We start from the raw sequence: 72,089 nt of genomic DNA on the forward strand, positions 1-72,089 counted from the left end.
AAGTCAACACATTTATTCTCACTTACCTTACTATCTCTTTCTTTATTCTCTCTTTATCTCTCTACCTTTTTCATTTCCTACTCTATTCTTCCATTACTTAACTCACTTAACACAAGGTTTTTTAATCTCTATGCCGGAAAGAAATGTCTCCACTACTATGGAACGGATGGAGTAGTTATCTTTAGGTTTATACTAAACCAAAACCATTAACTTTTTCAAATTTTGTGAGTAAAAAATGCATAATATAGAGAATATTATTTTAAATTTGAGTTTAGTGTATATGGTTAGAGTAAAATCATATTTGATGTGACATTTATACTAAAATTGGTTTGAGTTTAGTGTAAATGGTTGAAGATGCTCTTAGTGCAATAGAGATGTGCTTAAAAAATACTCCCTCTGTCCCAATAAATATGAAACATTTGGTTTCCGGCACGGGATTTTATGCAAGTGTTGTTTTGTGGGTTAATGAAGAGAGAGTAAAGTAAGAGAGAGGTAAAAGTAGAGAGAGTGATGTTTCCATTTTAGGAAACGTTTCATTTTTAGTGGGACAACCCAAAAATGAAAACTTTGCATTTCTAATGGGACAGAGGGAGTAACTAATTTTAAAATTACAACATACATCCAATCTCATGCTGTCACGTGGCACGAAACATGCAATATTGTAAACACTAAAATGCAATATTCATTTGTAGAAGTTGTAGATGGATTTTGACAAATTGCATTTTAGTTATAGTCATATTGCATTTTATATTGTTGAGTTTTGCATTGTAGACCTAGACTGTTTAGTTTGCATTTTATATATAGACGAATTGCATTTATATACAGTTTATTTTGCATTATAGACAATTCATGTTAAAATGCAAAACTCAACAATATAAAATGAAATCTACGTATAACTAAAATGTAATCTGCGAAAATCCATCTACAACTTCACAAATGAATATTATATTTTAGTGTTTACAAAATTGCATGTTTCATGACACATGGCAGCATGAGATCGGATGTACGTTGTGAACAACTAATTAAGGATACTCCCTAATGCTCCCATAGTGCAATATATCCGAAATAGATATCGAAGAATGAACTTACGAATTGCACTCATGTGTAGGCTTGTACGCAGTGCCATTGCGAGACCAAACCCAATTCGATTAGGTATATCATATGTGTTGAAACATTCTTTTCAGAAAAAAATTACTTTGATATTTCCTCTATCGCACAATAGGAGTCCTATTTGGTTTGGGCATAAATTTTAAGAAATGTAAAGAAAAGTGGGTTGAATAAGTTAGTGGAATATGAATCTCACTTATATATATTAGTTTTATAATAATGTGTGAGTAGAATAAATTGACGGAATGAGAGGCATACTAACCATTTATGGTAAAAATGAAAGATGATTCTTATTATGGACAGACAGACTAATAAAAGAACTTGACATTTTGATTGGAACGAAGGGAATAACTTCTATCAAGAATAATAGTCTCTTAAATTATAAGAGCATCCGCAGCGGTGCTCGTCCGTCGCCTTGTCCGTCCGTGCCGCTGGACAGAGCTCGTCCGTCCGCCGCTGGAGCTCGTCCGTCCGTGCCAGCGGCACGGCGCTGCTCTTAGCTAAGAGCACGTCCGTGCCGCTGAGCAGCCATACGTGGCGTGTTTTTATTGGCAAACGGCTATGCCGTTGGCAAATTCGATTTTTAATTTTTTTTTTTTAAATTCATAATTAATTCAAAATAATACCAAAAAAAATATATATATATATTTTTGGATTCCCAAAAAAATAGAGCCGTTTATAGACGTTTTTTTTGGATTTTTGTGAATTTTTTTTTTTTTTTAATCCCAAAATCATCTATAAATACACACATTCATCATCCACTTACACACATTCATCATCCACTTTTCACATCAAATTATCTCTCATTCATACTTTTTCATACTAAATCATATACATCTTCCAAACTCTCTCTAAAAAATTCAAAAATGGATTTCACCAATCTCATTGCGGAAGCGGAGCGCGAAGAACAAGAATATTATGGACAATATCGTGCCGCCTATGAAGCCTATGTCGCCGCCAACGCCCCTCCTCCTCAACCAACTAGAGCAAAACGTCGCTACATCCCTCGTGATCGAGAGGGAGCCCATGAAAGGCTCTTTGCCGACTATTTTTCCGACCAGCCGCGGTATCCACAAGATTACTTTCGGCGCCGTTTTCGCATGTCAAAACGGTTGTTTATGCGTATTGTCACCACATTGTCCACCCGCGTTGAATACTTTCAAGAAGGTGCAGACGCAACCGGTCGGCAAAGTCTCACGGCGTTGCAAAAGTGTACTTGTGCCATCTGACAACTTGCTACTGGGCAAACGGCTGACCTCTTCGACGAGTATTTGCATGTCGGTGAGTCAACTGGAATCCTATGCCTCAAGAGTTTTTGCGACGGCGTTCGTTCTGCTTTCGGCGAGGAATTCCTTCGGGCACCCACCACCGACGATTGTCAACGGTTGCTTCGTCTTCACGAAACAGTCCACGGTTTTCCCGGTATGCTAGGCAGCATTGACTGCATGCATTGGAAGTGGAAGAATTGCCCGACTGCTTGGAGGGGGCAACACTTAAGCGGCCACAAAGGTGGCGGCCCAACGCTTATCCTTGAAGCGGTCGCCGACTACCGCCTATGGATTTGGCATGCATATTTCGGTGTTGCCGGATCCAACAACGACTTGAACGTGCTATATTCTTCACCACTCTTCGATGATGTTTTGAATGGTGTAGCACCGGCGATCGACTTCACCGTCAACGGAAATGCATACCACATGGGTTACTATCTCGCCGATGGTATCTACCCAAGGTGGTCGACTTTCGTGAAGTCGTTCAGCAATCCACAAGAGCCGAGACGGATTCTTTTTGCGCAGCGTCAAGAGTCTGCTCGGAAAGACGTCGAAAGAGCTTTTGGTGTCCTTCAAGGCCGATTCAACATTGTGAAGTCCCCTTCTCGGCTTTGGTACGTTAAGAATATCGCCGACATCATGTACACGTGCATTATCTTGCACAACATGATTATAGCTGACGAAGGACCGATGGCGGGTAACTTTTACGACGAGGATGAAGCCGGAAGCTCAACCGCGAGGTCTCCCCCACGTCGAGGTGTGCATACGACGGTGAACGAGAGGATGGAAAGAAGACACACAATGCGCGATACAAGAGCCCACACTGAGCTACAAAAAGATCTAATCAATCACATTTGGGCGAAATTCGGCAACGAGTAGTGTAATTTTTAATTTTTAGGATTTTATTTGTGTAATTTTTAATTTTTAGGATTTTAATTATGTAATTTTTAATTATTTTGTAATTTGTAATAGTATTTCGGATATTTTAATGCATTTTAATATTGTGAAAATGTTTTTATTTAAATTGAATAATAGAATGGTGGGACCCTTGAGCTTGTCCTTAGCTAAGAGCACGGATGTGGTTGTTGTGCTCTTAGCTAAGGACAAACAGTAAAAGTGGGTCCGGGCCCACTTTCGTGCTCTTAACTAAGAGCACGGATGGGGATGCTCTAAGAATTGCTAGTACTTATACTAATCAGACTTTTATTCATACATGAATGATCACTTTTATTTGTAAAAAGTAATACTACTTTCATTTAAATAAATATGAAATATTTGCTTTTTGAAATGAGATTTTATGTATTATTATTTTATAAATTGTGGATGATAAATAATAGTATAAGAGAGAAAAAATAAAGATAATATTTTTTTTATTTTAGAAAATGAGTATTTTTAATGGGTTAATCCACAAATAAAAACGTTTTATTTTTAATAAGATAGAAGAAGAAGCAATTTTTGTTCATTACCACAATTATTTTAATGAAAATATAATTATAAGGACAACAACTTTTAACAAAGAATAATTCTCCGTCTTGGAGCTTATGTATTTACTATAAATGGTAGATACACTTCACTTTCCACTACCTCATTTCACTCACATTTTATTATAAATCTAATATATAAAAATGAATCTCATATTCCACTATCTTTTGCCGCTCACTTTTTTTTATATTTCTTAAAACACATATCGAACTCAAATGTAGCTCTTAATGGCAGACAACGAGAGTACTAAAAATGGTTTCCGTATTCTATTTACTTTTTTCTATTTACTTTTTTTCGCAAAATCAAATACAATAACTTTTTAAAACTTGTGCCGAGTCAAAATAGTTCTTTAAATGGTGAACCGCATAAATCACAATTTTATAACCACAAAATACAAAAAGTTGTATTAAACGATTGAAAAATTTATTAGGCAAAACTAGTATTCAAAATCCAAACTTATATCTGATGATCCTATTTACAATTTGCTACTTGCTCTGTCCGCATACAGAGTCACGTCGGCGTGAATTTTAAGAAATATAAAGGAAAATGGATGAGAAAAGATAGTAAATAATAGATTAATTTTTATATATTTATTTTATAATAAAATGTGACTGAAATGAGTTAGTGGAAAAGTGACGTATACAACTATTCATAATAAAAATGAACTTGGTAACAACGGATAGACTAAAATTATAAATCTGGACACCAAATGACGGAGTGAGACATTTGAATCGTCTCTAATAACTCTTATCCTTCACAGCAGCGTTACATTGTTTAAATTAATTGGTCGAGCATGACAAACTAAATTCGAAGATAACCAGAAGCCCTTTTTGGTAATTTCGTTAGTAATTAATTATTTATCGAAAACATATAAACCGTCATCATTGAATTAAACTAATCGCTTTTCATTCAGTGCCGTGTCTGACCTCTGAATCACTATATACACACACAGACACACATGTATTTATATCAACATATATCTGCATTTTTTTTTCATACGCAAACTCAATTCGCTGCTGCGTTTGGGAGCCGTCTTTCCGTTTCCGTTTCTCGCAGAAGAATTTGGCCAAGTAGCGTTTGATTTCACGTTTCGTGATTTTGCATCTGAGCATGTTTTTGAGCTCGATTCGGCTGCGTTAAAAATGAGAAGAAGCGTGAATGGACCCGACGCGATGGACACGATTAACGCCGCCGCCTCGGCGATCGTATCTGGGGAGACGCGCGGCCATCATACTTCTGCTCAGGTATTTGATTGGAAATGAGGTTTTCGTTTCTTGTTCAATTTTTGTTTTCCGTGTCTTCCTTCTAGTGTTTGATTGTGGCGATTTACGTTTTTTTTTTTGTGCTGGAATTGATTTTGAATAGTTCTGATCCGTTTCGTTGACTCGTTGTAGCTCAATTTTTTAATGTTTTTCTTTTCCTCATTCCGAGATTTGTGGCAGATTGGAGATCTGATGAATTTGATTTTGTATTTTCTATGTTTATTGATCGGTATAATTTTGGATATCGTATGGCTTTGTTTTTGTGTAAGCGTTGATAGAAATATACCACTTAATGTTCACCTTTCCCCCTGGATTTACTTTGGTTTGGTTTCATGGACTTCTGAAGATACTTGAGAATTTCGATTTTTTTTTTTTTTTTTTTGCATTGTTTTTAGTTTGTAAAAGCAATTTTTGGAGTTTATTGTTCAATCAGTGGGAAAGAGGTCCCATCAGAGACTACAGTGAGTAGTTGGATCTACAAATAATCATATAAAAAAGAAAAAAGTTACTCCAAAGTTGCATGTTATGATGCAACTCTGTTACTCCATCATGTCCCTTTTTTTAAGTAGTCTTTAACGAGATATGGCAATGAATTTGGAAGATTTTGTGGTTGCAATGATTAACTTCAATTTCCGAGGTTGGAAGCATGATGGTCTGCAAAAGACGGTTGCATATACTCAGAAACTCATGCTTATCCCAATGTTTTTCATTTATGATGATACTTGTCATCTCTTAGATGTAAATCACCTATAAACACAGCTAGTAAGTTTGCAGTGTTCAAGAATCGGCTTGTCCTGTTCCTATTATACTGACTGCAATTGTTTTCTTTCAGTCGTAAAGTATGTTTATTGGAACTCAAAATATAATGATATGCTATCAATGCATACAATTCGCTACAACACGCTATATTTTTGTTAGAAATTTTGACAGGTAGCTAATATGGCTAGTATTTCCTATCGGTGTCTGTCATGCTTCTTTGTGTCCTGTTTATCACAATTAGAAAATAGTGATTATTTGAACAACTTAGATTGTGAATCAACCTTATGTAATTTGATATCATGAACATTCTAAGGAGTGATGGCTAAGTTATTAACATTAGTTCTAAATGAATTCCCATCCAAGAAATTATCATTTACACCTGCAAGCAATTGCAAATCTTATTTTACATCTAAGTATGACTTCGTCTGAACATCTGCTCTTTATATGCTGATATGCATACATATATTTGAAGCAGAGATGCATAATCAGTTAATCACATTGTAGTGCAACATCATATTACTTGTAGATATGTTTTATAAAGTGCTATAGGTATATCCTTTAAGTTACTGTGTTTCAGGCGCTTCACATGATAATAAAACTCTGTTTGGAAGCCTGTATTACTCATTGTTATGTATTACTCATTGTTATTGGCAATAGGAGCAGAGATATAAATCAACATTATGGCTTTCTATGGCTTTGAAGAAGATCTATCATTATGTGGAGCAGGAAAAAAATATTATATTTGTGAACTAATAAATCCAACTTGAAATCTGACATATTAGTTTCATTCCTATGGTAACTTGAAATTGTGTTTAAAAATTTTATAGGATGACAAGTAAAATCACAGGTGTATGATATACAAGCCTGGTCCCTGTAAAGTGCACCATGTTTTTTTTTTTAAATTATTTCTACGACTATAATTGATGACTACCATCTCATTCACAATCCTGTAAAATGCATCATGTTGTGCTATCTTGATTTTGACCAAAATAATTTTTGTCAAGAACTTGGGGCAGTTTGACCAAGAACTTCAAGGGAATATCCAGAAAACTAGTTCATGTGTTGTTATTCCTGCTTGTGGCTCCCAGTCCTTCATTTAGCATACATCTCGCTCTAGTGACCTAGTCTTGTACTCTTGTTTAAGGATTTTCTGAGTGATATTTGCAAAATAAATTTCATATTGCGACTATTGGTTTGTCAGATTGTTCTTTGAATTTGATGAGCAATCTCTCCGCTATGTTTTAGGAGTACCATTTAATCAGTATCATTGATTAAGATTCCCCGATAAAAAAAGATTGAACAGATCTTTCGATAACTTGATCTTTTTAGCTAGTGACTGATATGCGTTCAGCTTCAAATGTATTATTTTTATGAACTCCAACTTTTTTCTTCATTTACATGTTTCCAACATTTCTTAGTTGATGCCAACGTATTGTTATCACATTAGTTTGTTGTTCCAACTTAAGAAAAATACTACTACTATGATATTGAAGTAGTACTATTGGTTGTGCAGAAAAGAAGGTGGGGAAGCTTCTGGAGTCTTTACTGGTGTTTTGGGTCGCCCAAGAATAAGCGAATCAGGCATGCCATTCTTGTTCCTGAAAGTAGTGCCTCAGGGGCTGATTCCACCAGAGCTGAACATTCATCCCAACCGCCTTCTATAGTATTTCCTTTTGTCGCACCTCCTTCGTCTCCTGCATCTTTCCTTCCTTCAGAAACTCCTTCTGCTACTCAGTCACCGAGTGGCATATTATCTATGACATCTGTATCAGCAAATATGTATTCTCCCGGTCCTGCCTCTATGTTTGCAATTGGACCTTATGCTCACGAGACCCAGTTAGTTTCTCCTCCAGTCTTTTCTACATTCACCACAGAGCCATCTACTGCCCCTTACACGCCTCCCCCTGAGTCTGTCCACATGACCACACCATCCTCTCCTGAGGTGCCGTTTGCAAGACTTCTTGAACCCAACCTCCAGAGCGGTCAGAGATACCCTTTTTCGCAGTATGAATTTCAGTCTTATCAGCTTCAACCTGGCAGTCCAGTAAGCCATCTGATCTCACCAAGCTCGGGCATCTCTGGTTCAGGCACGTCGTCACCTTTCCTCGACCGTGAATTTGCAGCTGCTGGTCATCCCTTTTTCCTCGAGTTCAAAACTGGTAACCCTCCTAAACTTCTGGAACTCGACAAGATTGTCCTTCGCGAATGGGAGTCTCGTCAAGCATCTGGTGCAGTAACTCCAGATGCTGTGGGGCCCATACCACGGGACAACCACCTACTGAATCGTCAAGATTCAGATAGCGGCAATAGATTGCAAAACGAGGAGAGTGCAGTGAGTCATAGGGTTTCATTCGAGATAACGGATGAGGAAGTGATAAGATGCGTGGAAAAGATGCCCCAGTCGAATTCAAGCTCACAACACATGAGCGGGTGGTTAGAAAAGGCAAACGCAGGAGAAAGCTCGAGAAGGAGAGGGGAGGCAGAGGAGGGGGAGATGGAAGGAGGGCATCAGAAGAAGCGAACGATCACTCTAGGATCGAGCAAGGAATTCAACTTTGAGAACATGGACGAATCGAGCATGGGGTCGTCGGAGTGGTTTGTTGGGGAGGAGGGAGGAGGACATAACGAGAAGTGGTCGTTCTTCCCGATGATGCAGACAGGGGTGAGCTAGGTAGCAACATCGAAATTGAAACAATGGTAAGTTAGGACTGACTCAATATATACACTACACTGTTTTTTGACCAGCAGGATATAGCAATAGCAGATTCATAGAGTCGGGCCTGTGTGTCTATTGGTCTCGATACAATTTCTTATATATGTAATATAAATAATACTACACATCATAAAAATGAATAGCTTTGCTTTCGATGTATGCCGTTGGAAGGTTTGAATTTCAAACCGGAAACAAACTTTGCAACGATGTAGTTCGGGGTTTTTTTCAAGCTGATCTCTTTCATGTTTATCTCTTGGGCCCTTTTTAGTATGATGGGATGAAATGAATGTAGGAATGAAATGTCAATTTGTTTGCATTTTCATTCCATCATATCAATGGCCTTAGTTTCTGGAGTTAATCTTATCCTAGTTCGATTACGCTTAGGATTCTTTATTTTAGTAGGGTTTTATTTTAAGTTGGAGTCTTTAGTAGGGTCTATAAATAGATTATGTTTCTTAGTTCAAAGTGGGGAGAATTTGCCTGTGTTGCTTGTGTCTCCCTCCTTAAAGGTGTGGCCTTTTTTGAAGACGTTTAGTCCTTTTTCTTTTATTGATAAACAATATAAAATTTAAAAGGTCACATATGGTCAATATACACACATACAATAAATAGAAAAAATATTATAGTAAAGAATTTTTTTCTTATTCAGTGGTCTTGCAGTTAATCTACAGTAGTAGTTTTCATTATCAAAAGATTTGAATTAAATTTGATGGGTTCTTGATTTCTCGATTTTAGTTGGGCAGTGCACATATATTCTCAATCGTGTTATAAATTAGGTTGGGGTAATATTAAAAGTCACCAACTGTGGGCGGGTTTAGCGGAGAATTTTCAACTGCTCAAAGAGTCTTATGTTGGTTTTGACTATTCTATAAAATAACAATAAAGCACATTTCGTATAAGATTAAAGCGCGGGACGTCACACATATTTAGGGTACAATGCTACTACAATTTTGACATTGTTAAATACTGTTTCTTCCGTCTCATAATAAATATCATACTTTACTTTTTAGTTTGTCTCAACAAAGATGTCACATTTTCTTTGGAAAAAATTCTCTCTCAGATGAATATAAAAATTATATTTTCTCTCTCCATTTAACACACAAAACAAAATCTCCTAAAATCTCGTGTTGTCCCACAAGTGTGACATCTTCTATGTGATGGAGGGAGTACAATTTTGACATTGTTAGAGATCGGAAGGGATCACCTAAGCCATTTCATAAAAACATTTGCTGCAACACCAATAATAAATTGATATGTCGACAGGGGTCTCTTCTACATTATTCTCTCTTACTTTAATTTCTATCAACTTTAATTATTTATTACTCACTCCGTCTCACTTTAGGAGTCCCGTTTGAGTTCAACACGGATTTTAAGAAATGTAAAGAAAAGTTGGTCAAAAAAGATAGTGGAATGTATAATAAAATGTGAGTGGAAAAAGGTTAGTGAAATGTGCGGCCTATTACCATTTATAAAATATTCCAACCGGGACACATAAAATGGGACGGAGGGAGTATCATTTTCCCAAAATAAGCGCGAAAAAGAAAGAAATCATCTTAACTAGGACATATGGAGTATGTTTTAATAAATTGATATTAAAAAGTCATACTCCCACCGCCCCACAAATGATGTCACACTTGTGGGACGACACGAGATTTTAGGAGGTTTTATTTTATGTGTTAAGTGGAAAGAGAAAATATAATATTTATATTATTGTGAAAGAGAACTTTTTATAAAAATGGAAATGTGATATTTTTTATGAGACAAATTAAAAAGGAAAGTGAGACATCTTTTATGGGACGGGATGAAGGGACTACATTTTATTCCATGTTCGAGTCGTATAGCATGTTGATGTATGAGTTTGTGTTTTAATCGGGCCCGTGTTAGGCTGTATCTATAGTGACCATTTTTAGTTATAGTATTATACTACTCTCTCTGTCCTTAATATATAGACTAGTTTTACTATTTAGACCGTCTCCCAATATTAGACTAGTCTAAATATGAAAAGTTTTTAATTAATATCCACCACTAATAATGTAGATCCCACAAACTTCTAACACTTGTTTTACTACCTATTTCCCCTCATTCTCTTAATTCTTCTCTATCTCTCTCTCACTTTACTAATTGCATATTAAAACTCGTATCATTTATAAATTTGTCTATTTTTTGAGGACGGGAGAAGTATTTTTCATTCGATCTCAATCTCCTGTTTATTCCTGCCTCAAATCATCTATCCCAATGAAGATTGGGAGTTATGACTCATTAAATGAAATAAACTAAAGTAATAGATTTAGAGTTATTTTTATTGCTACTAATATCTATTACTATCTTCGTTTCATAATAGGAGTCACATTTGGTGTTGACACGACATTAAAGAAATATACAGAAAAATGGGTTAAATAAATTAGTGGACTATATAGGTCCCCCTTATATAAATTAATTTTATTATAAAAAATAGTGAATTAAGTTTCTTTAATGTGGGGCCTACTTACCATTAATGGTAAAAGTGAAATGTGATTCTTATTGTGGGATGAATTTAAATGGCAAAATGTACTCCCTCCGCCCCCGAATAGGAGTCCCGTTTTGCCATTTTAGTCCGTCCGTAATAAGAGTCCCGGTTCATTATTACTATAAATGGTAAGAGGCCTCACATTCCACTAACTTATTTCACTCAGATATCATTTAAACTAAAATATATAAGTGTAACCCATATTTCACTAACTTTCTTTCACCTACTTTTCTTAACATTTCTTAAAACCCGTGCGAGAAAGAAATGAGACTCTTATTCGCGGACGAAGGAAGTAACTCTTATTATGGGACAGACGGAGGTAGTAATAATTTGTTAGAATGCAGCGTTTGCAGGAATTTAAAATTTTTGTAGGTTAATATTATGGAACTTTAACTAAGGATCCGTATATCAAACTAGAAATACATGTGATAATATATCCAGTTCGTTTGCTCCATTGTAGAGCATACCTTATTCGACACGAGATTTTATATAGTTTTTGCTTTTTGAGAGGAGCAGAGAAAGAATAAAGTAAATATAATGAAATTTATTTTTAGTAAATGCGTGTCAATTAGAGTGTAACATTAAAAAAGAAGAAGAAGAAAATGTATCACTTGGACTGAGATGAAGTAAGAGCATCCACAATGAGTGAGCCAAACAAGAGTGTGACTCATCTCAGCAAGACGACGGGGAGACTGATAAGGCCCTCGAGCATCTAAATCACACCCAAAATCACGTCCAAATCTCTCTCAATCTCCAATGTATCTTTTAATAGTAAAGTATAAACTTATTCACATTCCGTTTATGGCGGAAATCACCCCCTGACATCTCAACTAGAGTTTATCATTTTCTTCTTCTCACTACAAATCAAAGCTCGACATTCTATCAATTGGTACCTCCATTGATTTACTATTCTCCCACTACAAACCATCTCCTAGGAAGCTCTCTCAAACTCACCATCACAATCAATCTCTCTCTCAAATTCCCTCACACTCAATATCTCTCTCAAAATCCCTCATGCCCCCAATCCCTCTCAAAATCTCTCTAAAAAATAAAATCACTCACGACACTATTCTCTCAAATTTTTATCACCCTAATCTTCCCCTACTTCTATATTATCTTAAATCTGACACATAAACAATCTATTTCTTCATATTCTAGCCATATCATGTTTTTTCTCGAGGAATCACAACAACACTCTCCAAGATATCCGTGAAATGCTCGTGGGCTTACACCAGCTAGTCGCTGCTCACGGTGAGTTTTTAGCCAAGACCGGGCAGCAAACACTGCGTGAGGATGCTCCGGACCAGCGGCCAGTCACAGTGCCTACGCGGTGTTTGTCCGCCATTGGTCACGCAGGCACCACTGGGAATCAAGCCCCAAGCCCTGCCACACCTTCGTTTAGAACCACCACGTTTCGACGGAGAGAATACCCCAGATTGGATCCGTAAGATCCAACAGTACTATAACCACCATTACACACCGCTAGACGATCGCCTTTATCTTGCACGATACTTGTTCGATCACCCGACGTCCGACTGGATGGCTTACTGGACGAATAATAATTCCGGCAAAGGTTGGGAGGATTTCTTGGTGGCGGTCTATCATCGTTTTACCCTGGAGATACTTGAGGGGGATTAACATATGGTGGACGATGTCCGTCAATCTGAGCATATTGTTGATGCACCAAAAGAAGTCATGTTGGATCCTTTAATCAGCGCCGGTTTTTTGTGGCATAGGAGAGGTTGTGTTTGATGATCTCGACAATGTTTTCTTAGTTCAACAAACCCATCGGTCTGTTGTTGATATATCACATGACGGTGTTCCTCCTCATAATTGCATCATATGTGCCCATTTCTATGCCAAGATTTTAGTTTTGTCCAAACAAGGAGAATTTGCATAATGTTGATGATCGTGAGTTGTTTCAATTGTAACAACTAGCCATTCCCCACCAAATAACATCTTTCGCTACAGATACCCACTCGATTCCGCCGCGCGATGATACAGTGCATTTAGGCAGAAACACTACCATAGGTTAGAAACTGCCGCCTGACGGAAACCCTAAACCCTAAACGACCTGTTGTAGCCATGCAGCTACTGCTCCTGCCGTGGACTCGCTGCTGCCACGAACAAGCAGCCAATGTTGCAAGCAAATTCAGCTGCTGCCGCTGCTCCAAACACGCGCAACAGCCACAAGTCAGCCGAGAACTCCACCGGATATGCACGCAAGTCCAGATATGAACACGAAGTATCCTTTTCTTGTCTACGCCGAGAACCAAGATCATTTTGGAGGCATTCTGATATTGACGTAAAATGGCTGGTGTCGCCGACTCTCTATATTGCTTCAACACGACGGGGACGTGGAATTGCTCAGTTTGGCGAGAAGAAAGGAGTGTGTGTATTTTCGACCCAGGAGATTTTGAAAGTACTTCCACCTTGAGGACGAGTCACTCATGTTCTTATTTCATTACTCACCTTGAGGGCAAAGTGAATTTCAATCATGGGGTGTTGATAGGGCCCCCGAGCAATAGTTGATTTTGCATATCTTTTGTATCTTTTTTAATTGTTTATCTTGCTTGCTTAGCAAGATATATTTTAGGGTTTAGAATTCTAGAGTATTTTGATTCATTAAGAAATAAAGTGTAAACTTATTCTTATTCCGGTTTTGGCGGAAATCCACCCCTAACACCTCAACTATGGTTTATCATTTTCTTCTTCTCACTACAAATCAAAGGTGTTCAATCTCGATAGATCGACATTCTATCACAGACTCAGTTTGGCAAGCGTCTCCTCCCAACGCGCTACTCGTGGCAAGGAGGAGAGAGGCAATCCAGCGAGACACGCCCCCCACGTGGCGGTTTCTTAGTGGGAGCCCCCAAGGCTATGAATTTAGAAGAGCTTAGTTGACACTACAATTAATTCCCCTTAATACGGTATTTTAATTGAGAGCAAGAACAATAGGAGTCTTAGGTGCTTTTGGGAGTTACAAATCTAGGACTGACGACCCTAGTGTATGCGATCTAATTTGTGTCACATGTGCAATATTTATGTGACTCGTTTAGTAAAGCATGAACGATGCTAGGGTACCATAAATGTGTTTTGTGTAAATCATAAATGTGAAAGCTCTATCCTTGGAATTCTACTCTTTGTCAAATTTAACTTCTTTATTTACATGCTTTGTTTATTTATTTTCTATCTAGTTGATTAATCTAACCAAAGCTCTTGTTTCTCTAAATAGTATATGACTCTTAGTACATGATAGTCTGTTGCAATTATATTCCTTGTGTTCAATATCCCGGTACTGACCTTTAGTTATACTATTGTTGCCTTGTATACTTGCAAGTAGTTGTAGTGCTAAAAAATAGTGTATCACTTATATTACCATTTTTCTCGTTCTCTTTTATTTCATTTTTTATATTATAATTCATTCCAAAATTATCTATAAATACCTAATTCATTATATAATATTTTTCAAACCCAAAACCCTCTTTTACTCATTTTTCTCTCTAATTTCTTTAGACCCAAAAAACTCTATTTCACTCAAGTTTCTCTCTAAATTTTCATTCTAAATTGTGCAAAATTATCTGGCAGAGGCAACTGGAATTTGTTTCATATCAATTTCAACGACTAGGACGTGTTGTCTCCTCATTATCCGACTCCAGGAATCCAAGGCTTGACGACGCTCTACAACCCGAGACTCGTCGTCCAAATAAGGATATCTACCGACACTACGTATATTTTAATTTTTAGGAATCTTAAGGGAAGAGATGGTGAGTTGTAGGTGTTATCGCTTGAGTAAGAGATTAAGTAAAAAGTAATATGAAGCTCATAAATAGTTAAAAGAAGAGAGGAGATGATAGTCGTGGATACTCTAAAAATAGACATGAACAACTGGTCTTATTTCTTATAATATATTATTTCCTATAGTATACTTCATCTGTCTCATGCTACTTGCACATTTTGTATTCGGACTGTTCCCTTATTAAGTGTTGTCTTATTACACTTAAAATTCTAATTTAATTACAGTAATTACTCATGTTTAAAGGTACGCCGTCGAAATGAAAAAGTGCGAGTAGCATGAGACAGATGGAGTACTCTAATTGTTACGTATGCAAGTTCAATGATCACGAAAACAAAAGATATTTCCACTTTGAAACAAAATATTGCAATACCTGATAACTAATGTTGGACACACTATAAAAAGAGGGCTTTACCGAGAAAAATTAATAGAGCATCATATGTACTCAGTCATTAACGAGCACATTGCATCGCGTGAGATCATCGAGCAACAACAATTTTCCTGAGCGTTTTATGAGCAATATTGAAGCACAAACCGTCACACAATTTCCCATGTAACATCAAGCACAATCTTCTTGTTGATTTACCAAGTAAAGGGACTCCCAATAACATCTCGATTTTTGAGAAATAGTTGAGGATTTTTCTTTCTAATTGGCCACGTTAGCACAAAAAATCTAACCTTTTCAATAGGATAAAGAGTAAAAGGTTTCTCGGCAAGTTTATTGAATAAGAGAATTTGTCAACAACTTTAGAGCGAGACAACCCGTGGAACTAAGGGCCACATACCTGTTGGGGTTCGCAGCAGAAGATTTGCAGTTTCAATAAATCAAATACAAGCTGTGTTTAGTTTGATTGTAAGATTTATATCTATACGTGCATACTCTTAGGTTGCATGTAAGAAATCATGCTTGTAAACATGTAGTCATAGTTAAAACTAAATACATGCAATAATACGGAAAATTATACGGTAAGAATACAAAAAATTGAATTAAGATAATCTTCAACATGTTGGTCTTTGATCCCAACCACGGATCTTCTGATTTGTTTCCCTAACTCGGATTTTGACCTTTGTGTGGGCAAACCTCATCAAAACCTAAAATACTAAACAAGAATTGAAGGTAGATATCCCTAGGAATGAAAAATCCTAAAAATCCTAAAACAATCGACTACTCTCTCTCTTTCTCTGGGGACGATTTTTCAAAAGAAAATCTGAATTGTCACTCTTTTTCTATCTTCTGTACTCGTCCTCTTTACATAAAGTTAATATTGGGCCAGCTCAGAAATCCATGGAAGTTTGAATTTGAGTTGCTTTCTCTAATTAGATCAAAATTTTAATTTAATTTAACCCGAAACTTACATACTATTATCAGTCACTACTTGTCCAAGCCATAATTATGAGTATCTGGGACATTTTCTTTTTAAAGTTATTTCCCATGTTAAAAATAGGAATATTCGTTAATCAATATGAAGTATACTATTTGACAATTAATTTATTTTTCCAAGACTGATCTAGTTTAGAAACCTTATCAATTATTCGTGGAATAAATTTCAACTGGCCAGGTTTCTAAAGAATAAAATATCTTGCCATACACCTCTTGTGGATATTATCACTAAACTCACACCGTACACGATTCATTACAATAACAATGCTATCACCTCTTAGATGTTAATGAAAACTGCCCAATTTATCAAGATTCTCGAGTAACAGATGATATTCACCATTTGATAAATCAAGGTAGTTTTCATTTAATATCATATTGATACGCTCGGATTTTGCACTGTTTTAAGGCCCTTATTTGGTCTGTTTTTAATGTCTGAATCGCAATTCATGTCCGTATTTTACATATTTTATCCATTTTGGTATTGACATGTTTTGTGAGAATTGTGCATATTTGAGCTAAAAAGATAGAAAAAAGTCGAAGATGGAGTTCTGGAGCGTTCAAGACGCCCAGCGGCCCGCTGAGTGTGTCGCAGCGACCGCTACGTCTAAAGCGGTCCGCTTCGGAAGAAGTTGTGCTAAAAATCTAAAGACGCCCAGCGACCACTAGGGAGTGCGCAGCGACCGCTCGAGAAGGTCCCGAAGCCACTGGACTAATTTGCAGCGACCGCTACAACTCATGCAGCGACCGCTACACAAATGGGAAGAAGCTTCAGGCAACGCACAACGACCACAGGCCAAGGTGCAGCGGCCCGCTGCGAAAACGCATCGCACGATTTGACCTAGATTTTCTCCAGATTTTACCAAAATTAGCCAACCTTTTCCTTATATCCATAGGATTTGAAATTCTCCCTATATATACCCCCTCAAACCTCTTCATTCATACACACTTTTAACTTGCTTTTTGCCTCACAATTCTAGAGCATAATATTTGAGAGATCTTCGCTGTGCAAGAGGATGAAGACGGATTCAAGTGAAGATCAAGGCTACAGGATTCTACCTTGGGTTTTATCACTTTAGTTCTTATTTTTACATTGCTTTCCCTTCAAACTATGTTTTTAGATTATTGTATCATGTGTAACTAAATTCATAGGATTCTAGAGATCTGTTAGTAACTTTTATTGGTTTATACAATTCCGTTTTTCTATTTAATATCCGTTTTGAATTACTTCATTTCTTCCTTAAGTTGTTCCATAATACTGCATGCTTGAGTGACACATTCGAAGCTGATTTGCTATAACTTGCTACATAATTGTGTGAGAGGAGGTTGGTGAGTTAGATCCACTTAATAGACGCTACAATTAACTTCCTTTAAAACGACACTTTTAATTGAGATGAGGACTTTTCAAGGGTCTTAGGAGCTTTTAGGAGTTACGAATCTAGGATTGACAACCCTAGTGTTAGTAATCTACGCTTGTACCGCAGGGGCATAACTTGTGTGACTCGTTCTATCGAAGTATAAACTGTGCAAGGGTACTGTAATTGGAATTTGTATAACCATAATTGTGAACGCACATTCCCGGAATTCTCTTATCTAATACTCCCTCCGTCCCCGATTAAGAGTCACACTTTGACCGGGAACGAGTTTTAAGAAATGTAAAGAAAAGTTGGTTGAAAAAGTTAATGGAATGTGAGACTCATTTATATATATTGCTTTTATAATAAAATGAGAGTGAATTGAGTTAGTGGAATGTGGGACCTACTTACTATTTATGGTAAAAATGAAGTGTGACTCTTAATTGGGGATGAACCGAAATGGAAAAATGTTACTCTTAATCGGGGACGGAGGGAGTATATTTCATCTCTAGTGTTTGTTGCAATCTGCTATTTATTGTTTTCAGTTTGTTTGTTTTCAAAAGTTTTTCAAAACCCACTGTTTCTCCAAATAGTAAAAGAAGCTTAGTAGAAGGTAGCCAGTCGGTGATCTTATTCCCCGTGTTCGACAACCCGGTCCTGACCTTTAGCTATACTAGATCTACCCTGTATACTTGCAGGTATTTTTAGTGCTAATAAAAATTGCATCAAGTTTTTGGCTCCGGTTCCGGGAAATAATATCACTTTGTGATTGATATCTTCCAACGGACGATTTTACTACTTTGGATTTTACTGCTTTCATTTTTATTTTTATTTTTATTTTCTTTTTCTTTTTAATTTAATGGATCTCTTCACAGGAATGAAGAGTCCATACTCTGATGAACAGCAGGGTGGATATTACGAGGGATGCTACAGCCCCGATCAAGAGGGATCATATTATGATCCAGACTGTTCTAATTTATCATTCGACGCACAAGACTCCTATATGGAAGTTAACTCGGAAATTTGCGCAGGTATGAAGGAGCAAACCTCCTCCAAATGGGACGACATACTGGAAGTGATCATCATCGAGATCCAAGAGAACAGGATGGTGACAAACCAACGGTTTCTCAATCTGGAAAGGAACACGAGCCTCTTGGAGCTGGTCTGGCGACCCTAGCCGTGCAAGTGGGAGAGATGGAACACAAAATGAGGACCTTGGCCACGGCAATAGGGAGCAAGCACATGCCAGGAATGCTTCCGAGTTTACCAGAGATTAACCCTAAGGGAAACTGTCATGCCGTGCAGCTCCTGAGTGGGACTACATATCAACCTCCAGAAGCATCAGACCTAGGAAGGGGGAGAAAGGAGAAAGAAAAGGGGCCGACCAACCTGAGGCCGGCCCCTGACAACCAACCAGCGACCGCTGCAACATCTCGCAGCTGTTCACCGGAAATTCTCCAAACCGCTGGATTAGACATGGACAGTGATACTGACCCACTGCCAGCGGTCGCTGCACCCCCTCGGAGTGGTCCGCTACCCGAGCATCAGATCCCTGATCCAAGGGGGATCGTTGAGGATGGCGGATAGAACTACAACTACACCAAGGGGGATCGTTGAGGATGTTTTGGTAAGAGTTGGTGAATTCATTTTTCCCGCTGATTTTTGTGCTATGATTAGAGCTTGAGGTACTCCCCGAGAGAATCCCTCAATTAGGGAATACGTTCTTGCCACTGTGAACCCCCGAGGAAGAGGAAGAGAGGAAGAAGGCAATAGGGAAACCACGAGGACCGCCTAAGGTGGAATTGAAGCCGCTTTCCGAACACCTCAGGTACGCATTTCTAGGGCCAGATAGCACTTACCCCGTTGTTATGTCCGCTGCTCTAAGTGATAATGAATGTGATAAGCTGCTACGTGTTTTGAATAAGTATAGGTATGCTATAGGATGGTCCATTAGTGATTTAAAAGGGATTAGCCCAACCACATGCATGCATAGGATCCTACTTGAGGAAGGACATAAACCCCGTGCGCAAAACCAACGTAGACTTAATCCAATCGTACAAGATGTAGTGAGGAAAGAAGTGATTAAGCTGTTAGATGCAGGAATTATCTATGCCATTTCAGACAGCGAATGGGTTAGTCCTACGCATGTTGTAGCTAAGAAAGGGGGGATGACTGTTGTGCCCAGAAAGGATGGTGAAATGATTGCCACGAGGGTAGCTACAGGTTGGAGAGTTTGTATTGATTATAGGATGTTTAATGCAGCCACTAGGAAAGATCACTTCCCCTTGCCATTTATTGATCAAATGCTTGATAGATTAGGGGGATATGATTACTAATGTTTCTTAGATGGTTATTCTGGTTATAATCAAATAGCAATCGCTCCCGAATATCAACATAAATCTGGCTTTACTTGCCCATATGAGATATATGCTTATAGGAAGATGTCTTTTGGTCTTTGTAATGGTCCTGCTACTTTCCAGAGATGTATGATGGCGATATTTCATGACTTGATTGAAAAAGTAATGGAAGTCTTTATGGATGATTTCTCTGTTTTTGACAAATCTTATGATCACTGTCTTGAAAATTTGGCTATGGTTCTGCAAAGATGTGTCGAGACTAACCTTGTTCTTAATTGGGAGAAATGTCATTTCATGGTACAAGAAGGTATTGTTCTAGGAAACAAAGTATCTTCTACAGGGATAGAAGTTGATCGAGCCAAGATAGCAGCCATTGAGAGATTGCCGCCACCGTCCAGCGAGAAGGCCGTGAGAAGTTTCTTGGGACACGCAGGGTTCTGTAGGAGATTTATCAAGGACTTCTCGAAAATCTCAAAGCCTCTTTGTAAATTACTTGAGAAAGATGTGAAATTTAATTTTACGTTTGATTGTTTGCAGGCATTTGAAGATTTGAAGAAGGCCTTAGTGAGCGCGCCCATCCTCACCACCCCAGACTGGAGCCAACCATTTGAGATCGTGTGTGACGCAAGCGATGTAGCTGTTGGATCCGCTTTGGGGCAGAAGAGAGATAAGATTTTTAGGGTCATTTATTATGCTAGTAGAACCTTAGATTCTGCACAAGCGAATTATACGACCACAAAGGAAGATGCTTGCTATAGTTTATTCTTTTGATAAAGTTAGGGCTTATCTTGTTGGAGCTAACCCTAAACCCTAAACCATGCAGTTATTCGTCATTTGTTCGCAAAGAAGGAGGCAAAGCCAAGGCTAATCAGGTGGATCCTACTACTCCAAGAATTTGACATTGAGATTAGGGACAGAAAAGGATTCGAGAATGTAGTGGCAGATCATTTGTCGTGGTTAGAGCACCTAGTGGAAGGAGAGGATCAATCACGAGAAATCAATGAGGACTTCCCCGATGAGCATTTTTTCTACACTCAAGCTACTTTCCCATGGTATGCCGATTTTGTCAATTATTTGGCAGCTAAGGTACACCCTCCCGATCTCACTCCCTATCAAAGGAAGAAGTTCTATAGAGATGTTAGATCTTATGTTTGGGACGAGCCCTACTTGTTTAAGAGATGTGCAGATATGATACTAAGGAGGTGCGTACCACAAGAAGATTGGGCAGCTATAGTAGAAAGATGTCATTCGTCGCCAACTGGAGCACACTTTGAAGTACAACGGACCGCCATTAAGATCCTACAAAGTGGGTTCTATTGGCCAACCATTTACCGTGATTCCGCCAGTTTTGTGCTACAATGCAATGAATGCCAACACACCTGGGGAATATCAAAGTAAAAGGAGATGCCCATGAACACCATCATTGAAGTGAAATTATTTGACGTATGGGGGATAGACTTCATGGGGCCTTTCCCAAAGTCAGGGGAGTACCAATATATCTTACTTGCAGTTGAATATGTGTCTAGATAGGTGGAAGCAATTCCGACCCAAACTAACGATTCTAAAGTCGTAACTGCTTTTGTGAGGAAGAACATCTTTTGCAGATTTGGTACACCCCGCACTCTCATAAGCGATGGAGGATTTCGATTCAACAATAGGTGGCTTGACAACGTATTGGATAAATATGGAGTCAATCACAGGGTTACTTCACCATATCACCCTCAAGAAAATGGGCAGACCGAGCTTGCCAATAGGGAGATCCAATCTGTCCTAAAAAAAACAGTGAGTACTAATAGGAAAGATTGGGCACTTCGTTCGGATGATGCGTTGTGGGCATATGGCACTGCCTACAAGACTCATATAGGTATCTCGCCTTACCAATTAGTCTTTGGGAAGTCATGTCATTTGCCTTTTGAGATGGAGTACAAGTCTTATTGGGCGATTAAGAAATTGAATCAAGATTTCCACAAGGCTGGCGAGGAAAGATGTCTCTTCCTTAATGAGATGGATGAGTTTCGAATGGAAGCATACGATAGCCCGTCCACTTACAAGGAAAGGATGAAAGCATACCATGACCGGATGATCAGTCCGCGAGAGCTCACTTTGGGGGGTGTTGTTTTGTTACACAATTCGCATCTCTCCCTATTTCCCGGCAAGTTGAAGTCCAAATGGACCGACCCTTACATGATCAAGAAGATTTATGACAGTGGGATGGTTGAATTGTTGGGCCCAGATGGTAAGCTGTTCCAAGCAAATGGCCACCGTGTAAAGAAGTACTATAGTACGGACAAAGTGTTGGAGGAGGAGGTGGATTTGGATGAACCACGAAATGACTAAGAAAGGGGTGAGGTCGATCCAACGACTTTAAAACAAAGGCGCTTGTTGGGAGGCAACCCAACCATGATTTGACAATTTTGGATTAAGTTTTTGGTTATTTTTATCTTGAATTTCGTTTTTAAAGCCTTCAAAATTTTTCGCAGGTTCTGGACTCCCGCCAGTGACCGCTGCATGTGTTGCAGTAGCCTGCTGGCCATGCACTGGAAAGGCCTGACTCGTCCACAGCGACCGCTGCACAATTACAGTTTCAGTGTGATTTTCAATTTTTTTCGAATTTTCACCCCGTCCGGACCCTATGAGGAAATTTCAAGGTATTTTTATTGCATTCTAGTTTCACGCCCCTACCGACTCTACAAACTTATTTTGCATTTTGTTGTAAATAAGTTTGGGGGGATGAAGTGGTGGACCGTGAGTTTAGGGTTTTTGTTTTAGGTTTTCAAGTTTTAGTTTTTGTTTTTGCTTTGTTTTGAAATAAAACCCGAAGATGAATCCTTGTGAAAACCTTGAAAAGTGTCGTGAACTTAACATGAAGAACTTAGAAACACGCATGCTTAGGGACACACTTTAGACCAAGTTGTCAATGATATTACATTCCATCTATGTTTAAGTATGGCTTAACGTTCTGATTTGATGGTTTGGTAAAAAGGTGCATAATTAGTGAATTGCTTGTTCGCCTTAAATCATGCTTTATACCTTGTGAGATTTGAGCTTTAATTTCTTTCTTGTGTGATTTATCTGAATTCATGTATATGTTGCTAGAACTTGCTCCTAGTCTTACCTAAGTATACATAGTGTTTAAGTTGATAAGGGAAGATGTTAGGCCATCTTTTCTAGCCTACTTTTATATCCAAAATTTGCGACCCTCTCAAAACTTTCAAAATTTTCCCTTTGGAGCCAATTTTGAGCATTTAAGCCTATTCTTTGGAAGCCAAATAAATGGGGACAATTCCTTGGGTTAGTATAGTTTCTATATCTTTTGTAACGGAATTGGAGAGATAAAGAGAACAAAGTTGGGAAAAGTAGTGTGCTTAATTGTAGAAAAAGTACAAGTTGTGAAATAGAATAAATTCAAAATATGTGCTTGATCTAGAAAGGATGTGTATGAAAAGAAGAAAAAAAGAAAAAGTGTGAAAGGTTGTCAAAAGAAAAGAAAAAATTGAAGGTTTGGAAAGTGAGTGAAGGAGAAAAATATGTGTTAAAAGTGTCATGGGATTTAGAAAAGTGGAGTCAATTTTACTCTACTTGGGATATTTTTATGTTTAGTCACTTTTTAGCCAAATATTCCTCACCTACCAAAGAGTCTACATTACAACAAAAAAGAAAGACCTTTCGGACTTTTGATGCTTAATCACATCTAGTAGAGGAGGGATTAGATTTTGAGCAAGCCTATGGTAAACTTTGCATTATGCATGATTTGAGTGCTTATACACTTAGCCTATATAAACTGTGAGAGTGAGAGAAAGAACGCTTCCCATCTTTGGAAGTTTGCCACATGTGAGAGTTTGAATTCAAGGTGTTCTACGAGTTAGTAATGAAAGTGCACTAATGATCCTTGCTTGAATTGATTGCGTTAATTCATGCGTAATCTGCTCTTTCATATTTTGAGGCAATTATGATGTCTAGTCCTTGTGTATTCCGTGCGTCTATATTTGTGTTTTTATTGTTTTGTTTGAGGACAAACAAAAATGTAAGTTTGGGGGAGTTGATTCGCTCAGATTTTGCACTGTTTTAAGGTCCTTATTTGGTCTGTTTTTAATGTCTAAATCGCAATTCATGTCCGTATTTTACATATTTTATCCATTTTGGTATTTTGACATGTTTTGTGAAAATTGTGCATATTTGAGCTAAAAAGATAGAAAAAAGTCGAAGATGGAGTTCTGTAGCGTTCAAGTTGCCCAGCGGCCCGCTGCGTTTGTCGCAGCGACCGCTATGTCTGAAGCGGTCCGCTCCGGAAGAAGTTGTGCTAAAAATGTGAAGACGCCCAGCGACCGCTCGAGAAGGTCCCGAAGCCACTGGACTAATTTGCAGCAATTGCTACAACTCATGCAACGACCGCTACACAAATGGGCAGAAGCTACGGGCAACGCACAACGACCGTTGGCCAAGGTGCAACGGCCCGCTGCGAAAACGCGGCGCACAATTTGACCTAGATTTTCTCCAGATTTTACCAAAATTGGCCAACCTTTTCCTTATATCCATAGGATTCGAAATTCTCCCTATATATACCCCCTCAAACCTCTTCACTCATGCACACTTTTACCTTGCTTTTTGCCTCACAATTCTAGAGCATATTTAAGAGATCTTCGAGAGGTTGAAGACAGATTCAAGTGAAGATCAAGGCTACAGGATTCTACCTTGGGTTTTATCACTTTAGTTCTTATTTTTACATTGTTTTCCCTTCAAACTATGTTTTTAGATTATTCTATCATGTGTAACTAAATTCATAGGATTCTAGGGATCTGTTAGCAACTTTTATTGGTTTATACAATTCCGTTTTTCTATTTAATATCCGTTTTGTTTTTACTTCGTTTCTTCCTTAAGTTGTTTCGTAATACTGTATGCTTGAGTGACACATTCGATGCTGATTTGATATAACTTGCTACATAATCGTGAGAGGAGGTTGGCGAGTTAGATCCACTTAATAGATAGACACTACAATTAGCTTCCCTTAAAACGGCACTGTTAATTGAGAGTGAGGACTTTTCAAGGGTCTTAGGAGCTTTTAGGAGTTACGAATCTAGGATTGACAACCCTAGTGTTAGTAATCTACGTTTGTACCGCAGGGGCATAACTTGTGTGACTCGTTCTATCGAAGTATAAACTGTGTTAGGGTATTGTAGTTGGAATTTGTATAACCATAATTGTGAACGCACATTCCCGAAATTCTCTTATCTCATATATTTCATCTCTAGTCTTTGTTGCAATCTGCTATTTATTGCTTTCAGTTTGTTTGTTTTCAAAAGTTTTTCAAAACCCACTGTTTCTCCAAATAGTAAAAGAAGCTTATTATAAGGCAGCCAGTAGGTGATCTTATTCCCCGTATTCGACAACCCGGTACTTACCTTTAGCTATACTAGATCTACCCTGTATACTTGCAGGTATTTTTAGTGCTAATAAAAAGTGCATCACATATGCTCAATTTTATGTCTACATTGATTAAAAAAAGATAACATTGAGGCCTCGTCTTCTAGTAAATACCCAAGAAAGATTTATCGCACTGTTAGCTCCATTCAATGCAATACCACATGGTATCGTTCATTTACTTAGATTATAAATTAAATTTAACACCTTTTCAAAGAGTTTTGTAGTTCGGAACCTAATATATTATTATAAGAATAAATTCCAACTAACCATATTTACTGAATAATAAATTCTTTTTCCAAACACCTCTTGGGGATATTATGGACTCAATTTACCGACTACAACAACACTTAGTAGGCCAACCTTGAACGAGTTCTGAGGTTACTAGCAACATCTGCCTCTCCCGCTACGGCCGTGAAGCTCGCAAACTTATCATAGCTTTGCTTGGAATAAGTTTGAAATGTTAAGTGGATTTCTTCTTCTTCATCATCTTCTCTTTCTCTCGGTTTATTGTGATCTTTGTTCCCCTTATATCTTGGCATGTAATTTGGTTGATAATTCTTAAGCATGTACCTATTCTTTTTATTTGATACATGATGATACTCGGGGTCAGTAACCTTAACTCTATATTTTTGGTGGTTTTGGATGTTGGTCTTGGATTTCGGGGATATTTTCCTTGTTCCAATTGTGTTTTGTTTATCTTTTTATGTTTATGTTTTTAGAAATGTTTCTTTTGTTACTTTTGTGCATTGAATAATCTTCCTAGGGTAAAATTGTGTGGGGGACTGAAAAAAAATTGAATTGAAACGAGTGTGAGATATGTTGGAGGAGTTTTCGTGATGATTGTGCTCAAAGTTTTTGAAAACCTTGTCGATTTGGCTAAGTGGCTTGTAATTCCCTATAGTGATATGCCTAAAATTGAATCATGTTGTCTTATCTTTTGCCAGAAACACCTTGTGAGGATCAAAGCCTATTTGATATCAAATGTGTGATTTATCTCAAGCATGTTATACGTTTCTAGAAATTGCTCACAGACTCATTGAGTCTACATAGTGGTTATAGGGATAGAGGAGGACGTTAGACAATCCATTTTATCCCCTTATTGTAATAATAATCCTTGTTAGCCAACTTTGAGCTGATGAGCCTTTTCTTTGATAAGCTAATAGGTTTGGTTTCCTAGGTGCTACTTATGGAAAATCACATGAAAAATGGGAGATAGAAAGTCGTGTTAGCAAGAAGGATCAGATGTTTACTCGAAATAGAAAACCAAAAAGAGACAAAAAGAGTACTACTCCCTCCGTCCCACTCAAGAATGTATACATTCTTGAGTGGCAAGGGATTTAAGGAGAAGTTGTTAGATGGAGTAAGTAGAGAGAAAAAATTAGGTGAATATTTTAATAAGGAGAGAGGAGAGAGGGAGTTATTTCCAAATATTGAAAGTGGACATTTTGAATAGGACAAACTAAAAAGGAAATATGGACATCTTGAGTGGAACAGAGTTAGTATATAATGCCATGCAAAGCATGGAGAAAAAGGAAAAAAAAGAAGAAAAATGTAAGTAAAAAAGAGTGTGGTGAGAAGGGTGATCTTGAAGATTAAAAAAGAAATGTTGAAGCAAATATAGGATTTGGGTAGATGAGAAGAGTCTAGGCAAAGCCTAGGATTAGCTTAGATTTGGAAGCGAAAGTTGTGATGTGGATGAAGTCATATCTTGGGATTATAGTCACTTTAGGCAAACGTTTCCTCGCCTATCCAAATATCCTACATTACAACCTTGAAGAGAAGACCTTTCGGAACCTAAATATTTAATCACAACGTAATAGAGGATAGTGTAGATTTCGAACAAGCATATAGACTATACATGTCTTGATTGATTTGAGAGCTATTCCATATACCTATACATTTGAAAGTGAGTGAACTTTGAAAATGTACATTACATTTCCCATGTGAGGGCAATTTGACAAGGTTGATTACATGTTAGTAGCTTGATACAATGTTCAAATGCGTCTTGCATATTCACGAAGTAAGTGATACTTGTGTAACACTCACATCTTTACATGAGTTTGTATTTCTTGCTTCTTTCTTCTTGTTTGAGGACAATCAAATGTTTAAATTTGGAGGACTTGACAAACTCATAATTTAGGACATTTTTGTAGGTGTTTAACACGAGTTATTTGTTGAATTGAGGTATACAGTATAGGTTTTCAGCCACTTATGCACTAGTTAGATGATTTAATGAGTTTTTTGAAATTTTTAAGTGAAAACAGGTTAGAACGAGCTTAAGTGTAAGGAGTCAAGAAGGTGAGAAAGTGACGAACACGGATTTTGCATGTTTTTACATGCTAGATTTGACTCGTTTTAAATGTCAATCATGAAAATTATGTTTTTAAATTGCATATGTTATTCAAGTTGGTATTTTGACGTGTTTGTTGAGAAATTATAGAAAAAGGCAGAAAAAGGTGCAAAACAGTGTTGAAGTCCAATCAGTGACTAATGCATACCATTCTCTTCATCTTCGAAAGAGCTTCGCGTGGATACCTTGCACGTCTCAATCGTATTTTTGTGAAGAACGTTATGACTATTCTACGAACATTGCGCATTGCAGTCAAAGCTGACGAAAATTGGGCGAAAATTCAAGGAAGGAAGAAATTATTGCCCAAATCTTTTTTCTAGACTATAAATACCCTAACCTAATTCATAATCTTTATCTCAGAGCCTCCAATCCTTCTCCCTCTCTACACCTTCTTCCATCCCATATCCACACATAATTCATCCATCTTCCGCGGAGCTCTGCAGATCCAGGCAAGAGAAGACTGAAGATTGAAGATTCAACCTTGGGTTTTATCAATTTGATTAGCTACCTCTTGAATATATGTTAGACTGATTAGAGTAATCGGTAGATTAAATAATTGAACTGGAAAAGGGATAATTCACATAATTCAATAAAGCTCGTGAGCGTTCAGTTTCACGTGAGGTTATTGGTCTTAACAATCTTTTGGGAGTTAGATGTTAGAGATTTAAAGGGGTTTTTGATCTTAACAACTAATCTACGGATTTCTCGCCTCGAGAGACGGTTTAATCTATTATTGTGATCAATTAATAACTCTAAAGACCGTAATTCAACGAAGTTGATTGGATAATAGCTTTTGATTTTGTTTTTGGATCCTAAAATTCTACTTTCTTCCACTTGCTTTGTATTATTTGTTTCTATGATTTCTTTTTATTTATTTATTTATTTATTTTTGTCTATTTTAATAAATCAAACCAAAATCTATGTGTCTCCAAATAGTATATGACGCTTAGTATATGATAGTCAGTTGAAATCTTATTCCATATGTTCGATATCCTGGTACTGACCTTTAGCAATACTAGATCTACCCTGCATGCTTGCAGGTAATTTTTAGTGCTAATAACCATTGCATCAGTATGCCCGGGCCATGCGAACGAAAAGCCTGTCTGGGCATTTTTCTCAAACAAACCAGGGAGTCCAGACACTTTGCAAGGGCGGGCTTTTTTCTCCGGAAGAAACACCGTATCGGGCGTTTGATGTTGAAATCGGAATGTGGTGAGAACGCTTGGTCGGGCGTTTTACAATTTATGTATCGCTCGACTGGGTGATTGCTACTAACACACTTTCTCACTCCAAGTATAAATAGAGCTCATACACTCGATCCCCACAATTTTCACACACAAAATTGAGCTGAGATCTAGATTTAGAAGGTGAATTGAAGGCCAAGAAGCTTCATTCATTCAAGAGATTGAGGATAAGACTTCCCACCATCAAATCCACCCATTGGGAGTATTAATTGCTTTGTTTACCATGTTTTATTCTATTTTTGGACATTTGTCTTTATTTATGGATGATACTATGAGTAGCTAGGTGTTTAGTAGGGTTTTAGTGAATATTCAATGGATTGTATGAATTAATCTTGTGGTTTAATACTTATTTATCTTATTTCATGGTTTTATTGATTATTATATCTTTTTAATTCAATTGCTTAGCTACAAATTGGATTCATTGCCTTGTTATTGTTTTCAAGAGATGCATGATTAGGTGTGTTATTAAACCAACAACTACGTGTCTAATTGCATTCGAGAGAAGCATGCGCTAAATAGAGGGCTTAGGTATTTAGACTTAGGGAGTTAGCTTCAAATTGTAGAGAAGAGACTCTGACATTAGAGGTTAATCCACGTGTTAGGTGCACTCGAGAGAGGTTCTAGCCAATTGTAGTGACTTTCCTAGCCATGAGTGAGGTTCATATAGATAAGAATGTCCAGTCCACTAAGTGATATCCCGTGATTCATTGCAATCAGATCTAAAGCCCTACCCTTCCAATCTTGTGTGGAACTGGTTCATTACTTGATTTGTTCATTTTCTTTGTTTGTGTAGTTGTATTTAGAACTTAGATAAGAAACCAAAAAACTACTTTCGTTAGTCTAAATAGTTTTCAAAGTCCAATCGTGATACTCAAACCGGCTTTTAGTCTTTGTGGACCAATAATTTAACTTGCCATGACCTACAAAAGAAATTTAGAAATTTGAATTAGTGTATATTACCCCCTCTGTCTAAATATATTTGCAAGATAAGTATCTATTTTGGGTTATCACAAGTTACTTGCTCCATTTTCTTTTTTGGCAAAATCTTTTATCATCTCTTGTCCTTTATTTTCTCTTTTTATCCCCTACTTTATTCTCTTTTCTACTTTATTCTCTATTCATTTCACCTTTAAACATCAATTTCTTAAATTTCGTGTCCAAAAGAAATACTCCATTCGTCCCAACTAAGTTGAGTCAAAACTTTTGGGCATGGGGATTAAGAAATTATCTTGAAAGTAGAAGAGAGGAATAAAGTAGGTAAGATAAAGAGAGAGTACAGTATGTGATGAAATAAAATAAGAGTGTGTAGATGTTTTGTTTTTTATCAAAAAAGAAAATGACTGAACTTAGTTAGCACATTCCAAAAAGGAATACGACTCAACTTAATCGGGACGGATGGAGTATATCAACTAGCTTGAGACAGATGAAGTATTAATATATTATATTTGCATTATTAATAAATTATAAAATGTAAAAATATAATAGTATAAATTTGACATTGAAATTTAATATGTTTATTAGGTAAGAAACAAGAACTGATTAAAACAAAATCTAGTAATCGGTATCCGACCAAAATTTGGTTCTCTGTTCTCGGTTCTTCATAGAATTGGTTAAACCGGTCCGGTTTCCGATTAATCGAGAAAGTAGCCCTATTAACGGTATGCTATTTTTTATAACGATATATTTTCTACGGTATAGGTATGACACTTTCGGTACAGTATACAATATTATAATATTTCGTACTAAAACTGCAGTAGTTCGGTATTGTAATGGTATGATATATTCTCATATCAATATTTTCTATACGATATACAGTACTCCCTCCGTCCCACAAAAGATGTCACACTTTCCTTTTTAGTTTGTCCCACAAAAGATGTCACATTTTCCTTTTTGGAAAAAGTTCTCTCTCACATGAATATAAAAATTATATTTTCTCTCTCCATTTAACACACAAAATAAAACCTCCTAAAATCATGTGCCGTCCCACAAGTGTGACATCTTTTGTGGGACGGAGGGAGTATGATACTTTCGGTATAGTATATTTTACCGTTCCACCCCTATAAAAAAAAAATTGTTTATCTTTTGATACGTATCCCGTATAAATATTCAGACATGAAAGATTGAAAGTATTGGTATGGATTTTCAATGAAAGATGGATACCTTTGGTGTCGATTTAAAATGAAATGCTTCAAAGTTGCATGCAAATTGTATCACGGTTAAGTCCAAAAACGTTTGACTCCCCTTTATTTTCTTACTTATGTTCGCAATGGAAGATCACCAACTCATAAATTAAGACTCAGTAATTAATAATACACCTAACAAAAATGTTTAATAATTGATGATATTAAAAAAAGTAAGTGTGTATCTTAATTATGTTAGCTACTATATTCAATGTTCACTCTAGTCAAAGTTTTTCCTCTTATGAATCTTGGTTGAATATTAATATCAGTTTTGCTTCTTATGAATCTTGGTTGAATATTAATATCTTATCATATCAAATTTATAGGGTAGATTTTATAGGTATCCAGGTACATTGATATACTAAAGCAATTATTATGTCATATGGAGGACTTTTATAGCATAAATAGCTAGTGACTGGATTTAACTATAGCACGTATAACGATATGGAACGAATTAATTAGGCAATCATTATTATTCACCGTCATATGTGAGATGGAGTAATTTTTTTTATCAAAAATATTACTCCATCCGTCCTACTTAAGGAGTCACGGTAACTTTTAAACACTCGTGTTATAAAAATCATAATAAATAGTTAAAGTGGAAAAATAATAAAATAAGAGAGATAATAATGTTATTAAGACTATTCTCAACATTATTCTTTTTCTTACTTTACTATTTTTCTACTTAAATTATTTATTATGGTTTTTATAAAATGAATGTACAAAAATGATCAGGACTCATAAAGTTGGATGAATGGAGTATTTCAGTCTATTTTTATTTTATTTTTATTTTGTTGCTCAACTTTCCATATGCAAAATAGAAGACCAATTGTTAACTACTGCTCCATGAGAGAGGCCTAAGTGTGTTTTGGTATTTTTTCCAATAAAAATGTTCTCGTCTTATATTCTTGAATATATATATATCCAAAATAGAACACGATGGTTATCAACTACTCCATATTAACTGAATTATTTTTCTATATGAAAATTTTTAATATAATTATATCATTTTTATGTTTGGCAAAAAATAATTCTAATTTTTACTTTATTCTATTTTAATCTTTTTACTTTATTTTCTTTTATTTTGTTCATTATACACTATTTTTAACTTCTATAACGAAAAGACGTAAATCAATTAACAACAAAAGGAAGTATATAGTATTTTCCTCGGTCTCAGTAGTCACAATTAGTGGCTTATATAGATTAGATACGCAAATTAAGAAATTTTGTTTTTTATACAAAGGATAAGGTCTACTAAATTTAGACCAAGTTTGTGTCTGTAGAAAGCTTTATTGTTGAAGTAGGCTATTTTCTTTCACACTATTACTATAAATTAGGGTTTAATTATCCTATTATATTTATGTATCTTATAACAAATTCTAGTAGTTAAAACTCTAATTATTTTTAAACTAATTATACACAACTTTTTGCAAGCTTCCAAAGAACTGAGTCATATCTTCAGTCTTCTTGCGTAGAGAAAAAAGAATTATCTACTCGTTCTTTCGGGAAAAAAATTCGGATTAAAGAAACTATATTGATGGTAGTTTTATTTAGTACTCCCTCCGTCCCACAAAAAATGTCATACTTTTTTTTTTAGTTTGTCCAATAGAAGAAATATTATTTTCTTTTTTGAAAAAAGTTCTTTCACACATTAATATAAAAATTATATTTTTTCTCTCCATTTAATGCACAAAATAAAATGTGACATCTTTTATGGGACGGAGGGTGTAGTATTTCAGAAAATTAGTACGAAAATTATAATAATTTTTATTACTCCACCAATTGTACTTTGCGAATACCTGCCTATTATTTATATTAGTATAACCTATAAAAAGCCACGGACTGCTAAACTAAAAATAATGTTTGTTGAATACTTAAATGGTACAATTTGATATGCCCATTAATTGCATTCCTACCTAGAGCCATTAATTCAGGCCCCAACTTGACCTAGTGTATTTAGTGTTAGACCCCTCAATTACTACTTCACAACCCCAAATTGCTTAAATACTTTTACACTTTTAATGCGTATCTTCATCACATATTATATTAACTCTATCTCACGTAAATATGCCATATTATTATTTTCGTCAAGTCACATAAAAGTAGTCCACATTCATTGATAATAATCTTATTCTCATTCTATTTTACGTTATCATTTACAGACTCACCATCCACTACACAATTTCAACTATTTTTTCTGTTTCTTACTTACTTTATCAATTACACATCAAAATTCGTGTCAACTCTAATTAGTCTATTTCTATGAGACAGAGGGAATATTCATATAGGACTCATTTGGTACGCATAACATAATGTTGTGTCTTAACCTAGTGGTAGAATGGTTAATTCATGAGGTCAAAAATCTTGTATTCGAGTCCACTATGATGCGGCCTAAATTTCTTTTCATATATCAATTGAAAAAAGAAAATAGTCGGTTGTGTTATATTTTTCTTCATTTAAACATAATATATATAATTTCACATTATCAGAAACGCATGAACCGTCAACCACATACATTTTACCATGGTTACAATCTATAGTGATTGATAGTTGGAGTTGGATGTGACACCAGACATAGCCACATCACATATGGTAAGAAATCCTATGTGAATATAGTCACAAGTGTTTTGTCCTCTAAATAAAATGTGAAGGGAGACAAAAAAGTTAGACAACAACAACTACCTTATATTTATTCAAGATTTAAATAAATAAAAACATAACCAAAAACTTTGTTTGGTGATGGTGGCCATACTCACAAATGTCACACCCTTCACGATTAAATGCTCCTACTAGTAATAACAAATCTCTACATACAAACAAATTATATTCTTTTCCTCTTCTTCATTCCTAATCTCACATCTCCAACTGCAGCCACCTCATACAAACAACCCCCAAAAAGCAATATATTTTTCTTCAAAACATACTTGCAAGAATGCATATATAGTTTCTTGGGATTTTCTTGAGAGCTTGTGTTTTACTTGTTGTGTTTGCAGTTATTGAGGTTGATGCACAAGTGTGATAGTGATGGCAACAGCAACAAGTGAAGAAGAAGGTGTGAAAAGCAGATGTGAATTCAAGTGTATGCATCCACTCTATTATGTTCTTGTCTACCAAAATGGCTTCTCCTCTGAGATGATAGGTAAGAATCCTAACTTTACATATTGCTGCTCGATTTTCGCCCAACGCTGATTCGGATTGATTTATATTGATCATTTCTCATACATGTATATGAAGCAGATCATCGAACGAGCTTTGATGAAGAATGTCGAAAAATTCAAGTAAGCATATGTAGTTTTCTTACTCAGAAAAACAGTTGATTGACCGATCTTTTCTAACCTTAATGCTGCTTGTAGCGATGTTTCGGATGCCTGTTGAGATCTTTCTACCATAACCTTATGTTGCATTGTGTGTTTTTGTATCAGTATGGAGCAGAATTCGCAACGAGTAGTAGATGTCGAACTCCAGAAGAAGATGTACACATTAATCATCGAATGGAGAGTAGTCACAAGGCAGCAACGGAGACTAGCCCAAGAACTTATGAGTCGTGCTTGTGTCAGTCGGATGATCCAACGAGCTCTAACCACAAATGCCCTGCTGCACAAGTTGGGGCAAAATTCGGGTCCAAACCTTTCTCTAGTGCATTGGAAGTTCTGAGCTCGGACAAGGACTTGCTCGTCATGGAATTGTTGTCCGAGTCATACTGCCTGCCTCAGAATTGCATCAACAATCTTCAAACTGAGAAACAAGCAGTAACTCTCAAGGCTGAGCTTCAAAAGAGACAGCATTCAGGAAGATACGCTTGTCATTGCTCATCACGGGAGGCTGGTGATGGATCGAGAGTAACGTCTCTCTCTGTCAGGGAGATAAAGAGGAAGCTGAAGCACACCTTTGGAAGCAACAGAAAAAAAGATTCAGACCATTTGCTGGGCAATAGACTTCCCCACGGAAGATCAATTTTCAGATATGGCTGCATTTATAGTGGAGTTGAAACTAGGAGTCGTTTGAATTCGAACACTGATGCAAAGGCAAAGGAAAAGGTGGTCAAGAAAGAAGCCCCCATGAAGGTGCAAAAGGAGCCTGCTGTGGCCGGAGAGGCTGAAACTGCTCGCAAGAAAATAGACGTCTCAAGAGATGTATTGTCTGAGAAACTTGGAGTGGATGTTGCTGCAACAAGTAGGCTGCAAAATCCATGGAGGGTTATGTCTTCACTAGAAATGGAGTCTTGCTTTAGCCCAAGAAGGGAAAGCCTATACTTTTCTGGCTCTGCTGAAATGATTTTGATCAGTCCTTCCAGGGAGAGCATTTATCTGAGTCCATGTGGTGACATGACGGGTAGTTTGAGGGCAGAGACAATCTCCTCTCTCGTCGAAGAAGAAGGGATCACTCAATCTCCATACATCAAGTTCAATGGTAGGTGATATCCTGTTCTAGCATTTTTTTGTCAATACGCGTTTCTTGAATCAGTTGCGTTTCTGCAGATATGCCTAATGTTGCAGGAACGGATGACGATAACCAAACAGAAGCAGCACATGATGCAGTGATCAGCAATGCAGAAAGACCTTCCAAGATCAAGTTAATGCATTCCTTAATGGTAAGTGTAGTTTCATCTCCTTCTAGTCTAGACATATGCCATCATTTTGCATCATTGTTCTTGATTCTTTTTTAAGCAGGATTCAATCTCAGAGAATGAGACATTCTCAAATGTAGCAGATGATTTTCCAGCTAGTCCCACATTAGACATGAGTGACAACAACAAATATCAAGAAGAATATCAAAGCCCGGTTTCGGTCCTCGACCAGTTCTTCGCAGAAGACCCCAGCAGTCCATCGAACATGACGTTTCAATCAGGTATGAAACAAGATCCACACACACACTGACAAAATTTTGCTTGATTAATATCCATTAGATTATGATTGAAGTAATCATTGTAATATGGATAGAATCCACAAACTAATACTCTGTCGAACCATCTTGTAGCTCGTGGAACCCTGAAACCGAGGCGCCTTCACTTTGAGGAGCACAAATTAGCATTTCCCTCACAAGTTATACTAACGGAATACGATCCATGCAAACACGATCAAGACTACACGATCTCCAACTATGTGCGCTTGATACTTGAAGCTTCGTCTCTAAACTGGGATCAGCTCTCAGCAATGAGGCTACTTTCCCAACATCTGCTTCATCCATCCTTGTTAGATCAAGCCCAGTTTCTGCAGTTCGAACCTCATTTCGACACTAAGCTTCTCTTCGATCACATCAATGAAGTCCTGCTCGAAACACAGCGATCCCACTTTTTATCACCATATTGGCCAGCATTTGCAAAGCCAAGAATCTGTTATTTTCCACTGGAAGAAGCTGTAGTTGATGAGATCAAGAGAGATGCTCAGTTCTATCTGCTTCCTCAAACAGAGACAAGGACCTTAAACCAGATTGTTGCCCAAGATTTATCGGGTCATCAATTGTGGCCCGATGTTCGTCCCGAAAAAGAGGAGATCATCCTTCACATATCAGAATATATTCTGGAGGAATCAGTTCTTGATGTAATACTAGTGAGCTTAGCTCTTGAATTAGAAGTAAATTTGTAGTGCTTTATTTCAGTATGACCTTTATCTCACATGTATATTGCAAGTAATTTCCTTAAGTAGAAAGGAAATATAATGAAAATTAACTGATTCATTAACATCATCTGTTGGAGAAGAACACTACACAACTATCTGCAAAAATTAAATATTAATGTAATTTATACAACCCTGTACAACAAATAAATGAACCACATCAAAATCAGAGCATGATCTTCAATTTTTTTTGATAATTTTCTGAAGAGCTTGTTTTATTGCACCAGCTGATGCACCTTTCACTCCCTTGCTCTGCACATCATATAACTAAAATCAACATTTTCTTTACATGTACCAACAAAATAAAATAATGCTAAAATTCAACAAACCTTGGCATTGATAGAGAGGGAGAGAATCCCATCAGTGTTGGAAGATTGAACAGATTGTGATTCAAGATTCAGTTGAGTCAAAGCTTCCATAACTTGAATCAGTACACACTGCCTCCAAGAACATCTCATCTCAATCAGCACATCCTTGTCTGTGATGCTGATTGTTATGCTGTCTGTCGATGAGCTCGACCGAGTCCTCTTATTCTCGGGTGCAGTTTTCTCCACATCACTAGCTTTCTTCTTGTTCCCGAGTAGCTTTGTGATGCTTCCAAGCTTTCTGTGTCCGTAGTTGTCCGAAGTCCTCTCCATGGCATCGTGGGCCCTGCTCTGTGTCGTTTCTCGTTCTGTTGCTTCCTTGTACGCTTCCAGATCCTGCACCTTCCTCTCCAGTTCTCTCAGATACTCTATTGTGTGATCAAGTACTGATACTTTATCAACCTGCAATAGCAAAGTTGAAGAAATAAAAAATTTTGTTACAACATCGTGATTGTTTTTTCACGAGGGGGACTAATCTGAAGACCAAAGATTTAACTACCTTGCCACCAGATGGAACCAATGATCCAAGAATGGCGAATCTCTCGCTTATCTTCTCTCTCCGTTTCCTTTCAGACAGGACATGGTTTTTGTCGACTTCCTCGCCTTCTTGCTGTAGAGAGCGGTCATCACATCTGTCCTTGTTTTTGGCAGATTCAATCTGGGCATTTTCATGCATTCTAGCTACTTCAAAGAGCACTTTCTTTAGTAGCCACTGTGGCGATGCGCTCTGGAGCAATCGAGGGCTCGATTTTCTGTCTTTCCAGCTGATGAAGCTCGATCCTCTTTTACCATTTCTGTAAGGCCCCAGAATCAGCTGGTGGGAGCTCTTCAAAAGGCTTGAAAGCACACAGTGGTAATGGACATCACCACCACCGTTGAAGCTAGGCAATGTCTGCTGGCTGCATTCTTGACTGACGGGCACACAATTAGCAGCACTCGCCTTCTTTTCACCAAATTCTTGGACTTTCACATCCGGTTTCCCATGAGTCTGAGACACACAGTCACTGGAGCTCGTGGCATTGTTTGTGCCATTGCTGACAGCGTCGTCCTTGCACTGCCAGCTCTGCAACTGGGACGTCTCTCCATCAGCGCCATCTGCTAAACATGATCCCTCTATTAGCACATTGTCTGCGAATTCATCCGAGCTGGTGTCAGGAGAATACACTTCCACTTCATCAAGATTGTTTTCGGGGATATTAGAGCGATCGAGCACTTGATAGACGAGGTCGTGGCTCAGATTGATGACAGTATCGGAAGAACTCTCCAAGAATGAACTTTTTATATGCTGAATCAGACCCCGATCCTCTGGAACCTTCAAGAAAAGCATATTCATATGACATACACAACCAACAATATTAATTTGCATATGAAATTCATAAATAGAAAGAGCCAATTTCACAGTGCGTACTAGTTCTGTTGTTCCGAGCTCAACCACACCTCCCAAATGCGGAAAGCACACTACTGTCTGCAAAGAACATGGAATCGTATAAACACAAACATTGTTCATGTTATAGTTCAGTATTAAGGGTTGGAGCTCAGCCTTAGTACCTGCAAAGAAGCACTCTGGTAACAGCAACGTGAATCAAGCAGCCAGCCATAACGATAAGCACATAGAACGAGAAGCAATGAAGAGTCAGAAAACATTCCCACTAACCTACCAAAGGGCATATCCAGATATCTAAAGCCGCCATTATAACAAATTAAGAAACATTAACACTTGCCTTCGCAAGCAAAGAACGAGCAAAGAGTTTCGTGTCTGCAAGATGAGCATTCCGCAGCCAGATTGTCTGATTCTCTGCATACGATCTTCCAGGCAACCTTCCAATCCCAATCAATCAACATGGTAAATGCTCTATACTCAATTGAAAGGTCTATGAATCATCACATGAAGTCAATAATCGAAATTTTCATTTTTTGAAATAAAAAACACTACCCCCTGTTATAGACCAAACATAAGAACTCATCTAAAAAAAACTAACCTAACCTATTAGGGGAGATCCCATTTGGTCAATAAGTTGTCGTGTTACACAACTGATGTAGGACAAGTTTCCTTGCACCGGAGTCCGTAACACCCCCACATCAAAGTTCCAACATAATATTGTGTCCAAACTCAAAAACAATAAAATCACATAGCAACAAAGTACTCATACAATTCTTAATCCATCAAAGTTTAACAAAACCATGTCCAAAACCCAAACAACACGAGCACATAGCAACAAAGTACTCATACAATTATTAATCCATCGAAGTTTATCATAAAACCATGTCCAAAACTCAAAGAACAAATTCACATAGCAACAAAGTACACATACAATTCTTAATCCATCAAAGTTTAACACAAAACCATGTCCAAAACTCAAACAACAAAATCACATCGCAACAAAGTATTCATAAAATTCTTAATCCACCAAAGTTCAACACAAAACCATGCCCGAAACTCAAACAACAAAACCTCATAGTAACAAAGTACTCACACAACCCTTACTCCATTCTACTTCACACAGAATTTCAGCTCAATCAATTGATCACATCGAAAATAGTGAGCGGAGTGAATTACCCTTGGCCGACATTGAAGACGAACGACATACACACCAAAAAATACCACTCAGTGTCAGTGAGATCTTCGGGGGATAATGCAGCTGTAGGCCTCTTATGCTGTGGGGTGCTTTCACCTAATGAAAGAGACTCAAACAATTCCCTTAGCTGATCACTCCTCTGCAATCCCAGTGGATCCGAGTTCAACTCTACAGCTTGAACTGTTTTCCTAGTCTTGATATCTCCATTGTAGTACCCCTCACTCCACCCCAACGCCCTACAATCCCACCAAATATAACTATCTTTAGCCATAATTTTCAAGTCAACGCCACAAACAAGAATGTTTAAATGCAATCATGTAAACACTTCATTCCATGAAATTGGATCAAATGGAAAAAAATAAAAGTAGAAAAAGCTGAATTTCAAGAATATCCTTTCTGTACTTTTACAAAGTAAAGATCACAACTTTACCCGGATTGTTTAGCAGAAAAAGACCAAAAAATTGCATAACTCCATTGGATGCTTCTAACTGCAAGAGCAAGCTGCTCTCTGAGATCATCTGGAACACCCTTTTCATTTGCAGTAGCCATTGTTGAACTCTGTCCCTTTACAGCCTGGATTATATGGTGGATAACCAAATTTCCAAATCTAGTAATGATGGGAAGAAAGATTTAAACTTGAAAGGCTGACCATCTTTGATTGAGAATAAGATATACTCCGACTATCATCAAAAGGCTGCGAAGACTTATCAAATTTTATGTGGACCACAGAGCTCTGATTTGCAATGGGCACGGCAAGAAATTTGCATAGATTGATTGATAAGAGTTCAACTTGTACAATCCCAAGGATAATTTGGTGAAATCATAATGGAATTCATTTGGTGTGACATGGTTCTACATCTTAGCTTAGAGTGTTTTATTTTTAATCCTTTATTTTTAAATTTAATTTCTTGGACACATCAACAATCACGCATGGCAATCTCGATTGGTCGATATCCATGTGGGGTTTCCGTACAAAAGTTTGATACTCCCTCCGTCCCATTTAAGATGACACGTTTTCCTTTTTAGTTTGTCCCAACTAAGATGACACATTTCCTTTTTTGGTAACTTTCTCTCTCCAATTAATACACTCAACCACTTTTTCTCACTCCTATTAAAATATTCATCTTTCTTTATCTCTCTACTTTAATACTTACACCCACCTTCTCTCTCTCCAATTAAACACTTTAACCAATAACTCCTAAAATCCCGTGCCGGCTAAGCAATGTGTCATCTTAGCCGGGACGGAGGGAGTACTACTTATTACTCCCTCCGTCCCTCAAAATTTATAACCTATCATTTTTTCGTCCGTCCCTAAAAATTTGTCACCTTTTATTTTTACCATTTTTGTGGTAGTGGATCCTACATTCCACTAACTCATTCCCAGGCACATTTATTTTAAAATTAATATATAAAAATAGGACTCACGTGCCACTAATTTTTTCAACTCACTTTCTATTACATTTCTTAAAATCCGTGCGGGTCAAATGGTGACAAAATTTAGAGGACGGAGGAAATATTATTCTTTAATAAATTTGTCGGTATAAAGAAATAGAATTAGGTATAAATGCAACATGGGTCCGAAGGGAAAAGACCCTTTTTCCATGAATGCAATTATTTTACTCTCTTCGTCCCATTGCATATTATACTTTTCTTTGGAACGCATATTTTAGATAGTAGTGTTTGGTAGTAGTTAAATGAAGAGACAATTAAATAAGAGTAAAAAAATAGAAAGAAAAAAATATGAGAATTCATAAAATGAGAGAGAAATAGAATATTTTTTTTGTCATAAAAGAAAATACTCCTTCTGTCCTATTAGAAATGCAACGTTTTCCTTTTTGGGTTGTCCCATTAAAAATGAAACGTTTCCTAAAATGGAAACATCACTCTCTATATTTTTTCCTCTCTCTTACTTTACTCTCTCTTCATTAACTCACAAAACAACACTGCATAAAATCTCGTGCTGGAAACCAAATGTTTCATATTTATTGGGACGTGGGGATTATTTCATTGGTATAGCCTAAAAAGAAATATGTCTTACTTATAATAAAACGGAGGGAGTATCATATATTGAGAAATTTAGAACATGTAATATTGGACGGGTGATGTGAGGGCATGAAAGCATCCACAACAAGGAACCCAAAACTATCTCGCCCCTTAATATTTATGAAAATTACATTATTTTTAATTATTTTTCATTCCATCTCTTAATAAAAGATAATTTAATTTTGTTCATAAAAATATGAGGTAGAACCAATAAAGATGCTTTTTTTCTATTCATCCCTAGCCTCATTCTAGAATTGTGTTTTATCCAATCCGTAGGAATCAATAGAAAAGGCAATTCCCTTACGATACACCAGAACCGACTCAGTTATAATCGGGTGAAAAGATCTGTCATTTCTTAAAATCTCTCTTTTGATTCAAAATCATGGTGTAACGTGTATCCTTCCATGTTCTGGTCATGGAATAGATGAAATAATCAGAAAATGAATTTTTATTCAAGAATGAAATCTTATTGGAAATGTTCATATACGGTTCATCCTTCGTAACCCTATCACACCTTGGATATGGTAAAATAGGATGAATTGAGACAATATTTTATAAATACGTAATTATCTTGAATATATTAACCAATTTTTTATTTTCCGATCGCTTGGATTTCAATTTAAAAATAAAATTAATAAAACATTTTGTTAATAATAAAACTTTATTAAAAAATCCAAAATTGACATTACAAATTCCTAAAATTAAAACATACATAATTTAAATCCTCAAAACTAAAACCTACATAATTTAAATCCAATAAAAATAAAAAAAATCCTTTTTTTTTCTTTTTCATCTGTTCGTCTTTTACTCTTTTTGGTAAGTACACCCCACATTTCACTAATTCATTTCACTCACATTTTATTAAAAAATCAATATATAAAAGTAGGACTCACGTTCTTCTGATTTTTTTTTCCATATTTTCTTTTATAAAGTCAAACAATTTCTTAAAATTCACTAGTCAAAATTGGGACATTTATTAGCGGGAGGAGGGAGTATATATTTTAAATTTTGAAAACTATTGCGGCGGCTGCACCGGTATACCCAATTGACATTGGAGGGCTTCAATCATCTAGTAATACACAACTTGTTGCTGCGGATTCATTCAACTAATGTGGTGTTGAGTACGTGGGATAAATATCTGAATAAAATACTCACATTAGGAGGCGGGGGAGGGGGTGGAGGTTGGGGGGGGGGGGGGGCACTTGGGCATGGTTTTGTCCTCTTCCGAAACTGAAACCCATATCTCGAATAATTTATCTGTCTCAGCTGAGGAGTACGAATTGTAGACATTGAACTCCGGAACATCATCCGATTGAGCTTGTCCTATGGAAGTTTGACAACTACTGAGTTGGGTCATGGTTCGACGTCGACTTGAATGGGGCGCCAATGTACTGCATGACGGAATTTACCGAAGAAATTTTATGTCTTTACTGTGTTACCAACTGTTTATCGACGAAAAATTTCATTAGTAATTTACATGTCGTTAATTTTTTAGCTTCGAACTACGAAAATTTCTTCGATAATCCTTCAAATCCGTCATTAACACTATTTTCAGTGGGTAAGCCATCGTAATTACCGGCGGATAGGTCACCGTTGGTAATTCTGTCAGTACTTCAACTTTTTTTTGGTAGTGAGATTGATTATCAATTAGAGTTTTAACTCCCTTTGTCTTGTCTCCTTTAAGCATGGTGGTCAAGGTTCAATTTATCAACTTAAAAAATGGTTCATCACCTAGTTTGTGGCGTCATTCTACCCATTCATGACTTATTAAATGATTCACCATTCCATTTATGACATCATTCATCCATCCTATCGAGTTCTATCATTATCTTCATGCTCATTCCTGTGGCGTTCCTATGTTGCGCATCTCTATTTTCGTACACTACCGGCGAGGATTACATCAAGTGGTATCATAGTCAAAAGACACTTCGTCTATAGTTTGTACACCTATATGCTTTTCAATGTTTACATTGAGAAATACGTATCTTTTCTTATGTTCATTTTTTGTAAAAATAAAATAAAATAAGTAGTCTTATTTTAGTTCATTTTGTCATGTTAAAAAAATATTAGAAAAATTCAATTTTTTTATTCTACTTTGTTATTATAAAAATTGAAAGAAGAAAAAGAAAAAAAAAAGTGTGCGTCATTCTTGGTCGAGTAAAATGACTGGAAGACATGGAAGAAAATGATGAAGAATTAAAGACAAATCTTTTTTGAAGAGTTGGGGAACGATACAGTCCATAAATCAATGTTTCAATATCAATATCAAATAGCAACTTCCTATTAATCAAATTAATGATTTCGAGCGAAAAGATTCAATATATTTTGATGGCATGAGAGTGGGTCATAGATTGAAAACAATGCAGACTGATTTTTGTAAACTATGTGCCCTAAAATTATGGTTGATGAGTAGTTATGAAAAATTAGGATTTATATTATTCTCTCACTCTTTTAGATATAAGAACTTTTGTAAAACACATATTTTAATGCATAATTAGTAAAATAAAAGAAAATTATAAAAATAAAAAGTGATTAAAGTATAATTGCATAAAGAGATGGGAAGAGTATTATTTTATACTTGTAACTATTTTTTTATAATAATTAATTCGATATTAATCATATTTCCTAATAAATTATGATAAACAGAGGCTAAGGATTTGACCTTTATCTGATTAGTTTCTAACTAATTTTTCTTTTCATCTCTATCTTTCCTTCTACATTATTATATTTTATTTTGCTTGTATCCCATTATTAACCAATTGTATATCAATTATATAATGCGAGTTTTAACTCGGCAATAATTTTATCATATAATTACCTAGCTGAATAGTGCTCTTTTAGTGGATATAAACAAAACGTGAGGTAACAAGTCATACTACTCTTCTTGTCCATAGCCTTTGTCCTAGTGGCAAAGAACTTAGACATTAGTATATGAGGTATCGAGTTTGAGCCCTCTTGAAATTAGTTATAATTTCCTCATTTCTTAAGAATTTATTTATAATTTCCTCCTTCGTATTAATTTATTAAAAAAAAAAGTCATACTACTCTTCTTTTACTGTTAAATTGAATGCAAAAGTTGTTCTTGGCACCATGATTTTAAATGAACGACAAAATTTGTCCGCAGAAAAATGTTCAATAATACGCCAAAAATGCTTTTCTTCGAACTCGTCAAAACCCAATCTTTGAATTCTCATCTCAAAATTAAAATTGGTAAAAATTGGTTGTCAAAATTACGATAGAATCAAAGCCCAAAAATTTCGTGTACTTAATATACATTGAATTCCGTAACTTCTTCATTTCGTGTACTTTTCTTACATTTCGTAATTTCTTAAAAAATTTGAAGTTAGCTATACCCTCTCCAACGACATTACGCACTTCTAGTTGAACATGATTTTTAATGCATAACTAATAAAATAAGAGATATAAAAAATATATTAAAATATAATTAATTGAGAATGAATCTCACCTTAATAGAAAAAAAAAGTTTTTAAAATTAGAAAATGCATACTTTTATGGCACTAAAAAGTTTTAGAGTGCATACTTTTATAGAACGGATGAAGTAGTTTATTTAGTGTTTTCTAAAAATATATACTCCATCCGTCCCAAGGTGATTGAAACATTTCTTTTGTGCACGAGATTTAAGAAATTGAAATGGTAAAGGTTAGAGTGCAGAGAGTAAAGTAAGATAGATGATAAGTAAGAAAGATGAAGAGAGAGTAAAGTATGAGAGAAAATAGACTTTTTAGCAAAAAAAGTAAATGACCCAACTATCTTGGGACAATCCAAAAAATAATACAACTCAACTACCTTGAGAAGGGGGTGTACGTGTTTTGAAAAGACCACTCGAGGGATTGGACTGGTGAATGGGTCTTTTGCACATTTACAAAATTTAGTACATACTCTATTTGTCCAAAATATAGACATATTTGGAATAACACGAGTTTAATATACAATTTTTAGGACCGCGGACTAGGACGGTTGAGGACAAGCGATGTGTTTTTAATTTTTTTTTAATATATAAATACACCTCATTTTCACTCATTTCTCACACAACTCACACACAACATCTCTCAAATCTCTCTCACTCACTCACTCACTCTTCCAAAATGTTTCACGGCGAGGATAGAAATCAAACTATGGAGCGCATAATGTTTGTTTTAGGGGACAAGATTCTAGCTAGTATTCGTGCAATACAAGAGCAAGAGTAGGCCGAAGAGCAGGTCTCGAGGCCCATCCGCCACCGAACATCCGTCCGCTGAGAGCGGTGTAGCTCATCAACGTATCAACGTCTGTTTAAAGACTACTTCGCCGATGACGCGGGGACCTATGGTTTTTCACCAATGGTTCAGGATGCGGCAAGAACTGTTTCTCTGCATTGTTCAGACGATGGACGCACGCAACAAGTACTTCTAGTAGTGGGCTACGGCACCACGGCGAACATGTTCGACGAGTATCTTCACGCCGGGGATAATACTGGGCGGGAGTTTCTTGCAAATTTTTGTGAGGGCGCGGTTGACACCTTAAGCGCAACATATTTGTACAAGTCGTATGCCGCTGATTGCCAGTTCCTGATGGAGATGCACAAGAGGGTGCGCGACTTTCCTGGAATGCTAGGGAGCATAGATTGTATGCACTGGGAGTGGAAGAATTGCCCGACAACGTGGATAGGCCAATTCACCAGTGGGTATAAGGGTACCCACCCGACGATGATCCTTGAAGCCATCGTTGACCACCGTCTTTGGATCTGGCATGCTCACTTAGGCATGGCCAGGTCAAGCAACGATATCAACGTGCTGAACACGTCGAGTCTCTTCACCGAGCAATGCAACGACAACGGTCCGGTTATCGAATTCACTGCCAACGGACGACAACATCATATGGGTATTACTTAGCCGATGGTATATACCCGAGATGACCAGTTTTCCTGAAGACGATCTCATGGCCAACGGATCCGAATAGAGCTTTTTTTGGACAATGGAAAGTGTCTGTACAGAAGGACGTGGAGTGAGGATTCGGTGTGCTTCAAGTGCGTTGGACAATAGTGAAAGGTTTGGCTCGTTCCTGGTACAGGAGTCATATCGCCAATGACATGTGCGCGCATATCATCTTGCACAGCATGATTATTAAAGATGATGTTCCAAGAGTTGACAATTGGTCCAACGACGAAGCCGGACTGAGCGCAGGTCATGCAACCCCGCCAGTCATTCGAGGTTTACCGTATGGAGTCAATGTGAGATTACATGCAGAACATGCGCAGCCCATCTTCAACTCTTGACCGACATGGTTGAAGAAGTTTGGGCACATAGTGGTCGTTGAAATTGTACCTTTTTTTAATTAAGTAATGTATGTATTGCTTTTTCTTTAATTTAATATTTAATTTTGCTATTTATAATATGTGAAAACATAAAAAAATACTATAATATTAAAAATTAAATGAAAATTGGGTAATTGATTGGGCTGACACTAGGGTGGAACTAGGGGTGGCGAAACGGGTTACCTGCGGGTACGCGCACCGACAAGTCGGGTACCCGTACCCAATTTTAGGCAAATTTGTTGTTCCAGTACCCGCCCTGCAACATATCGGAATTACTCGATACCCGTATCAGGTATCTCGTATATCGGGATTGTGGGTACCTGTACCCGATCCGAAACCCTAATAGAAAATTTGAAAATCCTAATATCCGACAATGTTCCCTAGTTTACTGTATTAATATGGATGGTAAACTTTGAATAGATTAAAAATAAAAGTGAGGGACACTCTATAGCTAGTCCTGGTGAGTTTTCAATTGCATTTTCGTTGGAAAATAAAAATGTTTCAAAAGAACTCTTAGAACTCTTAGATACTATAAAGTATTAAAAGATGGTATATCGCTAATACTAATAATAGCATGTATTATCGGGATTAACATCTATACCCGCGCAGGTAGCAGATATATTATATGGCTAATACTAATAATATCGGGTATTATTGGGATTAACGGGTGTACCCGCTTGGGTAGCGGGTATACCCGCTTCCCGCAAAACTCTAAAACACACTACCCTATTCCCCCATTTCCCGTTATGATCGAGTAGTGGTACCCGATTCCCAATGGGTAGCGGGTCGAAATGGGAACTACCCATTATCCACTACCCATTTTGCCACCCCTAGGTGGAACCATTGCAGAAGAAAGAACCGGACTAAAAATTTCTAATGTAACAATTACTAGTCCACCCACTGGGCGTACACTAGGACAGCCATTGTGGATGCTCTTGAGTCGTTTCATTTGCCATTTTGGTAGCATAGACTTGTCCAACATTGACTTCATATCTAATTAATATAATGTGCACGACACTCGATAAAAAATCATTAAGTACAATTTATATTAATAATGTTGATGAATTTTATGTGAAGTTCAGTCCTTGAATAAACAACAATTTAGATTAAAAATAGCTAGAAAAAATTAGACGAACGGTCAGAAATACATCATCCTTATATTAAGGCTAACACTTACAAAATGAATATATTTTGGTAAGCATCCACAATGGTCGGACTAGTGTCCGTCCTAGTGGTCGCTACATTACCATTTCATGGTCTGGCCCTTTCTTATGCAGTAGTTCGGACTAGTCTCCGCCTATCAATTAAAACTCATTTTTTATTTAATTTTTAATGTTATTTTTTTTTCAATTACTAAAATACCAATATATATTATACTCCCTCCGTTCCATAGTTATAGAGTCATTTTACCATTTTTGTACGTTCCATTATAATAGAGTCATTTTCCTTTTTAGTAAAAGTCAACACATTTTTCCACAGCTACTTTACTCTCACTTACTTTTTTCTCTCTCCATCTCTCTACCTTTTTCTATCATCCACTTTATTCTCCTTTACTTGACTCACCTAATACAATTTTTTCTCAATCTCCGTGCCGAAAAGAAACGCCTCCATTACTATGGAACGAAGGGAGTATTAAACACCACAAATTTAAACAAACACTTCTATTACTTAATAAAAAAAACATTATACTTAATTTAAAAGAAAAACTACATTACTATACTTAAAAAAACCTGCATTAGTCATCTAAATCTAACTCCTTGCTCAAATTCGTGATCATCTTCTTAATCCTTCGGCGGCCGCCTTCATCGGTGATATTTTCAAGGGTGTTGGTTAAGTCAAGTATCAACTTATACTCGTAACTCTCGCGAAAACCACTGCGACGTGGCGGATTTTGTGGATTTATTTTTTCAAACTTTTATATATACTCTCGCAAAAACCACTGCGACGTGGCGGATTTTGCGGAATTTTTTTTTCAAACTTTTATATATACTCTCGCGAAAAAAAAATAATAATCCAAAAACGCGTCGAGCTCATCCTCGTCCGTGGTCCTGCAATGGGCGGACGACGTGTCGGACGAGCGACGAGTGCCGAGAACGTCCGCGACCGAACTTTCGGTCCGCCCACTTTTCTACGAGCTCGTCTGTCAGCCTGCAATGGCCAGACGAGGACGAGCTCTCGTGATCGTTCCGACAAAATAGCAGATGCTCTAACAACATGTTTTCTGTATACATGTACGAATTAAAGGCCACTTGTTTAAAGAAAAGAGAAGAAATATGGATCCAGACGCTTTTATGGTTACATATTGTATTAACTTTTTTTGGTTTAAGAATTTGGTTTTATAGAACTAAAGAATAAGTATAACTTAAAAAGTCAAACTCAGATGATCACAAACTTTATTGTTTGTGTTTTAAAATTAAGAAAAATCAAGGTTGGGTTTAAAAAAAATTACACGTATCCATAACTTTAAATACCAATAAATATATAATACAAGACAATGTAGTTAAATCATTTTTCTATTTTAAAACATTTCGCTATAATTGAGAATTTTATATATAATAATAATTAAGACATTTTCTCAATCATATTTAAAGCTCTTTTCACTAGACATAATAAATATTATTTTCTTAATTTTCATATCAAAAGAAATATTTTAAATGTGATGGAATAGAAAATATGATCCATAAATATGATTAATAAATTTTGTTTTTCTTCTACAAAACTTTAATTTTTTTATTAAAAGAATTTGTACTTGTGCTGATGTATTATCAAATATCATTTCATATATAAAATATCTCAATTTAATGTTTTCTATTATTATAATTTAACTGTAATTATCTTTTTTATTATTAAAGTTGGGAATAATACCATAAAGGCTTCTGAAATACATAGTAGGTAAGATTTTTGTTTTATTACTAATACTCCATTGAGAGTTTGAATAATGTACAAATTGGAACTAACATAATTATTAATTACTACAAGATATGTGAAAGTTTCTCCTTGTATCTGTCTTCTCTTTGGTCTCTTACACTAAAAGTTGAAAAGATAGTACGGTTTGGTTTGAAGTTGGAATTGTTGTAGGGCAGCAAAATAGTTTGAAGTACTCTCTCCGTCCGCGAATATGAGTCTCACTTTCTAATTTTAGTCTATCCACAAATAGGAGTCACAGTTCACTTTTACCAAAAATGATAATAGGTCTTACATTCCATTAACTTATTTCACTCATATTTTATTTAAAACTAATATATACAAGTAGAACTCATATTCCACTAACTTTTTTCCATTCTCTTTTCTTAACATTTCTTAAAATTCGTGCCTCCAAAGAACGAAACTCCTAATGGTGAGGGAGTATAAATTTAAAGCCGCCTCAATGGGACCATTGCAATTCATTGTCACTATCCAATAACCAAAATTTAAAAACATAAAAACAACAATTTATTTGTCACTACTTTCCTTGGAAACTGCCTCCCATAACTTTCACAAGGCTTCATACAATACAATTACACTCATTTTGTAAATACTACCCAAAATCTCTTTCTCTTGGTTTAACAATATTAAATATATGATTGTATTTAACTATTGTATTCCTCGCAAATATTAAAGGGTCTAATTACACCAACGTAAAGTGTGATCTATATTTTCATGAACTTTGTGTTTGGTACAAACCCATCTCACATTGGATGGTTAGATGGGTGTATATAATTCATGTCCAATCTCAATTAGTTTTAGGCCTTTTGAGATTGACCCAAAAATAAATCAGTGCGAGCTTGACCGAAAGTGGACAATATCAAACTAATGATACAATCGACGATCCTAACTGTGGTATCAGAGCCTAGGTAGTTTTAGGTCGGGCCTGGATGAGGCCCGGTTAGGGCCGGGCCCTAAAAGACTTGGGTCCCGATATGGTCTCGGTTAAAATCGACGATCCTAACACTCTAAATCGAGTAAAAATTAGACTGTTAGGAGTAAAGTAGTCGACTAGAACTAAGCATGAGTAGTGCTCGAGTTGACGTGAAGGAGAAATAAACCCCCACACGAGGCTTGACAATTATAAGTGATATTATTTGCAATACCGATTCTCCAAGATGGTTTTTCACCATTTCAGATCATCAATATATAGACTTACCGATTGAGTAAAAAGTGCAACAAACTTAATAAAAAAATGTAACAAACTGAATTCAAATTCAGTGTGGGCATCCCACGACTTGCTGTAGACGAGGATATCATTGAAGAAAACTAAGACTAATCGGCGAAGAAACGGCCGGAAAATGTGGCGTTGGTGACACCGAACTGCTTGACGAGGAACTCATAGTGAACGGAGTGCGTTCCAAACATCGTTTTGTGGACGTCAGAAGGAGCCACATAGATTTGATGATACCCCGCTTAGAGGTCCAACTTGCTAAACCAGCGGGATCCGTACAAGTATGCAACTCATCCAGAAGCTCCTGAATGACCAGAATAGGATATTTATCTGGGACTGTGATACGCTCGGATTTTGCACTATCTTAAGGCCTTTATTTGGTCCGTTTTTTATGTCAAAGCCACTCTACACGTCCATTATTTGCATATTTTGGTATTTTGACATGTTTTGTGAGAAACATGTATAATTGAGCCGAAAAAGGGAGCCAAAACGCAAAGTCTGGAAATCAGGAGTCAGACGGCGCCCGGCGACCGCCGGCGCCCGGCGGGCAGATCAATGCAGCGGTCCGCCTCGGAGAAATACGCTTGGAAGAGAAGTCTCGTCCGGCGACCGCCGGACGTCGTGCGGCAGTTCGCCGCCGAGGGAACAGACTCTCTGGAGTCCAACGCGGCGACCGAACAGACATCGAGAAGCTACAAGAAATGGTGAAGATGCTAATGGACGAGAGAGATGCGGAAAGGGCAGCCCGCGAGGCTTTGGAGAAGAAGAATCAGGAAATACAACCCGTGATGAACATGTTCAATCATGAGAATATGATTACTTTTCCCGAAGGACCTCGTATTGACGCTCACAATTTCGAGTTACGCATGCCCCTTATTCAAAGGGTCGAGCAAACTCCTTTTGCAGGTAGGGCTACAGTGGATGCCAATCGCCATCTCTCTAAATTTGTGGAGATCTCAAACACTCTCAAGTTAAACGGTGTCGATAACGATGCCATAATGGTAAGACTCTTCCCCTTTTCATTAACTGATTCTGCTAAAGAGTGGTTTGAATGCATGCCCAGAGAAAAGGTCTCCACTTGGAAGGACATTGTAGCTGCTTTCTCGACAAGTACTATCCGTCGGGCACAATCTTGAAGCTCAAAAGCGAGATCTTCCAGTTCATCCAAGGCCATGACGAGCCCCTCTACGAGGCGTTTGCTCGTTTCAAAGCTCTTCTCCGAAAGTGCCCTAACCATGGTTTCACCGTGGATCATCATGTAGGAATCCTCTATAATGGGTTTAACGAGAAGATTTGTGTTATGCTTGATTCAGGTGCAAATGGAGGATTCTTAAGGAAGTCAGGTGAAGAAGCCATGTCGGTAATTGAGGAATTCGCCACCAATAGCACGGGGTGGTCGAAAGAAAGGCATAGCATGAAGAGGATAGCTGCAATTGAAGAGGCAGAGGAAATTTTTTTTGCGAAGGAATTGGCCGAGCTCAGAGTTAGGGTGGACCAAATGGATACATCAAGGAAGGAGGATCCGATTCCACCGACCTCCATCATAGCGGTCTCTAAACCCGAAACTCCTGCCCCGATAGTGGAGGAAATCAACTACATGCAAGGAGGGGGTTCCAACAGAAATTACCACAACAATTATCGCCCCAATCAGGGGGGCGGTAATTTCAATAACTATAATGGAAACCGATCTCATCCTAATCTCTCTTATTCTAACAATAATTACTTGCAACCCCCCGCAGGATTTAATGTTAGCAAGGGAGGAGTAGTTGAGACAACCAAGAAGGAGGAAAAGTATGAACAAGGGATCATAAGGATCTTGGAAGTAATCACGCAAGACAGGAAGGTTAATGACACCAAGATCGGAGTGGTTGAAGCTAGAATAAACAACCTCGAGCAGGGAATGAACACTATCTCAACTGCCATAGCCAACATCAATACTCAAATGGAGCAAATGCAAAAGAAGTTGGATGAGGACAGGGCAAAGGCAGCTGCACGAGTGGATGACATCAATAAGAAGTGGGTGGCAAAGCAGAAAACTAGGGACTGCCCAGCCGTCGGCGGACCGCCGCAACCACTGCAGCGGGCCGCCGCTTAAACACCGAATGGATTCTGCCCAGCCGCCGGCGGGCCGCCACAGACAAGGCAGAAGCACCCACTTAGCAAGGACTCGTGCGGCACAATGGGATTGTGCTACCTTTTCAACCAAAGAGGAAGTTTAAGCTCGAAGAGCAGTTCAAACATTTTTTGAACATGTTTTGTAAGGTTCATACTAACATTCCTATAGTTGAATCGTTGCAGGAAATACCTAAATATGCGAAGCTACTAAGGGAGGCGGTGATGAGAAAGAGAAAGCCGACAAAAGCCGACCTTAAGCTACCGCATATTGCAGCGAGATCATCCAAAAGGAAAAGGCAGTGAAACAGAGAGATCCGGGCCAATTTATTATCCGATGCCAGATTGGAGAGGGAAAGGTTGACAAGGCCCTATGGGATCTAGGATCTTCCATCAATCTCATGCCACTGAAGTACTACGAAAAGCTCAACATTGGGCCACTCAAAACTTCAGACGTAACACTCAGGTTGGCCGATAACTCGTCCATAAAAACTGTAGGTATGATTGAGGATGTCTTAGTATAAGTCGATGATTTTATTTTCCCCGCCGATTTTATTGTGTTTGACATGAAAGTAGACAAGAACGTCCCTCTAATCTTAGGGAGAGATTTCTTGCTACTTGCAAAGCTTTGATTGATGTAGGTCGTGGCGAGATCACAATCAACGATAACTATAACCAATCCACCTATAAGATCGAGAGCGAGATGCTCAAGTTTGAGGAAGCAAAGCGGGCGAAGATGGAACGGCAGTGTAGGGCAATCATGGTCACAAATTTGACCAAACCCCAAGACCCCTTTGAAGTGGAGGATCCTACTACCTCCATCATCTACATTGTAAACGAGGTAAGATGTTCTCCCAAAAAGGACGATACTAATCCCTCTACCTCTATTCCGCAGAAAAAGAAGCAAAAGAAGAAGAAAGCACCCAAGGAGGACCCCGAGATTTATGTTATCAAGACCAGTAAGGGGAAGTACAAGTGGTGGAAGAAGCTAGGGACCAAGTTGCTCCCTATGCCCATTTTTAACACTCGGGTCGCTGATCCGCCCAATTAGTGGGCCACTTCAAGTCGAGCTAACGACAAAAAACAAAAGCGCTTGTTGGGAGGCAACCCAATTTCTTTAATTTTGTTCTTTTTTTTATTTTCGTTCTCTTCTATTTAAAAAAATAAAATAAATATTTAACGCGTGGCGGTCGCCGCACTTAACACGACGGTCGCCACACGTGTATTCACATGTGCAGGATAGGTCTGGTTTAGGGCAGGCTTAGGGTGGGCCAGAGGAACCGTTGAATGGGCCGCGGTGGCCCTCCAAGAATCGCAGTTTTAAACGCCTCGTGCGGCGGCCCGCCGCGCAGCATGCGGCGACCGCCCCACGCAGTCCAGAAACGGGAAACCTATTTTAAAAGGTAAGTTTTCCATTCCTTTTCCCATTCCTTCTCAAATTCCTTCCTTGCACACAACCCCCACCTTTATAAATCACCAATTTCACACACCCATACTATCATTCTCTCAATTCTCTCCAAGTTTAGAGTTCTTCTCCAATTCTCAACCAACACAAGGTATGAATCCCAACTAAATTTCTGAGTTTTGTTTCACTTCTTTCATGCATTTAGGCATGTTTTGGATGAATTGTTTGGTGAAAACTCTTATTTTACGATGGGGGATGATTGTGTACACTTATTTTGGATTTCCATGGTGATATTGGGTTTTGGTGATAGTTTGAAGCTTTGTGAATAGTGATTCCTTCTTGTTTATACTTGTTCATATGTTGCAATCATGTTCATAGCATTGTGAGGCTATTATTATTTCCATGAATTGCAATACTTGAGTATCCTATAGAGATTGTTGATATGTATTGATTTATTGTTGATACGTCTCTGCATGGGGGATGAATTCACGTTGGGGGATGGATTTTTGTTTCCTAGTTTGGATATTTATGTTCTACATGTTTCCATGCTACCATCTAGGAAGTTTTGAACACCTAGCTTGCATTTATGTTGATTCTTTGGTAATGCTTATAAGAGTGCAAGTTTGCGGGAACCTTTGATTTCCCATTGTTTGGTATACTTTTGAAGTATTGTACTTTTTTTTTGTAGGAAAATGGGATCAAAGGGAAAGCCCGAAAATGCGAAGAACTATGGTATTAGCCTTGCCTCGGACGAGCAAAAGGCTATGTGGAAGAAGTTGTCGGCGCGAGAGACGGCGCCCTCGAGGTACCCCCACGATTACCCTCTCCAAACTTTGGGGATCGCGGAGGACTTTTGGGCGTTGTGTGACGTTGGTGACGGGAACGGCCTTCGATACATGTTCGAGAGGAAGTGGCCGTCTTTTAGGAAGTATACTCTTGAGTTCCTAAGTTCGTTGAAGGTCACCAAGGACCGCAGACAAAATATCCCGCTTAGCATTGATTTCCGCCTAGGCAACCGATGGCACTCGCTCACCATGGAGGATCTTTGCGGAATCTTCCATTGCTTCAATCCCGTCCCCGAGGCCGACAATGAATATGACTTTGATGAGGTTTGGGGTGCGATGACGAATGAGCACGAGCACGCCGCGGGCTATGCCAAGTCTTCTTCGATCCGCAACCCGGTTTTGAGGTACCCCCACCGAACTATGACCCAACTTATGTTTGCTAGGGTCAATGGGGGAAGTGTCTCCCAAACGGAGTTGAATGTGATATGGTGCCTCCTCAACTAGAAGGGATTCGACTATGGAACCCTTTTTACTATCTATGTGGACCGGATCACGAAGAAGGATGGCAGCGTTATTTGTTGTGGGGGTTTGATCACGGCGATCGCCGAGCACTTGGATGTTTCTTTCGTCGGTTTGACGGAAGATGGCGGGGAGCGCTTTATCACCTATGAGGTGCTATTTTCGGTGGGGTTATTGAAGACCAACTATTGGTGTAACGCCCCGCTTTTTCAAACCCTAATTTTTGTGACGTGGAAAATTTTGCATTTAATGCTTTTAATGCTATGACATATGTGGAATTAAATGATAAGTGATAAATTGCAATATTCTTTGTGACCTAATTGCGACATGGAGTTGAGTTTGAGTTGAATAGTCAAACATGTTGAATATGTGACGTGGCTATTGAATAGTTAACATTTTGGAAAATATGACGTGGCCGTGGAATGATCAAAGTCGTTGGAAAATGTGAAGTGGAGGTGGAAATCCGAATATGTGGATATTTTGATGTGGGAAAATAATTGTGGTGAAATAATATCCTAAGGGATGAGTGAGAATTTAATAGGAGAATTATCTAAGTATGTGGAATTTTCGACCCTCCTATTTATTGGAAAGAAATCTTATTTTTCTTGGATTTAATTATTGCTTGGGATAATTATCCAAATTAAATCCAAAGTCCGATTATTCCTATTTAATTGATGAAAATTTTGAAACCTATGATTGGTCTAGAGGGATTTTCGAAATTCCCTTATTATGGGAGAAGGGATTATTTTATTCTATTATTTGATCCCTTGTTTATTCTCTTCCATAAATAAATTTAAATATCCTAGCATATCTTGCCAAATCTAAGAAGATCTTGCCATATCCTAATTAAATTAGGATTTGATTTTTATTCCTTGTGAGAAAAGGCAAAAATCGCCTATTTCCTTTTATTTGGAGGGGATTTAATTATTTTATTTTGCTCCGTGATATATTATTCTACTCCGTGAAATATTTGAATTAATTATAGGCTATTAAAATAGCCTATAATTATCGAAAATCCCCTTACTTCTCAACTAAATCAACGCCATTCTCTACTATCAAATCTCTCCAAATCTTCCAAATCTTTATTTATTTAATTATTGGATATTATTTTTGCACTCTATAAATAAGAGGAGAGAAATCAAAATCCTAGCACTACAGAAAACCGCCCCCCCTCTCTTCAAGTCGATCTCTCTCTCTCCCACTCTCTCAAATTTTTCTTCTACTTTCTCCATTAATTCTTCATCTTTTGGAGAAGAATTGAAGCTGCAATTCAAGAATTCATTGAAGAATTAAGATTCTACTTGTTTCTACCGTTTGTTTTTGCAAGAAAAGGTACTTCTATTATTAATCTTTTCTTCCTCTACCGATTAATCGGTATTTCTGAGTCCACATGCATTTAGAACGAGTGAAGGGGAAATTAATCGGTGAATTCGGATGCATGTGTGTGTGTGTGTGTGTGGCCGAGAGTGTGTGTGTGTATGTGCATGCCTCGGTAGGCGTGCACATGTGTGTGGTGTGTGTGCGTGTGTTTTGTGGAGAAAAACACTCATGCGTGACACGAATTGATGATAAATCTGGAGTTGTTGTGTGAATAAAAACGATATGATAATCGTACTTTGATTTTGATTGTTGATTTTGAAAATAATCGAAGGGAAAAGGGAAATGTGAGATCATGCATAATTTTAATCCATGATTTGAGACTTATTTGAAATATATGAACTAAAGGTGATAGTTCGCGTTTCCGGTGGGATATCAAGAGGAAGTGCATTTTTGTTGAACTCGAAAGAAATCGAGGTGGGCTTTATTTTTAAACTCTTCTATATGCAAATTTATGATGTTGGAGAAATAAGGGCGGATTGAACTGTTATGCCATGCCTATAAATTATTTTGGATATTGTGAGTGCCTGATGCCTAGATTGTGAGTTCACTCCATTAGGCTACAGTGGCTATGATTAAACGAATTCGGGTCTGAGTAGGGCCGCAAACCCTACCAGGCTGTGTACACGGTGAGATCGGGAGCCGTCCTTGCTAGTTAGCCGGTCTCGTGGGCGAAAAGTGTGGCCACACTTTCGTCGCACTATGGAAATGATTGTGATTGTGATTGTGATTGTGGAAATGATGAGAAAATGGGAGGTATTGTTTGACTGGCCAGTCCATGATATATTTTTGTGATACTCGATGCTTATCTTTAAATAAATGCAAAACCTCGAGTTCACTATGGTAAGGGTGGCATAACTATAAAATGTTTTGGCATGAGTCCACTGAGTATGTTTAAAATACTAAGCCCTGCACGTGTTTTCCCTATGTGCAGGTTGAGCGGCGATGGGCGGTCGGTGGTGTTGAGAAGATTGAATCGAATAAAATGAATGTTTGGAACTATAAGTGTAGTCGTGTCTTCATACATGGCTCCGCTTTCTCTTGAAATGCTTCCGCTGAATATTTTTGAAACTTATTATCTTTGGTTGTGGTGAACTTAAATTCTTTGTTTTGGAATGAGGGGAACTATTGCGTTTTGTTGGAATTATGCTAAACCTTTGACTTTTGAGTCTAATCTTTTAAGTCTTGTTTCTCGTAAGTTAGCTGTTGACTTATTGCCTTGATCTTCATTAAACGCTCAGTAAATCTCTTTAATTGAAACCCTAGTCTCTGTTCTTGTTGTATTTAAGTTTGCCTAAGTAGCAGTCGCCGCATTTATTATATCCTAGAAATGTCGGGCTGTTACAATTGGGGTCTAGGATTCTTCCTACAAGTGGCGGGGGATCACTTCCCCGTTCCCATCCCGCAGTTGACTAAGGAGAATGTTTGAGCCAACCAAGTCAATTGGAAGCTCAACACCCCGGCGCACCGAAGAGCCATTGAGGCTAATCCCATCAACGAGGAGTTTAGGAAGAGGAATATACCGGCTCGCATCACCATCTTTGAGGCCGATGATGACTCTGCCTTCGATGCTATCGATCACTACACTGAGGAAGGGGAGCACTTGCACGCCCAAGAAAGTCAAGTGTCGCCGCCACCGCCGCCCCAACGTCGCCAAGAAGAAGAAGAAGAGGAGGAAGTAGAGGGACATCACGCCGGACTAGAGCAAACCGCCGCCGCGGAAGGCCGAACCCCGATGAGGAGTTTCAAGCAAACACCTCCGCCCAACTAGGAGATATCTACTCCTACATGCAAAACGTGTCCAACACTTGGGACACCCGGTGGGCGGAACAACAAAGGGAGAACGCCTACAACCGCAAAGGATGGACGGCTCAAGGCGATTGGCGCACGGCGGAGCAACAATTTTGGGAGCAACAAAGGCTTGAAGACGTGCATCGCCGTCGTGAGATTGAAGAGCTCCATAGGATGGCCACAGAGGCTCGACAAGAGCGCCAAACGATGAGTGGCGACATCGCCTATCTTATTGGCGCATTCGACGACCTTAACGCCCGTTTCCCCCCTCCTCCTCAAGATTGAAGAAGTCAAGCTCAATGACTTTAAATGAGCATTTGTACCACGTTTTTGGATACTTTAAGAAAATTTCTTTTTATGTTTTTGACAATTTTTGCTTTAATTTTAAGTATTTTTGGTTTTAGTTTAATTTTTTGTGCGTTGAAAATTTCGCAGGTTTTGACCTCTTCGTGGCGACCGCCGAATGGCTGCGGTGGTCCGCCATGTCACGCCCGCATTTTCTAATGATAGAAAACACGGTTTATCATGACTAGGGGAGGGTTAAAGAAGTGGGAAAGAAAAGGGGAAACAACACATTGGTCCAAAATATTTTAATAACTGAAAAACTTGGAAAAACGACAGTATCAACATAGTACTATTTCTACGGAAATAAAGATTAGACAATAAACAATTTTGAAAAGAGTTAGACTCTCAATGCTAAAAGAATTTTTAAAAAAAGACACATTGTGGAAGCATTCAAGACACGGAAAATGCCGAGTATGAAGACACGACATATCCAACGATACTAAGCAAGTCATAAATAATCCGAATTATGCTCAACATCCTCCCCGCCCGTCGCCGCTCAATCTGCACATTAAGAAAAACAAATATGCAGGGCTGAGTACTTAATGCACTCAGTGGACACATGCCAAAACAGTTTGTCAAGCCATGACAAGTGATCTTGGGGGTTTTAGAAAGAACCCAAGTCACTAAAATATATTTCACAAGATCGGTTGCAACCGTTTTCCATCCACATCACCATCACCATATCTGAACATACATGACAAGGAACGTGGCCACGAACCAAGTCACTAGACCGGCCAACTCCGAAGAGATAGCGCACGATCTACTGGGTGTACACCAGTCCGAGCAGGGTTTGCGGCCCTACTGGGACCCGAATTCGTTAACATACATGGCATAACCACTTCAGATAGGTTCATTCAAACACAAAACATGGCAAGACAAACATTTTCCACCTCCTTTCACATAATAAAAATATTTAGGACATAGTCCTTATTTAAAACGAAAGCCCACCTCAAAAGCTTAGCTCCTCCACAAACTTCCTGTCTCAACCTCAACAACGTGCACAATTCCACCCTTTTTGAAATAACATGATATGCAAAATTAGAATTTACAAAAAAAATAATTTAAGAATGCATGCATCCTAAGTGTGTACTTAAAATTATCCATCGTTCTTTCCTAGAGAAAACATATATATAAAGTTCTTATATTTTTTTAGACTCGAATTTATCACTCAAAACTTTGCCCAACAATTAACTAGTCCACACAAGCTCCCATACTGCCGGCCCACTATGGAGAAATAAATAACTGGTCCAAATTCTAATAATATGAAAGGCCCTAAAGGTTAAACTAATGAAAATAGAAAAGGAAAAGGAGTCAGTACATAAAATACTCCCAATCACAACGTATATACTCCCTACCCCACATGTATATGTATTTATATATTCCCAACTCCACATTTGCAAAATAAAAACAACAAAGAAAGATGAAATATTATAATTATACTACTGGCCCCAATTCGTCTTCTTCATCAATTAAAACAGCAATATTCTTTCTCCCTCTTACTTCTCAAATTTCTAATCTCTCTCTTCCGCCATTTATCTCAAATTCCTCAAATCAGAACAGCAAGCTCATCACGCTCTTACTTTCTCCCACAAATCAAAAACAAAGCAAAACGACACCTATCTCCCTTGTTCCAAAATTTGGCGCCGCCTCATGCCCCTCTCGAAGACCAGACGCCACTGCTGACCCCACCGTAGCCTGACCGCCGTTGTCGCCGCCACTCCAGGCGGTCAGCCCCTCCGTCAGCAGCGCCGCTACACACAACCGGTAAGTCCCTCTCCCTTTTCTTTCCAAAACTTAAACCTTTTACTAAATTTCTTTAATCATTCAAATTCCAAATATTAATGGGCAGAAGTATCTTCCAGAATTGAGGTTGAAGAAGAGAAAACAAAATGGCAACTTCCAGAAAAAATATCACAATTCTCTTGGTTTTCTCCTTTCTCCTTCAATCTGTGATGTCGAGAATTTGTGTTATGTGATCAAAAGTATGGAGATTTTTATATTCATGGAATTGAGGATTACCTTCCGAAGGAAGAGAAGAAAGTAACGGCAGATTGGATGTCAAACTCACGGTATTTGCGATTTCTTTTTCTCAGATTTTTGATGGAAGAATGTGAGAAGGGATGGCTACGTGCGTTACAATAAGGAGGAAGAAACACTTGATTTTTCAGTTGGAGATTTTCAGGGAAGATGGAGATGTGGAAGAAAACCGTTGGGAGAGCTGGAAGAATTATATGACCAAATATTTGACTGATAAAAATAAGTTGAAAAAAATATAGGAATAAAATTTCTAGAATAAAAGTAGACCAATTTCAATAGGATAATGGGCTGCAAGATAGATAAAAGTGATAGCCCGAATATTTGATTTATAATATTTATTAAATTGTTGTATTTTACTCTGGTACTTTGGTGTTTTTTCCCAAATGCTCATAAACGAACTCCTAATTTTCCCACCGACGAATCTCACGTCAATCTCGTAGACTGCTTTCACCACACGATTAACCAACAACAATTCAATTATTCAAAACAAAGACGGTATTTTATTCAAGGTCTAACACTCGCTCGCTCACAAAGCAAAAATCTTAACGTAAAAAGGTAATAATAAAAGCGGGTATTACACGCCACCTGCTCGCTGGAATGATATGTTGCTGCGTGGCGACCGCCGGACATGCCGCGGCGGGCCGCCACCTGGGCGCAGTTTCCGGTGCGATTTTCAAAATTTTTCGATTTTCGCCCCGTCCAACCTCTACGCGAAAATTTTCAAGGTACGTTTTTTATTTCAGTAGTTCACTCATGTCCCTACCGATTCTACAAACTTATTTTACACTTTGTTGTAAATAAGTTTTGGGGGATGAAGTGGTGGACCGTGAGTTTAGGTTTTTGTTTTAGGGTTTTCTTTTTGTTTTAAGTTTTTGTTTTTGTTTTTTCAAAACCCCGTAGGAGAATTTTGTATTCTAAAAATGTTTTCTTGAATCCATGTCGTGAACTTAACATGAAGAACTTAGAAACACACATGCTTAGGGACACACTTTAGACCGAGTTGCCAATGATATTACATTCCATCTATGTTTAAGTATGGCTTAACGTTTTGATTTGATGGTTTCGTGAAAAGGTGCATAATTAGTGAATTGCATGTTCGTCTGGAATCATGCTTTATACCTTGTGAGGATTTGAGCCTAAACTTTATTCTTGTGTGATTTATCTGCATTCATGTATTTGTTTCTAGAACTTGCTCCTAGTCTTGCCTAAGTTTACATAGTGTTTAAGTTGATTTAGGAGGATGTCCTAGTTTTGCCTAAGTTTACATAGTGTTTAAGTTGATTTAGGAGGATGATTGGCCATCTTTTCTTAGCCTACTTTTATCCAAAAGTTTTGACCCTCTCAAATTTAAAATTTTTTCCCTTTGGAGCCAATTTTGAGCCTTTAAGCCTATTCTTTGGAAGCCAACATAATGGAGACAATTCCTTGGGTTAGTTAGTTTTACTATCTTATTTTTTAAAGGAATTGGAGAGATAAGGTGAAAGTATAAAAGTAGTGTGATTAATGTAAAGAAAGTACAAGTTGTGAAATTGAGAAAAATTTCAAATATGTGCTTGATCTTAGAAAACAAAGGAAAGGAGGTGTAAGAAAGAAAAAGAAAAAAAAATGTGTGAAAGGTTGTGAAAAAAAATATATAATCAAAGGATTGGAAAGTGAGTTAAAGGAGAAAGTAAAGTGTTAGAAGTGTCTTGGATTTTAGAAAAGTGTAGTCACTTTAACTCTACTTGGGATATTTTATTTTTAGTCACTTTTTAGCCAAATATTCCTCACCTGCCAAAGAGCCTACATTACAACCAAAGATAAAGACCTTTCGGACTTTTGATGCTTAATCACATCTAGTAGAGGAGGGATTAGACTTTGAGCAAACCTATGGTAAACTTTGCATGATGCATGATTTGAGTGCTTATATACACATTACCTTCATACATTATAAGGCTAATTTCATGCATCGGTATGCGCAAAAAAATGTTATAATTTGCTGGGTCTAACACGTTTCCTAAGCCAGGTGTGTGAAGAAAAGCGCTAGATCAAGGAAGTAAGGAAGGAGATGGTCTAGCGAGAGAAAGGAGTGAAAATGAGCAGAATTTACAAAGAAAAGTGGCGTGACAGAGGAGTCTACAGCTGAGGGCAACAAAGTCATTATCAATACCTCGCTGGGCCCACCTAAAACGCCTATATATAGAGAAGAGCATGCAACGCAGAAGAGATAGTTTTTACTCTTCTTAGCTCATACATTATTTACACACACACTTGGGAAAAATTCTGGGGATAATCGTGATAGGGGGGGTACTTTCTAAAGATCTCGAGTTTGGTAACACCGTCCTAGTGAGGGCGAAGATACAATTGTTTTAATTTCAGCTGTTTTTTGCTAGTCTCCACCGTCGAACTTCACTTTTGGGAGTCGACTTTGATGTTGATAATGTTTAACTGCTTATCGCTCATGGATCTGAGTTTAGCTGTTTAATTTCAAGTTATTTTGCTTAGATCTCTCTGCTGTTAGCGTAATTCTTAAATTGCTATGTCGATCTCTGCTTATTTCGTTATTGAGGTGTTTGATGTGAAATTTGGTGACAGATCTGTGGTTGATTGAGTGTTCGGAGCTTAAATTTGTAAATCTGACGTGATGGAGAATTTCTTCTGTTTAGAGTCCGTGTCGGACGCTTGGATCCGGAGTGGATTTAGCGTCTGAAGTTGGTTTTGGCGTGTGAAAGAAACAGTAGTTGATAGACTTGTTTAATTTCCTTTGTTTTCTATTTCACTTCGTCTAGGTATGCAGATCTGTTAAGTTCTTCGTTATTTATGCTTAGATTTGATTTCAAGTTAGTAGCCCTGTTTTTGATTTGCTTATGTGTTTTCTCAAGAAGTTTTATGCGAATTTGGTTGTAGAAGACGATGTCACTGTCAGTTAGTACGAGAGTTAGTTATTCTGCCACTTTCCAGTCGTACTCTGCTTTTTCTTAGATGTGGTCCCACCGTAGAATTATCTCCTAGGTCTAGCTGTTAGGTTAAGTTTCTTTCTAATATTCCCAAGTCAAGTTAATTTTAATTTTCCTCAACCCAAGAAAATACGTGGCAGCAGCCAACACCAAAAATACTCCCAAATCCTTGATTGCGAGTCTTACGTATCCTTCTCTGTGGGATCGATCCTACTTCCCTATACTAGGTTTAGTAAAGTGGTTGAGGGTTTTTGAAGCGGGGAAGTACTTGTGTGTCCGACGACCGGGATTCCGCACAACCTACGAGTTCCTAGACCAAGTGATCTAGTGGACTTGCTGGATCTGGGGAACCTGCCTTATTTGAATATCGCAACACTGCACACACACTACACTTGTACTATCACATCCTAAGCAGCTTCAAGTGGCGCCATTGCCGGGGATGGATGGCGTTTGCTGTATTAAGGATTTGGTGTAAATATTCTAATTTTTGTTATTTTCTTTCTCCCTGACAGTTTATGAAAGCGGGCTTCCAATCTGGAAGTTGGGCAAGTTCATCTGGATCAGGGAGTGGCCAGTACGAGTGGCGAATCAAGCAATCTACATCTACCATCACTACTAGATCAGGATTGAGAACGGAAGATCCATTCCCGTTCGAGTCAAAAAGTGAAAAGGAGTGGAATTCATCGACAGAGGAGAATCCAGGGACATCAACCGAACCAGAGCATTCCGAGACCGAGGAGGAGAAGGACCCAGATATGGCTCATCTACTAGACCCCGATCTGGAAATAGGGTCGCTCACCGCACATCTTGACGGTGAACCCGCTCATGCTATAGTCTCGAATCAACGACGGAGGTCGATCGACATCAAGACAAATGTGCTTGGAGTTCTACCTACTTTCTCTGGGCGTAGGAATGAATGCCCTTATGAATTTCTGAACGAGTTCAGTAAACTATGCAGCATTCAGAAGCGACCCAACGAGGCAACAGAAGAGGACTACCGTCTTCGAGCAATTCCGTTTGCTCTCAAAGGGGAGGCGAACACTTGGCTACTAAGGCTTCCACCGGACTCGATCAACACGTGGAAGGATTTTAAACTGGAATTTTTGGATTACTTTTTTCCATCTAATAAGACGAATGCCTTGAAAAAGGAGATTCAGGAGTGCAAACAAGAATACGATGAGTCCCTAAGTTCTTATTGGTCCCGCTTCAAGGGGCTGCTGGATACTTGTCCAAACCACAGGATGATAGAAGCGGAGACTTACTATTTGTTCTATGAAGGTGCAAACCCTGAATCAAAGGACTTGATGAACTCCTCGAGCGGGGGAAATTTTACTAAGAACAAAGCAAGTGAAGCCAGGGAAACGCTGGGGAGATTGATTGAGGCAAAGAAGGCCTATGATAACCCGCGAATTATATTGAGGAGAGGATCAGCTAATGCAGTGATGGATCAAGAAGACAAGAAGGTGGAAGATAGGATCGATAAACTGGAAAAGGCCTTGCTAAGTGCGATCGAGAAATGCAATCCGCATGCTCCAGTGGAAAATGAGAAATCCCTTGGTCAAGAGGAAAGACAACTGCAACCATACTACAGTCAACCCTACGAAGGAGAGTGCCACGCTCAAGCAAGTTCGATGGGAAGTTGGAATCCCGATGGAAGTTGGAATCAAGGGAGACAGAGGGACGCTCCATGGAGGACTCACCCAAACTTCAGATGGACTGACCATGATCAAAGCCAGCCACCTCCCTTGCAGCTCACGAATTTTGCACACCCTCCGGAGAGGCAGTCTAATTGGCCAGGGAAGGGACAAGAAGGACAATTGCAACTGGGATACAAGAATCAGGATCAAGCTAATTGGGGAAACAAAAATCAAAACAACCCAGGAAACTCTTATGTGCCACCTCACCAAAGGAATAACCAAGACAATTTCCAGAATTCCCAACAGAACCATCAAGGGAATCAAGGGTCTGGTGGCCAGTACAACAATCAAGGGTCGAGTAACCAATACAACAATCATCAAGGAAATTTTCGACAGAACCAAGGTCAAGGACAAAATTTTGGTCAATCCAACTTCAGACCACAACGGAGTTTGGATGACATGGTCCATGATTTGGTAAATTCACAGCAGTTCATGCAAGGTAACCTACATTCCAATAATGACATGGTGTACAAGTTACAAGATGCTCAGTCAGAGCAAAAAGCCGCCATGGACATGATGGCAAAACAACTTTCCCAGATCGCAGTATCTTTGAACGAGATGCGAGGGAATGAAGGTAAACTTCCTGCTACCGTCAAACCGCCAGACCGGGCAAATATTAGTCAAATCACTTTGAGATCTGGGCGGGGCTACGAAGGGCCAACGTTGGGAGCTGATGAGGAAGCGCCTATGCAAGCCAAAGAAGGGAAACAGAGTCAGAAACAGCAAGAAGGAGGCGCTGAACCAAGGGAGATCATTGTTCAGAGAGACCCCCAAAAGGAAGATTTAGGGGGATCTCTACCTCGACCAAGGGACCCGTTCTTCCTAGACCCCGAACCTGAGGAAGTAAGCAGGGAAGGAAACAAAGCAGTTGATGAAACCCAGGATGGTACTTCCACAAATGCAGTAAAGCGAACAAAACCATTTCCATATCGAGGGGAGGCGAAGAAGATATAGGATGACACAGAGGATCTCATGGAGATTTTCAGCAAGTTGGAAATCAACTTGCCATTCTTGCAAGCCTTGAAAATGCCCACCTTCAGTAAGTTCATCAAGGAGTTTATTGCAGGGAAAACCAAACTAGATGGGAAGATTGTGATTGGAGAAACTGTGTCTGCTGTGATACAAAAAAGAAGGATGCCCTCAAAATACACGGACCCAGGTATGTTTACATTACCCATTTCTTTAGGGGATATCAAGGTTGAGCATGCCATGTGTGATCTAGGGGCGTCAATAAATGTTTTGCCTCTTTCAATCTATAAAAGGTTAACTGGGGTAAGAATGGTTGATACCAAAGTAGTAATCCAGTTAGCAGATAGAACTTGCATTTGCCCTGAAGGAGTGTTGGAAAATATTATAGTCAAGGTGCATGAGTTTCTATATCCTGCTGATTTTTACGTGATCAAGATGAATGATAATGAGTCTGCTGAGTCCAGTGGGGTACTTTTGGGGAGGCCATTTTTGCGTACAGCTAAGACCATTATCGATGTGTTTGATGGAACAATTTGCTTGGACTATAATGGGGAAAAATATACCTTTAGCATAGATGAGGGGATGAAAAGACCTTTAGACGTTGAGAATCTCTATGCTATTGATGTTATTAACCCTTTAGTCCAAGAATATCTTGAGACAGAATTGATACAGGAACAGATTGATAACTCGGAGTTGAGCCATTCGATTGACAAAGAAGTTGTGGGATGGTGTGCAGCAGTGAACACAGAGGAATTGACAGATGAAGAGCTCATGGAGGCCATTATGGAATTTTGCAGGAACCCGGAATCAGCTAGGTCCAAGGGATCGGCTTATGTGGCCAGTTTGGAAAAATCTCCTGGGTTAGGGAAAGAGACTTCACCAGAAAATTCAGAAAAAAATCCCTTGCCCCAGGAGACGAATGGAACGAAAAAAGAGCTGAAAACACTCCCACCAGGCCTTAAGTACGCTTACTTGGAGAAGGACGAGACATTTCCAGTAATAGTCAACAGCAACTTGACCAAGGAACAGGAGAAGGAGTTGTTAGAGGTCATCAAAAGGAACAAGAAGGCAATAGGATGGACTCTCTCAGATTTGGTGGGAATAAGTCCAGATCTTTGCATGCACCACATCCGTCTGGAAGAAAGTGCAAAGGCTCATCGAGATGCACAACGGAAGCTGAACCCAAACATGCGAGAGGAAGTCTTGAAGGAGGTATTGAAGTTGCTTGTTCTAGGAATCATTTACTCCATTCCTGACAGTGAGTGGGTCAGTCCTGTCCATATGGTGCCAAAGAAGTCTGGGATACAAGTCATCAAAAATGAGAAGAATGAATTGGTACCCACCAGATTAGTGACAGGGTGGAGGATGTGCATCGACTACAGGAAGTTGAATGAAGCCACAAAGAAGGATCATTTTCCTTTGCCTTTCATTGATCAGATGCTGGAAAGATTGGCAGGCAAACAGTATTTTTGTTTCCTTGACGGATACAGCGGATATTTCCAAATCTACGTTAATCCGGAGGATCAAGAGAAGACCACTTTCACGTGACCTTTTGGTACATATGCATACCGAAGAATGCTGTTTGGATTGTGTAATGCACCGGGGACTTTTCAACGATGTATGATGAGCATTTTTTCGGATCTGTTGGAAGTATGCATTGAGATATTCATGGACGACTTCACCGTCTATGGGAACTCATTTGATGCTTGTTTAGCCAGCCTGGATCTAGTGTTGCAGAGATGTCAGGAAAAGCATTTAGTGTTGAACTTCGAGAAGTGCCACTTCATGGTGACTGAAGGCATTGTCCTAGGTCACGTGGTTTCTGAGAGGGGTATCCAGGTAGACAAGGCAAAGGTGGATGTGATATCAAAATTACCGTACCCTACGAATCAAAAAGAGGTGAGAGGTTTCCTAGGCCATGCAGGGTTCTATAGGAGGTTCATAAGGGATTTTGCAAAAATCGCTCAACCACTCACTCGGTTGTTACAAAATGATGTTGAATTCGTCTTTGACGAAGGATGTGAGAGGGCGTTCCAGCTGCTTAAGGACAGGTTAGTATCAGCACCAATAATCAGGGCACCAGACTGGAACCATCCTTTCGAGATAATGTGTGATGCGAGCGATTTCGCTGTGGGAGCTGTCTTAGGACAAAAAATTGATGGAAAAAGCTATGTGATCTTCTATGCTTCCAAAACACTAAATCAAGCTCAGAAGAATTATGACACCACGGAGAAGGAAATGTTAGCCATCGTGTATGCCTTTGAAAAATTCCGACCCTACCTTCTTGGGTCAAGGGTTATAGTCTTCACGGATCACGCAGCAATAAAGTACTTACTGGCTAAGAAGGAGTCGAAGCCAAGGTTAATCCGTTGGGTGTTACTTTTACAAGAATTTGATTGGGAAGTACGAGATAAAAGAGGAACGGAGAATAGGGTAGCAGATCATTTGAGCAGAATCTTCCAAGGAGAAACAGAAGAGGCTATACTCGATGCCTTTCCCGAGGAACATTTGTACCTTTTGGAGAAATTTCCTAGACCACCTGACTGGGAAGCAGTTTTGGCTCTGACCGGTCTAGGGGAATCAGATAAAGGGAAGCGCACGCTGAATGCAGAACCATGGTTTGCTGATCTAGCCAACTACTTGGTCACAGGAGAGATGCCGGTTTCAGAAGAAGTTTTCCGGGCCCAGAGGATGAAGATTAGAAGCGAATCCAAATTTTATTTTTGGGATGATCCTTACCTGTGGAAAATGTGGTCAGATCAAGTGATTAGGCGCTGCATTCCCGAATGAGAACAAAGAGATGTGTTAAATCATTGCCACGCGTTAGCATGTGGAGGCCACTTTGGGCCAAGGAAAACAGCGAGGAAGGTTCTAGACAGCGGATTTTATTGGCCAACATTGAATAAGGATGCTTTCGAATTCTGCCAGTGTTGTGAGAGACGCCAACAGACAGGGGGAATTTCAAGGAGAGATGAGATGCCTCTGATCCCAGTGATCGTGTGCGAAATTTTTGATGTATGGGGAATGGACTTTATGGGACCGTTTCCGTCATCATGTGGGAATACCTACATATTGGTTGCAGTGGATTATGTATCTAAGTGGATAGAAGCCAAGGCCACCACAACTTGGGAATCAAAGGAGGTGGCGAAATTTCTCAAGGATAACATTTTCAACAGATACGGGGTTCCTAGAGCAATCATCTCAGACCAAGGAACACATTTCTGTAATCGCACAATCGAGGCTTTGATGAAGAAATATGATGTACACCATCGAGTGTCAACTCCTTACCATCCTCAGTCTAATGGCCAGGCAGAGATTTCTAATCGCGAGATCAAGGCGATATTGGAGAAAACAGTTAATCCGTCAAGGAAAGACTGGAGCAAAAGACTCGGGGACGCATTGTGGGCCTACAGAACTGCTTTTAAAACACCTATTGGAATGTCACCCTACAGACTTGTGTTTGGTAAGATGTGTCACTTGCCTGTAGGAATTGAATACAAGGCATACTGGGCAGTGAAGGAAATGAACATGAAGCCGATAGCATGCGAAGAAGAGAGGAAGTTGCAATTGCAAGAGTTGGAGGAACTTCGGCTGGAGTCGTTTGAATCTGCCATGTGGTACAAAGAAAGGACGAAGTTATGGCACGATAAAAACCTCCGGGTCAAGGAACTACATGTGGGACAGAAAGTGCTCCTTTTTTAGTGTCGGCTTAAGCTCATGCCGGGGAAACTGAAGTCTAAATGGATTGGCCCATACACCATCGTTGGCATCCGAGCAAATAGGGCAGTAGAGATCCAGGGAAGTGCTCCAAACTCTGTTCCTTTCCTTGTAAACGGTCATAGAGTGAAAATCTATAGGGATAATTCTGAGTTGTGTGTTGTGGACGAGATTCCACTACACACACTCCCTATTATTGCCTAAAAGGACAAGGGTAATTTCCGATGAATTCCTGGGTCAAGGGGTAAGCTGATAATTTTGAAAATTCACAACTAAACCAGGGAATCTCGGAAATACAACATGTAAATAGTTTAATTTTTCTTTAAAAAAAAAATGATGATAAAAAAAATGTACTTATGTGTATATATTTTCGAAGCACCAGACTCCTAGGGGAACCCGTATTTTATGCCCTAACCTTGACCCAGGGGTCTGGAATCTTCAAATTTTATTTTGTAGGGCATGGTCGAGGGGATTCGCCAGGAGAGAGCCTGAAGGAAGGAGTCAAGGAGGGGAAGGATATTTTGAATTTCAAATTCTGGCCGATAATTATGGGAGACGTACGGTTGCTTACATCACGCCTGCAACCGCACCATCTTTTCACCAGAAAAGGCAACCGTCGTCCTTCTCTCTCCATCATTCCTCATTAGACAAAAAAATTGTGTTTGCTCTTCCTTCTCTCTTCATTCACTCTCTCTCTAACAGACAGACGAAACCCTAACAACAAAATTGCCCAGTTCTTTTCGTTTTCTTTCAGATCTATACCGATGGATTCGACCAAGGGAACTGAGTATGACCCCACTTTGTTGGCCGAATTAACACAGAAGGTGGGAAGCATAGAGAAAGCGAAGGAGGTGTACGCCCTATTCACCGCCAGTCTGATGCCGTCTGCGCCGACTGTACCATCACTGCCAATTCCGGCGGATTCGGCCGCAACACCGGCAAATCTCTCTGAAACAAGATCGCAAGTCGCGGAACTACCTCATGCAAGGGGCGTTTCGCAAGTGGCGGAGTCAACGGTGAACAGACGCATGACGAGACCTTGAAAGAGACAGAAGGTAATGTACCGGAGAACCCTAATCTTGAGGGTAGGGAAATGTATGAGGGGGAAACGCCTACTGCTGATGAAATTCTTGAGGGGGAAACCCCTATTGCTGTTGAGATATGTGAGGG

General features: G+C 38.4%; 4 protein-coding genes and 2 long non-coding RNA genes across 6 annotated transcripts; 4 read left to right on the plus strand and 2 right to left on the minus strand.

Moving 5' to 3' along the window:
* Nucleotides 1–4,761: 4,761 nt before the first annotated feature.
* Nucleotides 4,762–8,820, plus strand: LOC125223003 (uncharacterized). Its single transcript, XM_048125944.2, has 2 exons — nucleotides 4,762–5,101; nucleotides 7,392–8,820. Exons 1-2 carry the CDS (start codon nucleotides 5,000–5,002, stop codon nucleotides 8,547–8,549), a joined length of 1,260 nt encoding a protein of 419 aa, XP_047981901.1. The 5' UTR covers nucleotides 4,762–4,999; the 3' UTR covers nucleotides 8,550–8,820.
* A 25,107-nt stretch (nucleotides 8,821–33,927) lies between these two features.
* Nucleotides 33,928–36,858, plus strand: LOC125221664 (uncharacterized). Its single transcript, XM_048123857.2, has 6 exons — nucleotides 33,928–34,317; nucleotides 34,416–34,456; nucleotides 34,601–35,588; nucleotides 35,657–35,769; nucleotides 35,849–36,026; nucleotides 36,156–36,858. The coding sequence occupies exons 1-6, from the start codon at nucleotides 34,203–34,205 to the stop codon at nucleotides 36,761–36,763; spliced, it is 2,043 nt and encodes a 680-aa protein (XP_047979814.1). The 5' UTR covers nucleotides 33,928–34,202; the 3' UTR covers nucleotides 36,764–36,858.
* Nucleotides 36,834–40,585, minus strand: LOC125221665 (transcription factor EGL1-like). Its single transcript, XM_048123858.2, has 8 exons — nucleotides 40,165–40,585; nucleotides 39,716–39,970; nucleotides 38,880–38,976; nucleotides 38,707–38,721; nucleotides 38,567–38,623; nucleotides 37,658–38,470; nucleotides 37,123–37,560; nucleotides 36,834–37,045 (listed from the first exon to the last, which is right to left on the minus strand). Exons 1-8 carry the CDS (start codon nucleotides 40,281–40,283, stop codon nucleotides 36,974–36,976), a joined length of 1,866 nt encoding a protein of 621 aa, XP_047979815.1. The 5' UTR covers nucleotides 40,284–40,585; the 3' UTR covers nucleotides 36,834–36,973.
* Nucleotides 40,586–46,117: 5,532 nt separating this feature from the next.
* LOC125220324 (uncharacterized) lies at nucleotides 46,118–46,669 on the plus strand. Its single transcript, XM_048122483.1, has one exon. The coding sequence runs from the start codon at nucleotides 46,118–46,120 to the stop codon at nucleotides 46,667–46,669; it is 552 nt and encodes a 183-aa protein (XP_047978440.1).
* A 13,169-nt stretch (nucleotides 46,670–59,838) lies between these two features.
* Nucleotides 59,839–61,993, minus strand: LOC148934192 (uncharacterized). The gene is made up of 3 exons (XR_016134369.1): nucleotides 61,583–61,993; nucleotides 60,512–60,574; nucleotides 59,839–60,064 (listed from the first exon to the last, which is right to left on the minus strand). It is a non-coding gene; the product is annotated as an uncharacterized LOC148934192 (long non-coding RNA).
* On the plus strand, nucleotides 60,556–61,951 carry LOC125185455 (uncharacterized). The gene is made up of 2 exons (XR_016134368.1): nucleotides 60,556–61,327; nucleotides 61,413–61,951. It is a non-coding gene; the product is annotated as an uncharacterized LOC125185455 (long non-coding RNA).
* Nucleotides 61,994–72,089: the final 10,096 nt, after the last annotated feature.

The sequence above is a fragment of the Salvia hispanica genome, chromosome 1, assembly GCF_029641045.1.
Source record: "Salvia hispanica isolate PSC_SH4W2 chromosome 1, Shi_PSC_v1, whole genome shotgun sequence".
NCBI lineage: Eukaryota > Viridiplantae > Streptophyta > Magnoliopsida > Lamiales > Lamiaceae > Salvia > Salvia hispanica.

Excerpts from the sequence above, each read along its gene's own strand:
- LOC125221665 (XM_048123858.2), bottom strand. The coding sequence starts at position 40,283 with ATGGCTACTGCAAATGAAAAGGGTGTTCCAGATGATCTCAGAGAGCAG. Across the intron at positions 38,977-39,715 it reads GTCTTCAATGTCGGCCAAGG|GTTGCCTGGAAGATCGTATG; the intron begins GTAATTCACTCC and ends TGGGATTGGAAG. Across the intron at positions 37,561-37,657 it reads TGGTTCCATCTGGTGGCAAG|GTTGATAAAGTATCAGTACT; the intron begins GTAGTTAAATCT and ends TTGCTATTGCAG.
- LOC125220324 (XM_048122483.1), top strand. The coding sequence starts at position 46,118 with ATGGTTCAGGATGCGGCAAGAACTGTTTCTCTGCATTGTTCAGACGAT.
- LOC125221664 (XM_048123857.2), top strand. The coding sequence starts at position 34,203 with ATGGCAACAGCAACAAGTGAAGAAGAAGGTGTGAAAAGCAGATGTGAA. Across the intron at positions 34,457-34,600 it reads AAGAATGTCGAAAAATTCAA|TATGGAGCAGAATTCGCAAC; the intron begins GTAAGCATATGT and ends TTTTTGTATCAG. Across the intron at positions 36,027-36,155 it reads GAACATGACGTTTCAATCAG|CTCGTGGAACCCTGAAACCG; the intron begins GTATGAAACAAG and ends ACCATCTTGTAG.
- LOC125223003 (XM_048125944.2), top strand. The coding sequence starts at position 5,000 with ATGAGAAGAAGCGTGAATGGACCCGACGCGATGGACACGATTAACGCC. Across the intron at positions 5,102-7,391 it reads GCCATCATACTTCTGCTCAG|AAAAGAAGGTGGGGAAGCTT; the intron begins GTATTTGATTGG and ends TTGGTTGTGCAG.